Source organism: Aquarana catesbeiana, linkage group LG01 (genome assembly GCF_042186555.1).
Source record: "Aquarana catesbeiana isolate 2022-GZ linkage group LG01, ASM4218655v1, whole genome shotgun sequence".
Classification (NCBI taxonomy): domain Eukaryota; kingdom Metazoa; phylum Chordata; class Amphibia; order Anura; family Ranidae; genus Aquarana; species Aquarana catesbeiana.
Window position 1 is genome coordinate 311,028,101 of NC_133324.1, and position 72,089 is coordinate 311,100,189.

General features: G+C 41.1%; 1 pseudogene; it reads right to left on the minus strand.

Moving 5' to 3' along the window:
• Positions 1–24,746: 24,746 nt before the first annotated feature.
• Positions 24,747–25,924, minus strand: LOC141129400 (large ribosomal subunit protein eL43-like; annotated as a pseudogene).
• Positions 25,925–72,089: the final 46,165 nt, after the last annotated feature.

The following is a 72,089-nucleotide window of genomic DNA, read 5'->3' on the forward strand; positions in this document are numbered from 1 at the left end:
CCGTGGCAGAAATAAAAATCACCTCACAAAGAGCTCACAGGCACCCACTGCAGCTGAAGCAGCTCCAGTCACCTCACAAGATACAGCATCAGGGCGCTCTCACAGACAGAAAATGTCACAGCAAGACTCTCCATTTGAGTCAGATACAGAACAAATCCTCTCACAAACTTCTCCACAAGCCTCCTCAGTATCCCCAGTAATATTATTACAATTTGAAAAGATGCTTCATAAGGCTTTAAAACAAACCTCAGACCAAATAACAAAAAGCCTAACCAAAGAAATAAGAGAGCTGGGAAACCGCACCGCAGCCTTAGAAATAAAAATGGATGAAATTGAAATTACAACCCAAGAAAATATAACAGAATTGGAACAATTAAAAAAAGAGAATTTAATACTTCAAACTAAGCTCGAAGATTACGAAAATAGAGCCAGACGTTCAAACTTGCGCATAAGGGGAATACCTGAAACTGTGACAGACCTGCAATCTACTATTACTGCTCTATTACAAGAACTAAAGCCAGATATCCCTATTGAACGTTTAGAACTGGACAGAGTACACAGAGCCCTCACAGCCAAAAAGAAAGATGGACCCCCACGTGATATAATCACAACATTTCATTATTACAGAACGAAAGAACAAATACTAATTGCTGCAAGAGAAAAAAAGGAACTTAATTTTCAAGGACACAATTATCAAATTTTTGCTGACCTATCCCACTTACTATTACTAAAAGATGATCCATGAAACCCCAACTAATGGAACTGCAACGCCACAACATTATGTATCAATGGGGCTTCCCCTTTTCAGTCAGATTTAACCACCAAGGTACAATTTACAGAAGCAGATCAGCAGATGAACTACAACAAACCCTTTTAAAATTAAATCTGACAGAACCCACAAGCAGCAACACTCCCACACGCAGAAGAATGGCATCATCTTCACCTTCAGGCAGCACCCAGAAAATTCCTGAACAAAATGGGAATCATCATTCTCACAAAAGAGGCCGTTATGCCACATCATCCATGGACCAAGAAGATTCAATGGACTGACATCCTAATTCCTGATATCTCTTCATTTATTATACTAAGAGATGGTTCTCTATAAAAAACCTGTATTTATAACTGAATGTAACTGCATTCTGATAGTCACACACTGTGTGGGATCATGTTACATTCCAGTTATATTTCTTATTACTTCTGATTCATATAGCCTTAGAATATATAAGTGAAATAAGGAAATTCTTGTTCAGTTATATATTATCAGGTAATAACAATTGATTTATTACTTTTTAGGACAAATATGTTCAATAATCCAGAAGTAATGGAAGCTTTTTCTTTCTTTTCTTAAAACAAATATATTATTACCTAACTAGTTCCTAGAATTATGTTTTTGTTTATTCTAATCTGAAGCAATACAACCTCAATTTTATGAGTTAACATATCTAAACAGTTACATATGAATAAAATATGTAATTGTTTACTCTAAAAGGGTTAAAATCCCAAAATAATTCAAACTATCTTCATCAATACCAAAGTTATTAACAGTACCTTTCTAACTGAATTATTTAGCCTAGGGCAAGACTAACCATATACAACCACCCTGGAATAAATAATTTCAACAAAAACTATATTCTGCACTCCAATTAATGAAACATCATTTTGATGTCTTTTGACATAGCACTTCTCTCCTGTAAGCGGAAGATCCATGTACCCCCATTAGCCCTCCTCATTCTCCCAACCATATTATGTGGGAGTGTGACGAAGGCACTTATTCCCCTGAGAGAGATATTTATTCTCTTTCACGGGTAAATTGTGATTACTTGCAAAAAATAATTTATACAATGTATCATCTAATCTCATATGTTTTTTGTTTACTCTTTACTCCAGAATTCACTGGTTTCTTTTCTATCTATTCATCTCTTCAGTCCACACAGGTTGATCTGCGCAGTCAGCTCTGCATAACAAAAAGTAAGTCAAAACTATTTGATCTATTGCCATGGCACCACTAAATATACTTTCCCTGAATGTTCAGGGAATAAATGTCCCTCAAAAAAAGGACCAAAGCCTTCCTTACTTTCCATAACAAGAATGCTCACATAGTATGCCTCCAAGAAACACACTTCACCAAAGATTCTACTCCAAAATATATTTCTCCTTTTTATCAACAAATTTACACGGCTTCTGCCTGTACCAAGCAAAGGGGAACTCTAATTGCATTTCACCGATCCACACCATTCACCTTATCATCAGAAATTAAAGACCCAGAAGGTAGATACCTGATACTCATGGGTTATATAATGGATACAGCAATCACGGTGATTTCCTACTACGCTCCTAACAAACAACCTACACCATTCCTCTCACATATATTACAAGTGATTAATACACACAAAATAGGAACAGTGATAATGTGTGGGGATTCGAACCAGGTCCTACTCCCATTTCTAGATAAATCACCTTTTACACCATCCAAAATAACCTCTAGATTACCTTTTTCTCAACTTCTTTCCAAATACAATCTGGTAGATTCGTGGAGAGAAAGTAACCCAATGAAAAAGAAATTCACTTATTTCTCGCACCCTCATCAAACCTTCACCAGAATAGATCATATTTTTCTAACAATAGGAATGATACCAGAAATTATTGCATCAGATATAATTCCGATTCCGTGGTCTGACCATAATGCAGTATACACTACTATAGCCTCAGCCATACCAAAAGCGCATGACCCAACGTGGTACTTACCGGACATAATGCTCAAACACCCACTACATCAGATGGCCATTGAACAAGCTTTAAAGGAATACATATCAATTAATAATACAACAGACATCTCCCCAATAACACTGTGGGAAGCTCATAAGCCTGTCTTGCGTGGTACAATACAAAGACAAATGGCACTATTTAAACGGGAACGCAAAAATCTAGCAAAAAAACTAGAACTCAATTTTAATGCAGCCTACATATCATTTCAAGATAATCCATCTCAGAGTACAAAATCTCATCTGGAAAAATCTAGATTGGAATATGATCTATTTCTCACTGAGTCAGTTGATAAATCCCTCAAACGCTCCAAACACAATTTCTACATGAATACAAACAAACCAGGTACATATTTGGCTCGGGCATTAAATTCAACTAACAAATCTTTCAAACCAATACGTTTGAAATTATCAAAAAATGTTTACACTTGTAATCCAGTTAAAATAGTCCATAAATTTCACTCACATCTCGCAACTTTATACAAGACAAACAATGAATTTAATCCTACAGAGGCTGAATCCTTCTTCTCAAAAATAACCTTACCTGAGTTATCTCAGAATCAAAAAAGCAGTTTGGATGAGCCTGTAACTATAGATGAAGTTGCTAACGCCATAAAAGACCTAAAACTTAACAAAAGACCAGGCCCAGACGGCTACTCGGCTTTATACTATAAAACATTCTCAGAAATACTCTCTCCCATTCTCACTGAAACTTTTAACAAACTTCTAGATGGACATTCTTTTCGGCAAGAAACACTAATGGCAATTGTTTGTATGATCCCAAAACCCCTTTCTGACGATACTTCCTGTGTGAATTATCGGCCTATCTCTCTGTTAAACCTTGATATTAAATTATTAGCAAAAATAATAGCAAAACGCCTCAATAGCATTATAGGAAAATTAATACATAGAGATCAAGTAGGCTTCATGCCAAATAGACAGGCAGACGATAATATACGCAGGGCAGTGTTATTGGCACATATTGCTAAAAAACGGAAAATCCCTTTATGTTTTCTATCTCTCGATATTAAGAGGGCATTTGACACAGTATCCTGGCAATATATGCAATATTCATTACAAAAATGGGGTTTTGGACCCCACTTTTTAACATGGATCAAAGCATTATATAATAAACCCAAAGCCTATATAAAATATGCTGGATACAAATCTGAAGCCTTTAATATCGAAAGAGGTACCCGACAGGGTTGCCCATTATCTCCCTTATTATTTGCCCTTATACTCGAACCCATGGCCCAATACATCAGAACAAACCAAACTATAACTGGCATTGAAGTAGGAGGTATTACACACAAATTATGTATATTTGCAGACGATATATTACTTTTTCTATCATCACCACAGGTCTCTGGTCCTAACTTAATACCAGCTCTTGATGGATTTGCAGCCCTATCCGGCCTTATGATTAATCCTAAGAAATGCCTAGTGCTTAATATTTCACTCACAAACATGGAATTGATCCCGGCTAGGGCTGCACTCCCATTCACATGGGCAGAAAAATCAATCCCATATCTTGGAATTCATTTAACAGCATCTCATTCTGACTTATTCTCAACCAATTATCCTCCTTTATTAAGACAGATCACAAATCTAATAAAACAATGGTCGCAACTTCCTTTATCCTGGATAGGGAAGATTAATGCAATCAAAATGACTATTCTACCCAAATTGCTTTATCTATTCAGAGTCCTCCCTATTCCAATTCCTTCCTATTTTTTGAGAATAGTACAAAAAAGAGCAACTTTATATGGGGCTCTTCTAAACCACGTATACCTATACACACACTACATCTTCCCAAAAATAAAGGAGGCCTGGGATACTCTAATTTTACTAACTACTACAGAGCAGCACATTTGGCCAGTCTGTCCAAATACCATGCAAAACAGGAAATCAATCCCATTATGGGTATTTATAGAGGCTTCAGAAAATGACCCTCTATTAATATCAAACTTGTTATGGCTTGATCCTAAAGACCGCTTTAAAATTCATAATCCCATAACTAAACACTTCTTATCTCTCTGGGATAAACTAAAAACCAAATATCAGTTACAATCTCCACACAATCCTCTCCTTTCTTTTATCAGAAATCCGGCCTTTTATCCGGCATGGATCTACCCAAATTCTTTTAAAGCTTGGACAACATCAGGCATTTAGACACTAAATGACTTCATAGCATCTAAATCATTCCTTTCATTCCCATCGCTTAGAGAAAAATATGATCTACCAAACTCTGAGATATTTAGATATCTCCAAATCAAAAATTTCTATACACCATTCCTAAAGGGGGATACACCATTATCCCAATTATCCATTTTTGAATCAATCTGTACAAAAGATCCATTTGCTAAAGGTACAATTTCATCACTTTATAATCAATTATATGGAGTAGCAAATCTTAATAGACCCTCTTACGTTCAGAGGTGGGAGGAGGACCTGGGACGAACTTTAGAAGACACGGACTGGTCTAACATATGGCTCACATCTAAGTCATCTTCACCCAACATCTTAGCACTGGAGACAAATTATAAAGTCCTAACTCGCTGGTACCTTGTACCCGCTAGAGTGGCAAAATATTCACCTAATACCTCAGCTCTTTGTTTTCGAGGATGCCCAGAAATAGGCACATATTTACACATATGGTGGACGTGCCCAGTAATCCAAACCTTCTGGAAGGAAGTCTTCGTGATTGCATCTAAAATATTTAAAAAAATAATACAACCAGATCCATATTTAACTTTACTTAATCTAAAACCGGAATGGTTAACACTCTCTCAATTCAAACTTATGATCCAACTAATAACGGCTGCAAAACAAACAGTGGCCAAGGCATGGAAATCTCCTACATTGGTACTAGCAGAAACAATTCACAGAATGAATAATACAATGTCCCATGCTAAGATGGTAGCCATCGATCAAAATCAAATTCCAAAATTTGAAAAACTTTGGCATCCTTGGATAAAACAACAGTTCCTGTCAAACTTCAATGACTCTGTCCTGTTGCCATGATAACAGATTAAATGACTTACAGAGACACCCATTCTAAGGCTTCAAAGAGAACTAAAAAGAATAATAAACTGACGAGCGGGACAACCTTGTGGACCATACCTCTACCTTTCAACCCTTTTTCTTCTTTCTCTTTCCTTTTCTCCACCTTACGATTAAAGCTCATTATCAAAATTTATTTGACCTATATACACTCTACTTGTAAACAATATGTATAGTAGGTATAAATCATTTAAATACCTACAAAAGTAACTAAGGAAATGATATATATCTTTAATTTAGGTTTACGTGAACCCAATGTTTAATATTTGAAATTTCATGATATTTACCTATATAAACCCTACTGTAAAACAATGAGCTTACTTTATAGATCCTTGTAAACTTACTTTATGTATCTTTATAACATTGTATACTCAATAAACTTCTTTTGACAAGGAAACCTTTATTATTTTAATAAAAAAAAAAAAAAAACAAACATAGCTTTACAATCATTTTAATATGCAAAAAAGTATTATTTAAACTGAAAGGTCTTATTTTTCAATGTTACTTTTCACCACATTTGGTAGTTAAATAGTGCTTTTTTTAAAACATTTTTTAGAGGTCTATATATATCAGACATGATAGAGGAACAATTAAAGAGGAAAGATGAACAGAAGGATTTGGTCCCAAAAGAAAGGCACTCCCTCCAATTGAGGGAGTACATCTACATGCTTGCAAAGAAATTATTGTCTTATTATCGCTCTGTATGTGTATTTAAATAGCAGTACCTTTCACTTTCATGTGTGGGAGCAATCTTTCATATCTATTTTCTTACTGCTGCTCTGCTGTGGTTTTAGACTTTGTTGGAGGATATTTCAGGTTTGCCTTTCACCAAAATGTTCACTGATATACCGTAGTTTCAACAATATTCTGTATACAATGAATCCAGAAATCACTTTGAAAACATGTCTAGCAAATTATATACTGAATAATATAAAATTTAAACTCGCGCTGAATGGTGAAAAAACTGTGAAAAAGAAAACTAAAGCAGCTGCCACACACAAAGTGCTACTCACTAGAAATGTAAAATTATGGAAATGTGGCGCTCGCAAATGTTGTTAAACATGTGTGACCAAGTGTAGATGAATACAAATGTGAATATACAAAGCAAAAATCATGTAAATAAAGTCCAAATAAATGTGCTGAGTGTTCTGAATGGGAAACAAATTTTTAAAGTGCAATGGACCACAGACACTACAGGACTTTTCAAGTGCAGAAACGCTTTGCAGCTGGGGGTCACTTCAGGTTTATATGATGGTATACAGAGGAGCTCAGGAGTGGTGTTGTGCACATCAGATCAAAGGATTTCTTGTTGAAATTTCTCAGCAGAATCACCAGGCACCACGTCGACATGTCAAAACACGTCGACATTTTTCGCCAACCTACAAGGCGTTATCAAAGACCTAATTCCCGACCCACTTGACCATCTTAAAAAAAGAGGAAACATCCCCCACACAGAGGACTAATCACCATCCACATGGGAACCATGCTGATGATGAAATGAAAAAAGGTCACTCCCACAGGCAGAGCACAGCTGCTGGGAGAGACCAAAAAAGTGCAAATGGCAATCTGCAAAAATGATTCCAAGGACTAAAAACGTCAGTTCTGGCTAAACCATGGAGCTCACTGAGAATACATTTACATGCAAAATGAAATGAATATACATACAAGCCTAAAAATAAAATTTAAAAGGAAAAACTAATATTGAAAATGAAAATGAAATAAAAATAAAAAATATATAAAAATATAACTGAAAATGCAAATAAAGGAAAAAAAAAAAAAAAAAAAATATATATATATATATATATATATATATATATATATATATATATATATATATTATATATAAATAAATAAAACTGAAAATGCAAATAAAAAAAGAGAAAAATAGAAAAAAATAATAAAAATAAAAATAAAAAAATAAATAATAAAAATGAAAATAAAAAATGGAAATAGAAAGAAAAAATAAAAATACAATGGATAAAAGCACTATATTGTTCTAAAAATTTGACAGGAAACAGTTCAAATCCAATTCAATGTTTAACCCTCGGGGGCTCATCGTTTTTAAAGATGGATCCACTGGGTCTCATTACGAGAAATAGCTCGCTTGAGGTTACCTCCTCTCCAATGCCCCTCAACTCTGTCAATGCCACAGAAGGTGAGGCTACTGGGGTCCCTACCGTGAACTAGTCTGAAATTATTGGATAAACTGTGGTGTTTGTAACCTTTTTTAATCCTATTAACATGCTCACGTAATCTCACGCCCAACACTCTGGTGGTCCTACCTACGTATTGTAACCCACATGGGCAGGACAATAGGTAGGTAACGTGGGTAGTGCCACATGTAATACATTTTTTAATTTAATAGGATTGACCAGTGGAGTGTGCTGTAAACTCAGTTGTTTTCCTCACCCTGTGTTTAGATGTCACATCTCCCACATAAATAAATCGTCCCTATTCATACCCCTTACCAAGGATAGGGTTTTGTTTAATTCACATGGGGTGTAACCTTTTTCCAAGAACTTCTCATACATTGGCTTGTAGGTCAAAATCCTGAATTCTTGCACAATTCCGTCTGACTGGGGGCTTGTCATTCTTAATAAATCTGACTATTTAGCTGAACTCAACAAACTTGTCTATGATGCTGAAACGTGAAAAACTGAGAGGTAACCCTACCAACAAATTCAAAGCTAAGCTGAGATGTCTGGTTAAAGATGCCCAAGATGAAGGTATTGTCACCAAGAAAGAGGCTATATATCTGGTACCGGATGCCCCTCGGGTGCCAGTTATCTACCAATTACCTAAAATCCGCAAGAATTCAGCTAAATCTCCTGGCAGGCCTATAGTGAGTGGGGTGGACTCTTTGTTTGCCAGAATTGGTGAATACATTGATTGTTTTCTACAGCCATTGGCACAAAGTTGTCCATCCTATCTCAGGGATAGCAGGCATCTTATGGAATTATTACAGCAGGTAGAAGTTGGTGATGGTCATATACTAGCTAGTATTGACGTCAATTCCCTGTATACCAATATCCAGCAAAGGCATGCAGTAGAAGCTGTGGTTTGGGCCCTAAACAATACCAAAATGAAAAATAAACAAAAGGATTTTCTTGTCCATGCCCTAGATTTAGCCATTAGCCACAACTTCTTCTGGCATGAAAAGCAATTCTTTAGACAGAAGAAGGGTGTGGCAATAGGGGCTAAATATCTAAAGTATCTAAATATATAAAGACTTTTTTTCAGTTTTTGTCGAAAAATGGTGAGAATAGGTATGGGATATCATTCTTGGCAACTTCCGACATTCATTGCATCAATTTTCTTGATCTAGTTATTTTCTAGGATAACCATACACTGTCCACTAAAACCTACTTTAAGGAAGTGGACAGAAATGGTTACATCCCCTTTGGGAGCTGCCATCACCCTAGTTGGCTTAGTTCCATTCCTAAAAGCCAATTTCTAAGAGTCAGATGGAATTGCGCAAGAATCAAGGATTTTGACCTACAAGCGCAAGTTCTGTATGAGAGGTTCTTGGTAATAGGTTACACCCCATGTGAATTAAACAAAACCCTATCCTTGGTAAGGGGTGCGAATAGGGACGATTTGTTTAAAAAGAAGGAAGTTGCCAAAAGAGATTTTGGTATTGCTTTTATGTCAGGTTTTACCCGCCAATATAAACAAGTGGAACATATTGTAAGCAATGGCATCTTCTATTGAAAGATGACAATTTAGCCAGTGTTTTACCCAGTAGACCACAGTTCATTTACACCAAGCCTTCTACGCTACGACTCAAGCTGGCACCCAATGTTGTTGACCCCCCAAAAAAGCTATACACTTTTTTGGACCAGGTGGGTTTTTTCAGTTGTGGGAGATATGTTTTATGTAGGACTTCTAAACACAGGGTGAGGAAAACAACTGAGTTTACAGCACACTCCACTGGTCAATCCTATAACATTAAAAAATGTATTACATGTGGCACTACCCACGTTACCTACCTATTACAATACTTAGGTAGGACCACCAGAGCGTTGGGAGTGAGATTACGCGAGCATATTAATAGGTTTAAAAAAGGTTACAAACACCACAGTTTATCCAATCATTTCAGACTAGTTCACGGTAGGGACCCCAGTAGCCTCACCTTCTGTGGCATTGACAGAGTTGTGGGGCATTGGAGAGGAGGTAACCTCAAGCGAGCTATTTCTCGTAATGAGACCCAGTGGATCCATCATTTAAAAATGATGAGCTCCCGAGGGTTAAACATTGAATTGGATCTGAACTGTTTCCTGTCGAATTTTTAGAACAATATAGTGCTTTTTATCCATTGTATTTTTCTTTTTTCTTTCTATTTCCATTTTTTATTTTCATTTTTATTTTTATTATTTATTTTTTTATTTTTTTATTTTTTATTTTTATTTTATTGTTATTTTTAATTTTATTTATTTTTATTTTTGTTTTTATTATTTTTTTCAATTTTTCTCTTTTTTTTTCTTTATTTCATTTTCAGTTATATTTTTATATATTTTTTTTTTATTTCATTTTCAATATTAGTTTCTCCTTTTTATATTTTATTTTTAGGCTTGTATGTATATTAAGTTCATTTTGCATGTAAATGTATTCTCAGTGAGCTTCATGGGTTAGCCTGAACTGATGCTTTTAGTCCTTGGAATTGTTTTTGCAGATTGCTATTTGCACTTTTTTGGTCTCTCCCAGCAGCTGTGCTCTCCTTGTGGGAGTGACCTTTTTTCATTTCATCATCAGCATGGTTCCCATGTGGATGGTGATTAGTCCTCTGTGTGGGGAATGTTTCCTCTTTTCCTCTATTTAAGATGGTTGAGTGGGCCAGGCATTAGGTCTTTGATAACGCCCTGTAGGTTGGCGAAACATGTCGATGTATTTCTGGTGGCACTGACGTTATTTCCTGCTCCTTGGAACACACTTCCTGGTTTCTGGAACGCATGCCGTGAGCTGCGTCCGGATCCATCTCTAATTCCTTTACATGCCTGTTTTTATCAACCATTTTATAAGTACCCATTTGTATATGGAATAAATCCCTTTTCAAACTGTACTTTTCACTATTAGTTCCATTTTTTTTTAATCCTTTTTTGGTGCCTGGTGATTCTGCTGAGAAATTCCATCAAGAAATCCTTTGATCTGATGTGCACAAAACCACCCTGAGCTTCTCTGGATACCATCATATAAGCCTGAAGTGACCCGCAGACTGCAAAGCTGGGGGTCATCGCCATTTGGTGAGTGGGGACACATGTGGGGGTGGCGTTTCTGCACCTGAAAAGTCCTGGAGCGTCTGTGGTCCATTGCACTTTAAAAGTTTTTTTTTCCATTGCGGATTAGAACATTCAGCACATTTATTTGGACTTTATTTACATGTTTTTTGCTTTGTATATTCACATTTGTATTCATCTACACTTGGTCACACATGTTTAACAACATTTGCGAGTGCCACATTTCCATAATTTTAGCAAATTATGTACTTGAAAGAAATGTCTGTCTAGCAAGCTATAAACTTTAAAGAAATGTCATTTAAATTATCAGATTTTCACATGCGTTCCCGCTTAAAAAAGGGATAGGAGACTCTTATTTGCTTAGCTATTGAAGCAGTTATCATGTATTGATTGATGTTCATTAACATTTCTCTAGATGCTGCAAGTGTCATATTAGATTCCATCAGCAAATCAGACATTAAACATCCTGGCAATGCAGCATGCTATTGGTGTGTAGTGCGGGACACAGGTAACTAAGCCACAGACCTCAGGACACTTGCATTATTCATGGATAGGATAGGCAGTACACGGAGTTGAGCTTACCTGCACATCGGACGCTTGACAGCTGATTAAAAATCTATGCAATCTGTAATACTGGGAAATGGATGTTTTATATGTTTCTTTTGAGTTTTCTCAGCATGGTGATTTTGCTGATGGTCCACTGGCATTTTTGGACTTGCTGGAGCCATTATATCAGACCAGTTAGTGGCTACTAGTGGTGGATACTTGATGTGAGATTGCCCCCAGGTTGTTGCTGTTTGCCTTTGCATTTCTTCATGCCTGATCAACCTCCATACAATTTAGAGGTTTGATCATTCTGGTATGGTGTGCCTTAATAGGTGGAATTTTCCTGGTGGAATTTATCATCACAGACTTTGTTGAATAAGTTGATGAACTTTGGACTTTTCATTTTATTTTTATATTTTTAATCCCATATTTTGTGTATGAACTGCATGTTGCAGTTTAAGCATTATTTTGCAAGATTATTTATTGCACCATATGAGCACATCAATGAATATGAATTTTGGTGATGAATTAAGCAAATATTGTATGCATTTTTGCATTTAAAGAGACAGTACACTGTTTGCACTTAGCACCTTCTCAGCTTGGAAGTTGCACCCATTTGATAAATTGACCATATCTTTATTGATGTATTTTTAATATTTACACACTCAATGACTTAAAGAGACAGCACACTCACTTTCAGACTATTTTCCAGGTATTGAGTATTCCAATATTATTCCAATATTGAGTTGCAGCAGGCAACTTTTTTTTTTTCTTTTTGATCATGTAGGCACTAAGCACAGATTGTAAAGTTTTTAATTTTAGCCATTACACCAACTGAACCCACACATTTTAGATTATTGGTATAAATGTAACAATTTATAATGCTCTCAGTTTAAGTATGACAATCTAAACAAGTCACAAATCCAATATAACATACCCCACAACAAATGGAGAGCTTACAACAACAATTTACCTTTAAATCGACCTCTTCTCATATTAAGTACCTATGCACTCTGATCCAAGCCAATCTAAGACACATTTTTGAACTGAACTTTCGACCACTGGTTAAAAAGATTAAAGCAGATCTTCAAAATTGGAATAAAATTGCAATAAAGCAGCCTTCAGCTGGTTTTGATAAAATGGCATCCTAAAAATGAATATTCACGGGGGGCGTGACTTCCGCTGATACAACCGGATGTGAGCGTCGGAAGCTCTGAGTCAGCCTGAGTATCCGACAGTATCCTGATTGGTATCTACTACAAACGAGACCCGAGACCCCGACAAGCGAACGAATCTGGCAGCGAGATGAGTACTAAGCAATTGGCAGCAGATCGCCTTAAAGAGTACGCGAGGATGGAGAAAACTGATGGCGTGCGGAGCCCTCCGCAGACAAGGAGCGGCGGACCATCGGTGCTGGACGCCCAGAAAACTAGCACGCTTTTGTCCCAAGCTGAGAAGCCAGAGAAAGCTACGAAGCTAACACTGAAGCAGGTGAGCGGACAATTAATGGCGGCCATCCAAGCAGGCAGTGCGGGACTGACAGGTAAAATGGATGAGATTAAAATGGACATTGGATTGATTAGGCAAGATATGCAAAGTATCAGAGATAGGATGGCTGAGGTTGAAAATAGGATATCTCAATTGGAAGATACAGCAATCCACATACCTAAAAAGATCGCAACAGTAGAAAAGCAGATTGGCACATGGCAGCAGAAAACAGATGATTTTGAGAATCGGATGCGCCGCAACAATATAAGAATAATAGGTCTTCCGGAAAAAGTGGAGGGGTGTAACCCGGGGGACTTTATTGAAAAATGGTTGATTAACACATTCCCAGACATGGAAGTATCAAAAGCATTTGCAGGGGAACGGGCTCATAGGGTCCCTGCAGTGATACCAAGGCCTGGGCTTCCCCCCAGACCACTGCTGGCGCGCCTTTTGAATTGCAGAGACAGAGATACAATTCTTCGGAATGCAAGACAAAAAAGAGAGATTCACTATGAGAACAGTAAAGTGTCAATATTCCCAGACTTTTCTCTAGTTACAAAAGCAGCGGGCAACTTTTTATGAAGTTAAAAAGAGATTGAGAGAAGCAGGAATAGAATATTCTATGGCATATCCAGCCCGGTTGAGAGTGGATGAAGGAGGAAAGACTTTGTTTTTCAATACACCAGAGCAAGTTAAAGAGTGGATTCGGACAATTAAAACTGTATCTAAATAAAATAAAATGGAAAATCGTGAGATAATCTGAAGAAAAAAGATACTGCCGGGACAATAATATTGGAAGAGAGGAGGGGGAGGACTATGCTTGGTTTATGGCGGGAGGGGGGTGGGGGAGGGAGAGGAGAGGAGAAATGATGAGGTTTGTTTTTTTGCCTGGTGGTTTTTTTTTTTCTCCCCCCTCCCCCCTGTGGCCCCTGCTGGAGCTTGAAGCGGGGGACATGGGGGAGACGGGGGGGTGGAGAAAGGGAAAAAAAAAAAGTATTTATTTATTTATTTATTTATTTGTTTGTTGTTTTGTGGGACTGTAGGTGTGCCCCCGGATGGGGATGGATAAGGGTGATGTTGTAATTTGAATATTTTGAGTGGTTAATATGGGTGGTGGGTATTCTTTTTTTTTTTTTTTTCTTTTTTTTCAGTGTGTTCATAACACGAGTCACAAAACACTTGGAGGGAATAGTAGAGCTGTTATAAAAAAATTCAATGAAGTGAACACAATAAGATGGGATGGAATAAGGAGGGGGAGGGGTGGGAGTAACAAAGGGTGTTATTAAAGAAGAAGGGATAAAGGGGCAAGGGAACTATGGGAACAATGAATGTTAGTCACACAATATAATTTAAACACGGAAACACAGAAGGGGGGAGGGTTTTTTTTTTTTATTTTTTCCTCTCTCTCTTCCTCCCCCTCCCGCCATCCCTTCCCTACTGATAGGGAGGGATATATTAATGGGTGCACCCTTTCTTTCTTTTTATATGGAGAGGGGGTTGAGGAGTAGACAGGCTGAAACAAGATGAATTACCTATATAAAAGCAGATGCGCTATGTCGGTAATGCCCTAAAATTAAGTATGTGTATGTGTTTGATGAATGAATGGAGGGAAAATGAAAATATGGTTACTAAGGAAAGAAAAAAAAAAGAAAAAGGAAAAATAAAACAAGAAAGGAAAAAAAAAGGGGGAGAAGTAGAGGGTAGGTCTCCTGGTAAAAAGAATGATTAAGAATGAGTAGAAATGACTAGTAATTGTACTTTTTTATCCTGGAATGTGAGAGGTATGGGTACGCGAGTAAAACACGCACAGGTATTTACAGAATTTAGGAAAACTCAGGCCAAAATAATCTGCATTTGTTTTTGCCCTGATGCACTCACTTCCAGTGGTTATTATGAGGATATATAATCCACCTCCAGCCACATTGGGAGTTTTGAAGGAAGCAATGTTATTTATGTCAGAATACCCAGAGGCATATGTTATATGTATGGGAGATTTTAATATGTGGTTTGACCCAAAGATGGATAGATTTGTTAAAAAAAGTCTTGGGAGAGGTGAAGGATCTAAAACATTGGAAAACTTCTTGAAGGAGGTGGGATGAGTTGATCTATGGAGGATAATAAACCCAGGGGTTAGAGTCTATTCGTGGCATGCTTCGGGTAGGGGGAGCATGTCTAGGATAGACCTGGCACTGGAGAATGAGAAAATACTCCCAAGGGTGCAATCGGTCACATATATGCTTAAAGGGGTGTCTGATCACTCTGGGCTTGTCTTTGAGTTGAAAATAGGCCCCAGAAGAAGGTGGCCGGGATATAGAATACAGCCCTATTGGCTAGCCCAGATTGGGTCAAATGACCGTAAACCGGAGCAAATGGAAATGTTTCTGGAGGCCCACGGGGACAGTATATTGGAGGGTGTAACATGGGATACCTTTAAGGCGTATTTAAGAGGGATAGTAAGATCCACCATATCATATATTAACGTGCTAATAGATGAGAGGAAGAGGAAATGGAAGATGAATGTAAGAAAGCTGAAGCAGAGTTTTTTAAGAATCCCTCAATTATGAATCAGATAAAATGGGTAGGAGCGGTGCGTCAATATAAGAATCAATTAATAGTCAAAAATAAATGCAGGAGGCTCCAGTTAAAACAAAAAAACTTTGACCAAGGATATTATGCCAATAAAATAGTAAATTACTTGATAAAACAACAAGTATCTACACTAGCTATAACAGAGGTGAGGGATGAGAAGGGGGAGACGGTCAAAACAGTGGAGGACATTAAGAGAACCTTCTATAGATACTATGAGAAAATGTATACATCAACACTGACATGCACAGGAGAGGAGATAGAGAAATACCTTGGACTTGGAGTTCCTGAAATTATCAGAAGAGCAAAAAGGGCAGTTGGAGAAAGATATTGAAGTAGAAGAGGTAAAAGAAGCTATAGGGTCTATGGGAAAAGGCAAATCACCAAGTCCAGATGGTATCCCATTGGAAATGTATCAGAGGTATGTGGAGATTATTGCTCCAACACTGACTAAGATGTATAGGGGGACATTCAATCGATGGGAGATGCCTGCATCCATGTATGGGGCAACAGTAATACTTATACCAAAACCGGAAAAAGACAGAAAAGATTGTGCATCCTATAGACCAATATCTTTGCTAAATATTGATTATAAGATATTGGCAAGGATATTGGCTAAGAGGCTTAATGGGGTAATCCTATCCATTGTATCAGAAGATCAAACAGGATTTATGCCGGGTAAGTCCACTACAAATAATATTAGAAGAACTCAGCTGATGGTTCAGCTGAGGGAGTACTTCCCAGAGTCGAGTGCCTTGGCATCGTTGGATATGGCCAAGGCATTCGACTCCATAGAATGGGAATTCCTGCAGGCAGTGTTGAAAAAAAGTGGATTTGGGGAAGGATTTAGAAAATGGGTGAGAATACTGTATAAACAACCATGCTCTAACCTTTTGATAAATGGAAATTTGTCTCCCACAGTGCCCGCTGTCCCCCCAATTGTTTTCACTTGCTATATAAGTATTAGCTAATAGATTTAGACAATCTAAAATATATAAAGGGATCAGGGTGGGGGATAGGATTGAACACATAGGATTATATGCAGACGATATCATATTAAATATGGAGGATGTACATAACTCATTAGGGGAGGCAATGAAAATAATAGAAACATATGGGATACTATCTGGACTTAAAATAAACTGGCAGAAATCTGCATTGATGTTATTAAGGCCAGGAAAGTAGAGGAATCTTCAGACCCCATTAAAAATAGTGGAAACTTTTAAATATTTAGGAATAAATATCACATTGGAAACAGAAGAAGCTCTTAAAGCAAACATTGACCCCTTGGTAGAATATGTAAAGAACAAATTGGGAGTATGGAAAAAACTACCGTTATCAATGGCAGGGAGAATACAGTTGATTAAATCTATTATACTACCGAAGTGTCTCTATGTGATGGTGCATTCGGAGGTAAAGATACCAAAATATATATTTAAAAAATTAAACTCCCAGCTAACTAGGTTCATCTGGGCAAATGGACGATGTAAATTAAAGCTCTCCACGCTACAAAGACCTAATAATGCAGCAGGATTGGCAATACCATATTTATATTTATATTATTTGGCGGGGCAATTAAAACACCTAAGATCCTGGGTAGTTCAGGAACGAGAAATGAGGGTGGAGAAATACTTGCTAAATAAAATGCAGGTAGGAAATTTATTGGTAGGATTAGAAATAGCAGAATTAAGAAAGATTGCAGTAAAAATACCTATTCTAAAGTTGGCTAGGTCAGTTTGGAAGGAGATAAAAAAATTAACGGGATTTAAAGACATTCCACCAGAAACGGCATTATGGAATAACCCAATGTTTGAAAAATTAGAAATATTTGAAGATAGTAATTACTGGAAACAGAAAAAAGTAATAACTATTGGTCAGTTGTATAATAATAATGTAATAGTGACATATGAGAACCTGTGCAAACAATATAACCTCCAGAGTAAACAATTTTATAAATATCTACAGTTAAGACATTTACTACAGGAACAGTTTGAAAGAAAAGAACCACAAATTTCTAGATACCCCCTCATAGGTATATTAAAATCTCAAGGACCAAAGGGATTAATATCTAAGCTGTATTCACACCTATTACAGAGTAAAATAAAGGGGGACCCGGTGGGCGGGAGGGATAAATGGAAGGGAGTCATTCCGGGAATGAGCGATCAGGACTGGGATGAAATCTGCTCCTCGCATTTGAAAGTATTGCCGGCAATGAACAACAGGATAATTCAATTAAATATAATACATCAGACATATTTGTCGCCAAATAGACTGTATAGGACGGGGAGGATGCGGGCACCAGAATGTACAAGATGTGGGGAAGGAGGAGCAGATTTCATCAATGTGATGTGGCAGTGTGAATGTATAGGAAGGTATTGGCAACAGGTGGTCAAGAAATTAGGAAAAGTCATAAATAAACCTATTATGGCCAAGGTGGAACTATGTGTGTTGGGGGTGGTAAAAGATAGGGTGTGTGGATACACTAGGATATTCTTGCAAGAAGTATTATTTATGGCCCGGAAACAAATAGTGGAAAAATGGATCCAGCCAAATCAGTGGGTGAGAGCAGTTAACCAAGTGGTTCCATATGAGAAAATAATGTATGAACAGAGAGGAAATATGCAGAAATATGATAAGATTTGGGCAAAATTGAATAAATTACACTTGACGACAGATACAGGAAGACCAGGAAAGGATAGTATAAAATGAGAAAGAATTAGTGACCATAGGATGAATGAGAGGGAAGAATGAGTGTAAGAGTGGGAACGATAATTGATATATATGTAAAAATTTGTGGAAGAAAAGATACGGAAATGATAATGTAAGTTGTGTTAAATAACTTGTAAAGTAAAATTTTGTAATAAAGAGTTTTGAAAAAAAAAATGAATATTCACACCATTTAAAATGATCAGCAATAAAGTGGTGCCAATAAGTTGCTGGTAGCCGGGGACCATCAACGTGATCCAAGCTTCCTATCAAGAAAATGGTTACAAAATACTTACCAGGTTGTATAAAACACTGCAACTCTTACACAAGATCAACCCTGAAGTATCCTCCTTATGCTGGCATTGCCTAAATGTGGAAGGCTCTCTTTTACACATCTTCTGGGACTGCCCGGTGCTTAACGCCTTTTGGTCAGAGGTCAAGTCCTCTAATAAAAATTCTAACCAGATGGTTCCTTGCAGACTCACCAGCCACACATCTTTTACATGATATACATATATCATATAATCATCATAAAAACTCACTTTTAAAACACTTCCTGAACGCCGCAAAAGCATGTATACTGGTACATTGGAAACAAACTATTCCACCCACTCTAGAACACTGTTGTGCCAGGGTCTCTGACAACCCACTCATGAAACAGTTAACTGCGTTCATCAAAAAGCAATGCCCTGGCTGTTACACCAGGAATTCTAGTGAGCCACTCCTCATGCCAGACTGTGGGGTGCCGCTGGATGGAAGGGCTGGGCCCTTCTCACCCACCCTCCTTAATGCCCACCTTTCCTCCCTCCCCTTTTTTTTCCCCTTCTCCTACTCCCTTAAAACACTTTCCTCTCTCTCTTATGCACATATGTTGCCCCATTTCCCTATCCAAACTCTATGTTTTGTCTTATGTTTGAACTCTGAAAAACTGACTTCAACATTGAAAAGACCCAGGCACCTTGGCAATTTAGTATGTACATGTTATATGTTTGTCCCTTTTTTGCAGACTGAATGCTTTCTTCTGCTGATTTTCATGATATTTGCCTATGTGTATGTGGGCCTATAGTTTGTGCTGTTGTCGCAAGATGTACTATTTACCCTGTAACCTGGCTAACTTAAATAAAGTATTAAAAAAAAACAATATAGCATACAAGTACCATTGCACACTGTATTCAACTTTAGTGTTAAGTAAATGACAAAGAGACTTTAGCTCAAGTCTTTGACCATCTGTCATGCCCTTTTGACATATTTCACACACATTGGGCTTAATAGATTTGAGACAATTAAGTTCAAGCTGGGTGAAACATGTCAGAGGGTCCTGACCGATGGACAGGGATTTGAGCTGAAGCCTGTCTTTCATTTACTTCACACCAGAGTTGAATACAGTGTGTGGTGGTATTTGTATGCTACTGTATATTGTATCTTGGAGTCAGATGTGCTCTGTCTCTGCTAGCACCTGAATACAGAGTGTAAACCCAAGAGACTTGGCTACTTGGCTTGGCTTGGACACTTGGCTTGTAGCGGTTCCAATCTGTTATGGTATTTGGAAGTCACAAATCCATTTACTATGCGATGCACAAACCTTATTTACCTTCCCTAACTGATCCAATTCTCCTTCATTTGTAACTCACATGACCCCTCTCCCAAATACTGAAACTCACATTGGTTTTCAGCAATGGGGGCTGTACAGTCAATCCAGAAAGTAGTGGGCAGGACTAGGTGTTGCTAGCTGCTGATTGAAAAGGTCTCTACTAAGGACCTTTAAGAATCCTTAATTTTTAAATGAAGTTGTGTGACTGCTTGATTCTAATAGATTGAGCTTGCTGTCTGACACAAATATTTCCGCACTATTGGGGAGTTCAAGGGAAGTAGCCCTTGGATATTATTTATCATTGATCAAGGAGGTTCTGTAATTCCACTTTCTTAAGCAGAAGAGATTTGGTAAGGAGTGCCTACTAGGGATGAGCCTAAAACACCCCCCGGTTTGGTTCGCAGCAGAATATGCGAACAGGCAAAAATTTGTTTGAACACGCGAACACCATTAAAGTCTATGGAACACGGACGTGAAAAATCAAAAGTGCTAATTTTAAGGGTTAATATGCAAGTTATTTTCATAAAAAGGAGGTACTGGCTTGTGAATCGGCAGTTACAATGCTGATACCCATACCCCCTGCAACATTTTTTCATATCGCTGTAGTGAAAGCAGACACAGTCTACATAAAAGTGGCAACTCTTCTCAGTATTCAGGAACAGTGCAACATTGTTGCCAAGCCATCACAGTAGCATTGGTTATGCTCTTACTTCTCATTGGGTCCTGGACTGGGGTTCCAGAGCTTTCACTAAACCAAAAATTTAGTCTGGCCACTTTCCAGTATTCTCTTCCTTTATACCTAACACGTCTCAACCTCTTTCCACCTAGATGCTCAGTGAATCCCTCCAGCAGGACCCTCAAGTAGTGCATCACATCACCTCATCAATATCCACCTTTTTAGCTGATTACACAAAAGATGCCACTCTATCCCCTGTGAAGTGGGAGGTTCTGAAGAGTGTCCTAAGGGGAATACTGAATGTTAGTGGCTCTACTAAAATCTCCTCCCTGTTTCCAGAGATTTAATTCCTTGACAAATTCACCAAAGTACCCAGTAGGGATGAGCTCAACATCGGGTGTTCGCCTGTTCGCCGAATAACGAACAATTTGGGGTGTTCGCGGCAAATTCAAAATCCGCGGAACACCCTTTAAAAGTCCATGGGAGAAATCAAAAGTGCTAATTTTAAAGGCTTATATGCTGGTATTGTCATAAAAAGTGTTTGGGGACCTGGGTCCTGCACCAGGGGACATGAATCAATGCAAAAAAAAATTTTAAAAACGGCCGTTTTTTCAAGAGCAGTGGTTTTAATAATGCCTAAAGTGAAACAATGAAAGTGAAATAAAAGTGAAATATTCCTTTAAATTTCGTACCTGGGGGGTATCTATAGTATGCCTGTAAAGTGGCACATTTTTCTTGTGTTTACAACAGTCCCTGCACAAAATGACATTTCTAAAAGGAAAAAAACTTTTAAAACTACTCGCGGCTATAATGAATTGTCGGGTCTCAGCATTACAGATAAAATTCATTGAAAAAAATGGCATGGGGTCCCCCCAAAAATCCATATCAGGCCCTTTGGGTCTGGTATAAATATTAAGAGGAACACCGAACCAAAATTTAAAAAAAAATTGCGTGGGGTCCCCCCAAATTTCATACCAGGCCCTTCAGGTCTGGTATGGATATTAAGGGGAACCCTGCACCAATTTTTTTTTTTTTTAATGGCGTAGGGGTCCCCCTCAAAATCCATACCAGACCTTTCAGGTCTGGTATGGATTTTAAGGGGAACCCCGCGCCAAAATTAAAAAAAAATGGCGTGGGTGTCCCCCAAAAAATCCATACCAGACCCTTATCCGTGCACGCAACCTGGCAGGCCACAGGAAAAGAGGGGGGACGAGAGAGCGCCCCCCCTCCTGAACCGTACCAGGCCACATGCCCTCAACATGGGGAGGGTGCTTTGGGGTAGCCCCCCAAAGCACCTTGTCCCAATGTTGATAGGGACAAGGGCCTCATCCCCACAACCCTTGCCCGGTGGTTGTGGGGTCTGTGGGCGGGGGGATTATTGGAATCTGGAAGCCCCCTTTAACAAGGGGACCCCCAGATCCTGGCCCCCCCTGTTTGAAATGGTAACGGGTTCATTGTACCCCTACCATTGCACAAAAAAGTGTCAAAATGTTAAAAAACCACAAGACACATCTTGGGACAAGTCCTTTATTAAAAAATAAAAAAGTAAAAATGTCCCACGAAGTCCATTAATCTTTTTCTCTCGCTCCGCCGACGGACCGAAAAAAAAAACTTGCACTCTGCCACCGATCCATGGGAGGCACCCGCTGTAATGACCATCCTCTCAGGTGACAGTTCTTTTATAACTGAGGGCGGGGCCACACGGTACCCGTGTGACCCGCCCCCCTCTGACGCATGGGGACTTCCCAATGGCTTCCCTGTGGCGTCAGAGGGGGCGGGGCCACCCGTTTACGTGATTTTTCATGTTTGTGTTCCATAGACTTTAACAGTGTTCGTGTGTTCAAACACATTTTTTGTCTGTTTGCATGTTCTGCTGTGAACCGAACCGGGGGGTGTTCGGATCATCACTAGTAGGCACCCCTTACCAAATCTCTTCTGCTTAAGAAAGTGGTATTACAGAACCTCCTTGATCAATGATAAATATTATCCAAAGATTGCTTCCCTTGAACTCCCCAATAATGTGGAAACATTTGTGGCAGACAGCAAGCTCAATCTATTAGAATCAAGCAGTCATACACCTTCATTTAAAAATTCAGAATTCTTAAAGGTCCTTATTAGAGAGATTCCAAAAGAGGGAAAGGATTCGACACTAAGAGCCAATTATCTCTCAATATCCCTAATAATTATAGAACCCAAAATATTTCCTAAACCTATATCTAATAGACTCCAACCCTACATCTCATGTTTGATCCACACAGAACAAGTGGGCTTCGTTCATTTTCGTATAGTTTGCTACATGATATGTACAATTTCTCTCATGGTCTGTGCTATATATCCATCCAGCCATTGTTTGTTCTATCTGTTGATTATGAGAAGGTATTTGAATGCCTTGATTGGGAAATCTTTCCTGACATTCTCCAGCAGATTGGCATTTCCCTGTCCATTCCCTTGGAGTAGATAAAGCAACTTTTTGACCGCCTTTCCGACCATATTCATATTAATGGACTTCTAACAGGATAAGACAAGCAACACCTTTGTTACCCAATTATTATTTTTTTCCCATTTTACAAGACATCCTTTATTAAAGATAAAATAACGTTATGGTTGCGCTACTGAAAAAAAGAGAGAGAGGGTGTATAGCAGCCAGCATCAACAAAGTAGTGACAATGTGAACAGTGAAAAGAAAAAACAATGCAGCGCTATACATAAAAATCAACACAAATGTGACTATCAGCTGTGCAGCATGATAGTATATAACTAAATATAAAAAATGCAGGAAGCCAAATACAATATTGTATTATTATAGTGAGTCCATGATCATATTAACGACCAATAACGCGAACATTGTGATCATGTAAATGTTCAACAAAGGTGAGCAGTATAAATGTAAGATGAGTGAGAGGTATCTCAAGGGTGCTACGTGGTTTCACAGAGGTGGTGTTCCAATACTCAGTATCCACAGCAAAAAATGAATGGAGCAAATACGCTTACTGGAACAGGTGGACACGTTTGCCGTACGGCGAGGTGTCATACAGGCTTAAGGATCGATCGATCCAAATAGATGTTTGTTGTAGAGGCGTATACGGCAGGTTCCACTGGTTCCTTTGTAGCAATGGTAAATGACCTAAAGACATCAGATGTTGCAGGTCTGGTTGTACGCACTTCTCCGACAGGTGTATATAGGAGGAATGCACCTTTCACAAAGCCATTATGGGGACATGGAAAAGGAAAAAAAGGCTCCACATAGTGCTTAAATCCAAAGAAGCAGGTTTATTTTAAACCAAATAGGGTAAAAATCCAGATAACAGCAGCCAAGATAAAAGTGATCACAATAAAAAAGTAGAGTGGTACCAGGAACAAAAAATCAATCGCAACCCGACATGTTTCGGACTAGAGGTCCTTCTACTGGGGCATATTGTATATTGGGTTAAAATAAACCTGCTTCTTTGGATTTAAGCACTATGTGGAGCCTTTTTTTCCTTTTCCATATCCCCATGATGGCTTTGTGAAAGGTGCATTCCTCCTATATATACACCTGTCGGAGAAGTGCGTGCAACCAGACCTGGAACATCTGATGTCTTTAGGTCATTTACCATTGCTACAAAGGAACCAGTGGAACCTACCGTATACGCCTCTAAAACAAACATCTATTTGGATCGATCGATCCTTAAGCCTGTATGACACCTAGCCGTACGGCAAACGTGTCCACCCGTTCCGGTAAGCGTATTTGGTCCATTCATTTTTTGCTGTGGATACTGAGTATTGGAACACCACCTCTGTGAAACCACATAGCACCCTTGAGATACCTCTCACTCATCTTACATTTATACTGCTCACCTTTGTTGAACATTTACATGATCACAATGTTCACGTTATTGGTCGTTAATATGATCATGGACTCACTATAATAATACAATATTGTATTTGGCTTCCTGCATTTTTTATATTTATACTATCATGCTGCACAGCTGATAGTCACATTTGTGTTGATTTTTATGTATAGCGTTGCATTGTTTTTTCTTTTCATCCTTTATTAAAGAACAGTCTAGAAAAAACAGACAAAGGAGCAGAACTTCAGAAGGATGGTTGCTCTGTTAGTCTTTCAATTCCTTCAGTCTTCTGATGGCGGATTTCACTGTGACAGCCAAGGTGGTGTTGTAAGTCCAGGATGCTCCAGCCACAATTTTCATACAAGAACCGCAGTGCCAGATTCCTATAGCCTTTTTGGTCTTACCACAGAAGGTAGAAAAAGTGCAGTGCTACAAAACGGACAAATGTCAAAACATGACAAATGAAAAAATACCCATAATATTGAAAGTTGCAGTGATCAAAAAATAAGAGATAAACATGTGAAGATGTTAGTAATGACAAAGATGATGCCTGCTTAGGCGAAATGCGTCGGATTTCCATGCTGGTTTCATAGTTACTGTCCTGTTTTAAAGTGCTTGTCTTAATATTGGAAAATGTAAGTGTAATTCTTATGTTCTTTTTCACAATAAATATTCCTCACAGAATTATGCTATGTGCCCCCTTCTTTTCCTTTTTACCCTCATGGTTTGGCTGACCTGCCTCTGCATATAATCTATGTTTAACCTGCTGACTTCATCAACTTGGAGTGTTTACCCAGAGGTTGCATCCTATGCAATGAATTTGTGCTTTTCCAGTTACCCCTAAGCTTGATTGGCTTGTCAGGTATACACCTTCATGAGTCCAATCCTTCTCGTAATAGACTGGTAGTTCTGATGGTGGATTCTTTATGTCACTCACTCTCACAACTGATCCTGATGTTTGCTTTAGATTTCAGTGATTGTCACTCACCTGTATTGGATCACACATTTTGGAACTTATTAGGACCTCTTTTTGGTCCCTTACCATCACATATGGACAGTATTCTTCATTGAGTATATGTCACTACATTTTTTAATAATTATCTTTGTCATTAATAACATCTTCACATTTTTATCTCTTATTTTTTGATCACTGCAACTTTCAATATTATGGGTATTTTTTAATTTGTCATGTTTTGACATTTGTCCGTTTTGTAGCGCTGCACATTTTCTACCTTTCTTATTGCTATATTTTTACACTGCTGCGCTGGCTGCTTGCATATGTTTTTTGACAGCGCGGTATATTTGATTTTACACTTACCACAGAAGGAGCTGGTGTGCTCGGCGTATTGGTTGATTTCAATTTTCTTGACCATCTTTAGGGAAGCACCATAACAGGTCCCATTTTAACCCACAATGCTGACCTTCTTGGTGCTATTGGCCATCTTCCTTCAGGACCCGAAAGGGGCCTTTGTTACGTGATATCCTACAATGGAGTAACTTTTAACAGTTGTCTAAGCAAATACAAACTATCCAAGGCCTCCTGATGGGTGGACAACCCAGCAAAGCAGGTTTCTATGCAGATAATAACTAAATTAATTGGGCAGAGGAGAACCCCCCCCCCCCCAAAAAAAAACACAGCGTTTAACACCAGTCTAATTTATCCTGCTCCTAATGCATAAAAAAGCTCACGGCAATTGACCAAACCAAGAAATAAAATGAAAATTTCAATAATAATAAAAATAATGATAAAAGAAAACAATAACAGCTATATGCTACATTTGATCCTGAGGTTAATTGATTGATTGAGTGAGTAAGACTCTAGCACCAGCATTAAAGAAAATAAGGTGGATTGTCCAAAAAACGGATCTGGAATGATCTAACTTTGAGGGTGCTACTCATGGATCAGAGTGTGTGCTCTCTTGCATCACAACACAAACAAAAGGAAAGACAAGAGCGCAAAACCTCATAGTGTAGTGTATTTAACCAGAAAGATGCCATTTGCCTGCATAACAGTTTGGGTCACCTGGAGGGTGGAAGCGAGGAATGATGAAGTGTGAACCAGTGTTAATTTTGTTGACTAAAACTACTAAAACATTTTAGTCGACTAAATGAATACTATTTTAGTCTACTAAAATACGACTAAAACTAAAATAATTGAGATGACTAAAATACGACTAAAACTAAAATGGCATTTTAGTCAAAAGACTAAAATGGGACTAATGCCCTGTACACACGATCAGACTTTCCGATGGAAAATGTTCCAATCGTGTGTAGACAATTCCCACGCACAAAGTGCCACGCATGCTCAGAATCAAGCAGAAGAGCCGCACTGGCTATTGAACTTCATTTTTCCTGGCTCATCGTATGTGTTGTACATGACCGCGTTTTTGACGTTCAGAATTTCCGACCAACTTTGTGTGACCGTGTGTATGCAAGACAAGTTTGAGCCAACATCCGTCGGAAAAAATCCGATGGATTTTGTTGTCGGAATGTCCGATCGTGTGTACAGGGCATAAAACTAAAATGCCATTTTGGTCAAAAGACTAATGCCCTGTACACACGGTTGGATTTTCTGACGAAAAAGTGCGATCGGATTGTGTTGTCGGAAATTCTGATCGTGTGTGGGCTCCATCGGACTTTTTCTGTCGGAATTTCCGACACACAAAGCTTGAGAGCAAGCTATAAAATTTTCGGACAACAAAATCCGATCGGTTAAATTCTGATCGTGTGTACACAAATCCAATGCACAAAGTGCCAAGCATGCTCAGAATAAATTAAGAGACGAAAGCTATTGGCTACTGCCCCATTTATAGTCCCGACATACGTGTTTTACGTCACTGCGTTTAGAACGATTGGATTTTCCAACAACTTTGTGCGACCCTGTGTATGCAAGACAAGTTTGAGCCAACATCCGTCGGAAAAAATCCATGGATTTTGTTGTCGGAATGTCCAATCAATGTCTGACCGTGTGTACAGGTCATGCGACTGAAGCTAAATTGAAATTTGACTTCAAAATTAACACTGGTCTGAAGTGCATGTTCATACCTCAATACCATAAATAATAACATATTAAATTTTTCACTTCAGCAGTATATTATGAGTTTGGAAATTGTAGAGAAATGTTAACTAATGCATTACAATTTAATTACACCCATTAGATTTTAGACGACTAAAATGAGTTTTAGTCAACTAAAATCTACTGGAGATTTAGTCAACTAAATACGACTAAAACTAAAACAATTGCAGAAGACTAAAATGGGACTAAATCTAAAATGCCATTTTAGTCCTAAGACTAAAACTAAATCAAAATTTGCTGCCAAAATTAACACTGGTGTGAACCAGGACCCCTGTGTTGGCCACCAGGAAGAGTATGAGAGTGCACTTGTGATGGAATAAAGCTGCTGTCACTGCAGGAACACTGTTACTTAGCCTGAGGCTGAGAAAGAAGCTTAAAGCTTAGAAACGAGTCCCTGTATCCTACTGTGCATGTGAACATCGGCTACCTCAGACGGCCTCCACTTCCGGGGTGCTTCTGGGACAGTGTTTCTTCAGTAACAGTGGCTTTATTCCATCACAAATGCGCTTTCATACACTTGCCAATTGCCAAGGCAGGGGTCCTGGTTCACACTTCATCACTCCTGACTTCAAGACTACCCAGACTGTTATGCTTAGCACATGTCATCTTTGTGAGTGTAATCTTATCCATTTAATAAATGCTTTCGGCTTAATATACTACATTATGGTTTTTTTTTTATTTCCTTTTGTTTTTCTATGCAGATAATATGCTACACTATGTTTCAAACCCTAGATTGGCCTACCCATCAATGCTAGAAAAATTCCAAACATTCAGTTAGCTGAGTAGCCTCAAATCTGTGGCCCTGAACATCCATTCCTTTCTTATGCTTTTCCTTTTCAGTGGGCCACTGGCTCCCATTAACAACTAGAAGTCCACATACCACATACTCACAGATCTGTCTAAGCTTTACAACCTCAATCACACACCACTCTTCCATGACGCCATACACAGGCTTTTAATATAATCTACAAAAAGACACTCATTGCTCAGCCTTAAAGCTGATTCCCTGCTTTGCACTACATGATACTTATTCACTGCAAACAGTAAACAGACTTAGGTCTCATTTACCTGGATTTTTATCATAAAGCCTCACTATTGACATACATTATTGCCTGAATAAACCACAGAAATTAAAAATAGGTTGAGATAGGGAGTCATTTAACACCCCTCCCAATAGACTCCTTTCCTATGGATTCATCCCTATGGCTGACTCTCCCCCTTCTGCATTATCAATCTGTGTAGCTCCCTTATTGTGGACATGAGATTCACTGCTTCATAGGTCCCAAGTCTCTTCTTATGTGGGCCCTATAATAGCAATACTGGAAAATTGTGCACTTCCTCCAGGTCTTGCCTGCTCCCCTATGCTGGTCAATCAGGGGTTCCTCCCCAGCAACCAAGATTCTATAAGCTGGCTGTTTGAATTAATTTGATATTATAACTACCGACCTAGCCTCTCACTCAACTCAATTTGTCAATCAACTCTACAAAAAAGGACTCATCTTTAGGGACCTCTTGTCCTCAAAATGGTGTCTACTACCTCAAACCCGTACCACCTCAATTCCCAGTTATACAGTACATTGCTTCCTGAACCAGGAGTACATTTCCACTCTCCATTGTATCTTTGCATGGGAGCAAGACCTTAGCCACCATATGTACTTTGACAAACTTAGCATCATGGCCACTGTGCAGGAGACAAACTTCAAGATCCTCATGAACTGGTAAAAATGCCTTTCTGCTATAAAATATTCCACTCTTCTCAGATAGGTGTTGGAACTGTGAAAAAAAGAAAGGGACCCTACTAGGTGTCTGGTAGTCATGCCCTGTGATCTCAAATCATTCATGTGAGCAGTCATGCCTTCTGCTAACATATTTTTACTCCATATGAACGAGGCACTCAAACAGCAGCAGACATTGTACTACACTCACTGATCTCAGGCCCTCTCTCTACCAACAAAAAATTCCTGTTACACTTTTTTTCTCCTGACAGCCAGAACTGTGATACACTGGAGGTTAAACTAAAGCAAAATATCTCCATATATTCTATAACTTGAATAGAGAGTAACATTATGTTTAATGTCATATTTCTGGGGTTTATCTTTCTGGTTTATACCAGGTGACTGGAATGTAACAGGTTGCACATCAAAGCTTTGTAGAACAAAAGCTTGGCTCCTTACTAGGGATGAGCTCGTGAGTTCAAGTCGAACATCGGCTGTTCGATAGTTCGACGAAGATTGAACATTATGGGCTGTTTGTGCCAAATTCGAGTCATGGCCCATAATGCACTGCGTCATCGCAGTGGTTTGCTGGCTGATGATTGGCCAAGTATGCACTATGACCCACATGCTTTGGCCAATAACAGCGCCGTAAGCAAACAGAGCCATAATTGGCCAAAGGCATGGTGCCTTTGGCCAATTATGGCTCAGGTGATTAAGTACACGCCCCACACTATATCAGGTCGCCTGCACGTCGGCCGTGTGTAGTGTGTACCGGCGTTGAGAGAGAGAGAGAGTCATTTAATTTAATTTAGATAGATTGAGCAGACAGTTGATTCAGTTAGTTCCAGTATATTTAGGATATATATATATATATATATATATATACACACATTCCAGGCTTTGTATATATATATATATATATATATATATATATATATATATTATATATATTTTATCCAGTTTAGCTAAATCTCGCTGCAAACTGTTCCTGTTGTTCTCTTCCTAATATACTACAGGCAGGCAGTTCATTCAGTTAGCTGCAGTATATTCAGTACTGTATCCTGTGCAGCTAGATCTCGCTGCAGACCGTTCCCGTTGTTCTCTTCCTAATATACTACAGGAAGGCAGTTCATTCAGTTAGCTGCAGTATATTCAGTACTGTATCCTGTGCAGCTAGATCTCGCTGCAGACCGTTCCTGTTGTTCTCTTCCTAATATACTATAGGAAGGCAGTTCATTCAGTTAGCTGCAGTATATTCAGTACTGTATCCTGTGCAGCTAGATCTCGCTGCAGACCGTTCCTGTTGTTCTCTTCCTAATATACTACAGGAAGGCAGTTCATTCAGTTAGCTGCAGTATATTCAGTACTGTATCCTGTGCAGCTAGATCTCGCTGCAGACCGTTCCTTTTGTTCTGTTCCTAATATACTACAGGCAGTCAGTTCATTCAGTTAGCTGCAGTATATTCAGTACTGTATCCTGTGCAGCTAGATCTCGTTGCAGACCGTTCCTGTTGTTCTGTTCCTAATATACTACAGGCAGGCAGTTGATTCAGTTAGCTTCAGTATCAGTATATATATATACATCCCAGCTTTGTGCAGCTACATCTCACTGCAGGCCATTAGTATGTCTGAAAGGCCAACAAGGAGAGGCAGTCAGTCACAAGCCAATAAAAGAGGGCAAGCAGGCTCTGTGTCTAGAGGCAACAGTGCTGGTCGTGGAGACGCATCCTCATCAGCACGTGGCCGTGGGACACGCTTGTCCTTTTTTCGGCAGCTGGCCGTGTTGAGCCACAACATGCAGAAGAGTTGGTAGAGTGGATGACCAAGCTGTCCTCATCCTCCTCATCCTCTGTCACCCAGGCTCAGAGTACTTTGGCTGCCATTGCAGCTACCAAAGTGGCCTCTTCCATCGGCTCAATGTCATCAGTCACTCCTTCCCTAGCCCCACCATCATGCCCCGAGGAGTCCCCCGAACTGTTCGACCACAGTTTTGGGTACATCCTGCAGGAGGACGTTTTGAAGGTTCCGATGATGGTACCCAGATTGAGGAAGGCAGTAACGTGAGCCCAGACAGAGGGGTTGCCCAAGAAGGACAACAAACTGGCAGTCATGTTCCCCCAGCTGTAGCATACTGCCAGGTTTGCTCCAGTGACGAGGAGGGAGGGGATGATGAGGTCACTGACTCCACATGGGTGCCTGATAGCAGAGAGGAGGAGGAGGAGGAGGAGGCACATCTCCAATGAGGCAGGATGCCCTCCAGGGGCCAGCTTAAATGCTTCCAACTAACTGCATCACACCGCAGAGATCCACATGTGCAGGGCGCTGCTTACTCCGCACGTTTTTCCAAAAGTTCTTTGATGTGATTTTTTTGAGACATGTGCAGCAGATTGCACCGTTGCTGTTTGCAACATATGTCTGAAGCGTATCAAGCGTGGCCAAAACAGCAGCCGCTTGGGCACCACATGCTTGACCAGACATATGTCAAACTCCTATACAGTCCGTTGGCAAGCGTACTTAAAAGACCGCCACTAAAGAACAAGGCGGACCTCTCCTTGCTCCTCATCAGCTGGGATCTCCAACTCCACTATACCTTCAGTTCTCTCAGAAACCTGCACTGAGAGGAATGAAGGTGTAGAATTAAGTACTTGGGGGCAATTTGCAATCGCTACTCCAACGTCCAATTGTAGCAGGAAAATTTCCCTACCCCAGTTGCTAAACCGGCGAAAGAAATTTGGTCCCAGCCATCCACAAGCTGAATGCTAGCTTGGCTAAATTGCTAGCACTCCAACTGCTGCCTTTTCAGCTGGTAGACTCTGCCCCCTTTCGTGAATTTGTGGAATGTGCGCTACCTCAGTAGCAGGTTCCCAAACGCCACTTTTTTTTCACAGAAGGCAATTCCGGCTCTCTACCGGCATGTGGAAGGCAATGTCTTGGCCTCGCTGAACAGGGCGGTCAGCGGTAAGGTGCATATTACTGCTTATTCATGGTCCAGCAGGCATGGACAGGGACGTTACATGTTTTTCGCGGCGCACTGGGTGACCCTGCTGGCAGCTGGGAAGGATGCAGGACAGGGTGCAGTATTGTTGGAGCTTGTTCCGCCACCACGCCTCCAAAATGCTACTAGTGGTGATTCTGAAACACCTCTCTCCTCCACCCCCTCCTCTTCTTCTTCCTCCATGGCCTCTTCCTCTATAGATTTGTCCTCGAAACCAGCAGTGCTCCATAGGCATTCAAGGGGCTATGCAAGCACTCAGGCAAAAAGATGCCATGCGGTGCTTGAGCTGGTGTGCTTAGGGGACAGGAGCCACACTGGGGCAGAGATTCTGTCAGCTCTGAAGGGGCAGGCTCAGAGGTGGTTGACACCTCGCCAGCTTCAGGCATGAATGGTGGTTTGCGACAATGGCACCAACCTCCTCTCCGCTCTCCAACAGGGACACCCATGTCCTTAATTTGGTGGTGCAGCGCTTCTTGTGCAGGTACCCGGGCTTACAGGATCTCCTGAGGCAGGCCAGGAAAGTCTGTGTGCATTTCCGCCGGTCATATAATGCCAGTGCTCGGCTGGCTGACCTCCAAAAGGAATACAACTTGCCCAAGAACTGCCTAATCTGTGACATGCCCACCAGATGGAACTCAACGTTGGCTATGCTGCAGCAGCTGCACACGCAGCAGAGGGCCATCAATGAGTACCTGTGCGACTATGGCACCAGGACAGGGTCAGGGGAGCTTGGCTTTTTTTCGCCACACCAGTGGCTACTGATCAAGGATGCATGCACTGTCCTGTCACCATCTGAGGAGGCCACGAGGATGGTGAGCAGTGTCAGTGCATGCATCAATGATACTGTCCCTCTTGTCTACCTGTTGGAGCACATGCTGCGTGGAATAATGGACAGGGCACTTGAGGCAGAACAGAGGGAGAAAGAGGAGGACTTCCTTTATCTCAAGGCCCCCTTTATCCTGACAGTGATTCTGCGGGCCTGCTGATCACACAGGAAGAGGAGGAGGAGGATTGTGTCAGCATAGAGGTGGAGCCTAGCACTCAGCATCAGCAGCAGTCTTCAAGGGATCATTTACAGTCCCCAGAAACCCATGGACTTGTACGTGGCTGGGAGGAGGTGGCTGCGGATCAGGTCGTCCTTAGTGACCCAGAGGACTCTGGACCGAATGCCTCAGCAAACCTACGCTGCATGGCCTCCCTGATCCTGCAAAGCTTGCGAAAGGACCCTCGGATTCGTGATATCAAGGAGAGGGATCAATACTGGCTGGCAACCCTCCTTGATCCACGTTACAAGGGTAAGGTTGCGGAACTTATCCATCCATCGCAGAGGGAGCAGAGGATGAAACATCTTCGGGAGGCCTTGAACAAAGGTTTGTGCAATGCGTTTCCAGAGCCTAGGAGGTTACAAATTCCTTTTCTTGGACAACGTGTTGCTGAGGCTTCGGTCAGTCACAGAAGGAGCGGTGGAGAAGGTGGCCATCTGACAGATGCGTTCAGACAATTTTTTAGTCCGCAGCCCCAAGGTCTGATCAGTTCCAGCAACCATCGCCAGCGTCTGATTTACATGGTGCAGGAATACCTAGGGGCAAGATCAGATTTGGAGACCTTTGCAACTGAAAATCCTCTGGGTTACTGGGTCTTGAGGATGGATCACTGGCCAGAGCTTGCACAGTATGCAATTGAGCTACTGGCCTGTCCTGCATCCAGTGTTCTTTCGGAACGCACATTCAGTGCTGCTGGAGGCTTTGTAACCGATCACAGAGTGCTCCTGTCCACTGACTCGGTTGATCGGTTCACCTTCATAAAAATGAATCAGTCTTGGATCACCAGCTACCAAGCACCTGATGCTGATGTAACTGACTAATTTTTTTATGAATGTGAGATCCCTTGAAGGCTGCCTATGCAGATGCTGAGTGACTATCCTGTTATTCTGAGTGACTATCCTATTCCTCCTCAATGTTCATGTTGGTAGCTTGTAAGAAAATTTTTGGTTCTGGGCACCGCAGGGGGCGTGTAATTACAATTTTTGCTGCAATATTTTGCAGCAGGGCTTGTTCCTGCACTCAACTAGAGTAACTGTGAGGGGTTGCAGTGTTGTGGCACCACCAGTGCTTAAGGCCCAATTTTTCTGCCTCTGTTCCACAGGGGCGTGTAATTACAACTTTTGCTCTAATATTTTGCAGGAGGGCTTGTTCCTGTGCTAAACTAGAGCATCTGTGAGGGGTTGCAGTGCTGTGGCACCAGCACCAGTGCCTAAAGCCCAATTTTTCTGCCCCTGTTCAACGGGGGCGTGTAATTACAATTTTTGATCTAATATTTCACAGCAGGGCCCGTTCCTGCACCCACCAAGAGTGACTGTGAGGGCTTACAGTGTTGTGGCAACAACACCACACCACCACCAAAGGCCCAATTTTTCTGACCCTGTTCAACAGGGGATTGTAATCACAATTCTTGATATAATATTTCACAGCAGGGCCCGTTCCAGCGCCCACCAAGAGTAACTGTGAGGGCTTACAGTGTTCTGGTACCACCAACGCCTAAGGCCCAAATTTCTGCAGGGTATATAGGGCAGGCCCCTACTTTCAAACATCCGACTTACAAATGACTCCTACTTACAAACGGAGGGCGACAACAAGAAGTGAGAGGAAATCTACCCCTAGGAAGGGAAATTCTCTCCTGTAAGAGTTAATATGGGAAAAAGGCGTCTCCTCCACTGATGCTTTATCACCAATCCTTGTTTCCCTAAAACCCCCAAATTTTCAAAATCCAATTGTCATTGGGACAGAAAGTGAAGTGAAATCTTCTGAATAGGGGCACAGACAGCAAAACAAATGTTACAGGGGTGATAACCCTTCCCTATGTTTTCCAAAAAGCTTAAAAATAGATTTTTTGGCTGGAGCTACACTTACAAAATGTATCTGTTCCAAATTACAAACAGATTAAACTTAAGAACAGACCAGAGAGGGCTTTGCTGGCGATCCCCTTCCTGGACATGGTATGAGGCGATAATCCGGAACTCCTGGGAGAGAGGCCATTCCATCTCAGTAACCACGGGATACCAGATAAGAGGACGGCTTTGGGATCCTAGAGTGTCTGTCACCCCTGCAGGGGTAGTGGAAGCTGGTGAGTGGGGAGCCAAAAGGGGAGCACAGAAGTCACGGATTTACCTCTGCGGGCACCAAAGTCACTAAGCTGTTGGAATGTTTCTGCTGCTATTTAAAACTGGGACGCACCACTTGAGATTATACTCTCTTTTTCCAATTTTGATGTCATTTACAGTTTTTTTCCTTTCTGGCTTTTTTTGGACTTTATTGCACTAGATTGCACTTTACTGCACACCTATATGTTGGATTGCATGGTCATATATATACGTATATATGGCATATATATGTTTCTGCATTGTTATATGGATATGTCACTAATTTTGCATACATATAAGTTGGATTTATTACATCAGCTGCTCAGCAGCAGCACCTAGTGGCACCTTTTGACACTAATTGTGACACAGAGGTATATGCAATATAATAGGGGTTGCATATACATATATTTTTATTGCTTTTTTGATTTACATAATATGGGTTCACCGAGTAAGAGTTTCACAGTCTTCACCTTTTGCGTTTGGAATACTATTTAACCTATTTGGTATAGTCACTGTTAAACGCACACAAAATTAATAGTTCACATCTCACAAGGAAGCGCCATACCCCCACCCACAATCCATTATATGTTAGTCCTTTTGAGGACTTAACTTGGGGAGGCAGCATACCTACAATTTTCTTTTCTTTCCTTCCTTTCCTCCTCCCCCCTCCCATCCCTTTTATATCTGCATCACTTGTCCATCTGCATTACTCTTCCTCCCCCCCCCCCTTTTTCTGTTATATGTCCTAAGCGCAGAGATTTGGAGGCTAAACTTAAGAACAAACCTACAGTCCCTGTCTTTCTTGGGACTGCCTGTATACTGGTGTTCAGAGTATATAGGGCCTGGGGGCCACACGCCTTTTCTTTTTTTAATTTGGGTGTGGGGTTCCATACAAGACCCAAAGGGCCTGGTAATGGGCTGGGGGGGTTACCCATGCCGTTTTTCTCAATAATTTTCATCCATATTGCCGGGACCCGACATTACATTACAGCCGCAAGCAGTTTTAAATTACTTTTATTCCTTTAGAAATGTAATTTTGTGCAGGGACTGTTCTAAACATAGGAAACACATGTAACTTTATGGCCATACTATAGACACCCCCCAGGTACGATATTTAAAGGAATATTTCACTTTTATTTTTTCACTTTAAGCATCATTTTTGCATTGATACATGTCCCCTGGGGCAGGACCCGGGTCCCCAAACCCTTTTTAGGATGATAATTTGCATATTAGCCTTTAAAATTCGCACTTTTGATTTCTCACATTCAACTCCCATAGACTTTAACGGTGTTCGAAAGTTTGCGTGAACTTTTGGTCCATTTGCACGTTCTGGATGCGAACTGAACCAGGGAATGTTCGTCTCATTCCTACTCCTAACCAACCAGTGTGATGGGAATCCTTGATTAGCACTCTGCAAGCAAGCTTCAAAGAGAGATGATTGATGAATGTCCTGCTACAGAAGATCAAAGGGTCAGCTCATGCCTCGTACACACGATTGGACTTTACGACAACAAAACCGTGGAATTTTGTCCAAAGGGCGTTGGTTCAAACTTGTCTTGCATACACACTGTCACACAAATGTTGGCCAACAATTACGAACGTAGTGACATACTAGACGTACTATGAGCCGATAAAAAGGAAGTTCAATAGGCATTGCACCACCCTTTGGGCTCCTTCTGCTAATCTCGTGTTAGTAGAAGTTTGGTGAGTGACGATTTGCACTTTTCAGCCTCATGCTTTTCAGTTTGTTTCTGCTTTTCAGGTTGTGCTTGTCGGTTTGTATCTGTTTTTCAGTGCATTCTATTTATAGTTTGCTTCTGATTTTCAGTGCGTGCTTGTCTGGTCGTTTCTGATTTTCAGGTTGTGCTTGTCATTTCCTTTCTGATTTTCAGTGCGTTCTGTCAGTTCTTTCTGAACGGCCATTCATATACTAGCCATGTGGCATTCTCGTCAGAGAGATTGTGCTACTATTGTTGGGAACAGGGGGAGGAGGAGTTTTGGACCAAGAATTGGTTGCTTAATCGTGACCAATTCTCTCATATGCCTTTGCTGCGGGAGCTCCAGGAGAATAATCCTGATGATTTCAGGAATTATCTCCGGATGACGGACCCCATATTTCACAGTCTATTGCCTTTGCTGTCCCCCTATATTACTAAGCAGGACACCTGCATACGGCAAGCCATCTCTCCCAAGCAAAGGCTCGTTGCCACCTTACGGTACTTGGCGACGGGGAGAAGTCTCCAGGACATCAAGTTCATGACTGGGATCTCCCCCCAGGCTCTGGGAATCATTATTCCAGAGACCTGTTTTGCCATCATTCAAGTCCTGCAGAAGGACTATATTCGGGTAAGTTTTATCTTTTACATCACATTCTATGTATTTAATGTTTGCTAATGTATTGTATTAATTTCTTAATTCCATAATTATCATTATTGTAATATGCTGTGAATGTCTTCTTTGTCCTCATGCATGCTGTAAGCTTTTAATGCTCTTTTTTTGTCCTTAATGCATATTTGCCTTCACTAACCTCCCCAGCATGCCATCCTGGGCCCATACACACCTAGCCTAGTAACTTAACAATGTATTTTGTCAACTACATTTTAGTGCTTGTCCTAAATACCCCCTAAAATGTGTACAAATGTTATTGTTGTCCTCAAATTCAAGCAGAGTGCAAGAGGCTATTTTTTTGGGGCCCAAACTCATTTGGAACCCCCCCAACCACTAAGTCAACCAATACCGATACTATCTATCTGCTGACTTTGCCAAACCCATACACACTATACCTCTTTTGTGGTCATATTTATGGATGAATTCACCAAAGCATGTAGTGCAAGGGCCTGCCTGAATACTTTCAAATGGTACTGTTGAAAGTTTTGGTCTCCTATTATCTTGATAGGTAATAAAAGAATGTAAAAATGTGCTTCAATTTGGACAGTGTGTATCCATATTTTTGCATTATGACACTACTTACCTGTCCAGTGGGCTGCCAATAATGTAAGTAAGGAGGGGCTGGCCAAAGAAACACATTATTTATACATTCAGATCTCAATGAAGTAGAGAGGGTTACCTGTCTCAAACATCTACCCATGGTGCTATCGATGGGAAGCACATAAGGATCGTACCACCATCCAACTTGGGGTCATATTACTACAATTACAAGGGGTTTTGTAGTATTGTGATGTTGGCGGTGCTGTCGGCCAATTATGAGTTTCTCTACCTGGATGTTGTGAAGAATGGAAGAAACTCTGACGGAGGAGTGATTGCCCAGACCAAGTTCTACAGGCAGCTACAAAATGGCACATTGCGGTTGCCACCTCCGGAGTGGAGGGCCTCAATTTCGTTTTTGTCAGGGATGAGGCCTTTGCTCTGGGAGAACATCTCATGAGGCCGTTCCCCATGAGGAATATGACCCCAGAGTAGAGGGTTTTTAGTTACCGGCTGTCACGTGCCAGAAGAGTGGTGGAGAATGCCTTTGGCATAAAGGCAAACCGGTTCCGTATCTTCCTGACGTCCATTAACCTGGCCGAATATAAACTTAATCGTGTCGTGTTGAGCTGCTGCATTCTCCACAACTACCTAAGGAAGAATGCAGCCAGCTATCTGGCCTCAGTTTCGACTGAGGACGAATTTGCTTCACAAACATCACCGATGACGACTCTCGAAAGTGGCCATGCTGGCTTGCGCCCGCAAAGTCAGGGAAAAATATGTTGAGTACTTCGTGAGTAGAGGGGCAATTGCTTTACAGCAAAATGTGGCGGATGACCAATAAAAGTTTTTAAAAAAAAATAAACTCATATTTCATTTGAATTACTGTTTGTGTTTCTTATCTGTCTCCTAGGTTCTCAAATGGCCTTTTAATTTTGTCCATTTTCTTCAATAGTGCAAACGTAACTTATTTGATACAGGTGGTGACAATCTCTTTTTCCTTGTCAAAAGATAGGTGACAATCTCTTTTTCGTATAACTATTATGTTGTGCTGTGGGTCTGCTACACACATGCAATGTTATTGTTGTTAATGTATCAACTTTGCTAAAGTGAAGGCCATATGAGACATTAGTATGTCAAAACTGTGTTGATCTTGCCTTCATCAGATGGGGTGATCTCACCCCTCAAAAAGCCAAATTTTGAAGATGCACACAAATTGTGACTCCAAATTTGTATTTCCCTCATGATCCCATGCCTAAAATGTGTGTCTTTTCCCTACATCTATTTTGCTAAAGCTCCAAAACACACAGTGTGTCAACATGTGCTATCTCCCATCATGGGATATCAATGTACGCGTTTTGTGGGTGCAACCCCTTCCTCAAAACTAAAGTAGGTGAGAAGAAGGGGTTGCACTTCCAAAACATGTCCATTGATCCCCCATGATGGGAGCTAGCACATGTTGACACACTGGGGCTTATTTCAGAAAGGCCAATCCACTTTGCCCTACAAGTGCACTTGCATTGCACTTGTAGGGCAAAGTGGTTTTGCCTTTTTGAAATAAGCCCTCCTCTCACCTACTTTAGTTTGGAGGAAGGGGGTGCACCCACAAAACGCATACATTGATATCCCATGATGGAAGATAGCACATGTTGACACACTGTGTGCATCTTCAAAATTTGGCTTTGCGATTCTTTAAAAACTGTAAAAACACGTACAACATAATAACTATAAAATGTAATTTGTGTTTAGATTTCCCCTAAAATATCGATGATGTTGCTCAGTCTTTTTTGAACATCATGAATGTTTTTTTTAATTTCTTCCAAATCATGATTACATACCATGATCTCCCTGATCAGGATTTGTGCACTTGCACTGCTGAAGTGAGTTTCTTCTTCCACAACATCCACATCACCTAAAATTAAAAAATCACACCATGTATTAAAAATATGCAGGCATCCATCTATTACCTGAAGCTTTGGTCTCAGACGCTGACCTGTGGTCGACATAATTTCTACCACTTCACCCAGCACTTCATGAACATCGGCATTCACATCTTCAGAGTGTGTGGTGAGTTGCCTTTCTTCATTCGGTGTGGTGTTACTGGTGTCCTCAGATGTCCCGATTCTCTTCTCCCCTATGTGAATACAAAAAAGTATACTTAGCAGAAAGATATGTTAGGCTAGAAATAGTAATATGAAACATTGCTTGGAAGTGTCTTCCAATTGTCTGTTTTGGCAGAGTTCCAAGCTGAATACATGATTTTTTTCTCTTTCAAAAGCTGGAATACTTACCTGTTTTGTGCAAATTTTCACACATGGAGAGACCCCTAGTATCCTCTGGAGCACCTGTGTGGGACACCATAACAAGGGTATTATGGAGTCCCACACTAGTGCTCCTGCGTCCAGATGCGTAAACAGCTGTTGAGTATCCTCTCCTGACACTGAATAAAGTGCATCTCCCAAAAACGACGTATTAGTGGTCGAACGAACGATTTTTAATACGAATGATTTCAGTGACCACGAACCACAAACCTAGCTTTTTAAACTGTACAACAGTAAAGAAAAGCACATGGACCAGCACAAAAGTAATAATAATGATAATAATAATAATAATAATAATAATAATAATAATAGGAACACACGACAAATACTTACTTTTTTGCAGCACTTTCCTGATCTTTCTATACTGATCTTGCTCCTTCAATTTCAGGTCTGACCAGAGTTTCCTCAATTGATCCTTGGATTGTCATACCCCAAAAGTTCTGCGCAGACTTCTCACAACTTTAGCCATGATCTTGGCCTTTCTGACATTTGGGTTTCTGTACGGCTCATGATTCCCATCATAGTCTGTCCTCTTTAAGATGTCCACCATCTCCCCCATCTCTTCAAAGGACATATTTGAGGCCTTATATCTCTTCCTGGATCAGGAACTGCCTTTCTCTGGGCTTTCCTCGTTGCTGCTCACAGAACACACCTGCTGTTTCTCCGCCATTTGCTCTCCCACTGCCCCAAAAGAGAAGAGGCAGGGAATACACTAGAAAGAAGGACAGGGACGGAGTTTCACGCATGCGCAGTGTATATAAAGCATAACGAGCGGTCGCTATAATGGACGTAGGTACGATCTGTGAGTGGAGGACGGAAGATCATTTTCGCACAAAGGGACATTGAAACAAAGGTACAATTGTAAATTGGGGCATCAGTGGTTAGTGGCCTATACTGCTTATAGATTGAGGCCTATATTGGGACAAGATTATGAGAGTTTAGCCTGACATTAGGGTTTGTCTTGTGTTGTGTCTTGCAGATAAAATGGTGGATAAATTTATTGTTTATTGAAAAATGTATTGAAAAATACCGTGAGCTGCCATGTCTCTGGCAAGTGAAATGCAGGGACTATTTAAACAAGATAAAGAGGAAGGGAGCGATGGAGTAACTGTTGGAATTAGTGAAGCCTGTGTATCCCACGGAAGACATCAGCTATTTGAAGGCCAAAATTGGTAGCCTGAGGAGCACATATAATAGGGAGCTCAAGAAAGTCCAGGATTCCCAGATATCTGGAGCAACAGCAGATGGTACTACAACAGCCTGCGTTTTTTGTCCGACCAGATGGAACCCAGGCCATCACCCTAAACACTTCCTTCAACATCAGCTGAGGCTCCTGAGGTCCACCCTGGGCCTTCCACCCAGTAAGAAGATGTGGAGGAGCCCAGCTTGACCCAGGTATAGTATTGTTGAACATGTTTCTTGTCAAAAGTTGAATGATGTTAACTAGATCTTATTGATCCCAAATTTATGATTTAACAAAGTGGTTTCCATATCAATAGACAGTAGTGGCCAAAAATGATTGGGACAAGAATGAAAAATGCTGGGGTCAGAATGATAGTCTTTTCTATTTGTTAACATTAAATTTACAACAGTCATGAGCTCTAAATTGTGTGTGATTGATGACCAAAAATCTAAAATCATGTACCATTTTCATACACAGGAAAGTCTCAGCCTCAGCCAAAGCCAAGAGAAGGCCGTGGCAAGTAGCCTGACAGAATTGCAGGTTCCTCCGCTCCGCCTTCCAACAAAAAAGGCCAGGAAAAACAAAAACCTGGACGATGCCACGGCTGCTTTTCTCTGCCATGCTACCACTGAAATTATTCCCAGGAGTCTTGAGCATCCTCCTCCACCAACAACACAGCCACCCCACCCACCACAGCAGCATGGTGGACCATGGCCAATGCAGCAACACCCCCAACAAGGCCACTGGGCTGGGGATTATCCACAATATCATTTATAATTTTCTTTTTGTTTAATTTGAGTTTATTTATGTAAATTTTTTTTGGATGCAGAGAATGCATTTTTGATTTAATTTCCTTCATTTGTGTGGAAGGAAGTGCTGAGAGCGATGGCCTGGGTTTGGTGTGGTCTGGTAAAAAACGCAGGCTGTTGTAAGACCACAGCCTCGGGACATATATGTCATCTGCTGCTGCTCCCGATCTCTCAGAGTCCTGGACCGTATTGTGCTCCCTATTAAATGGACTCCTCAGGTTACCAATTCTGACAGTCAAATAATTGATGTCTGCCCTGGGGTACAAAGGCTTCACCAATTCTAACTGTTTCTCCATAGTGGCCTTCTTCTTTATTTTGTTATGACCTTGTGCTCCCTATTCAATTTTAAATTTTTGTTTAGACAAATACTTGGCTATGTGTTTTACTTCAAAAAGGACAGTTTGTTTGTGAGTAGGCAGGTACATTTAAAAAAAAAAATTAACAAGGGACACCAACATAGTTGTATCTTTCAGGTTAAAGAATACAAGGTAATAATGGTGTTGTGGTAACTTGACACACAAAAAACAAAAAAATATTATTCTGGAGATCACTAGAAAAAAAAATATTATTCTGGAGATCACTAGAAGAAAAAAGAAATACATTTCTCAGAACCCTGTGAACATCACCAGCAAAGCAGCTACATTATTATACCATTATAAAGAAGAAGAGAATGCGCTGCATTGAGAGATTTCATAATTTGCAGCGTTACGAATGTGCTATCTCCATTACGAACGCTAGTTTTACAAGACAGATCGCTTCCGGCTAGTCCTTGATTCCGAGCATGCATGTTTGTACTTTGGACTTTTGTCCGACGGACTTGTGTACACACAATTGGAAAATCCGACAACACACATTTGTTGGCAGAAAATTTGAGAACATGCTAGCCAATGGAAAGTCTGACAACAATTGTCCGATGGAGCATACACACAGTCGGATTTTCCGCAAACAGCCTGACATCCAACATTTCCCGTCAGAAAATCTGATCGTGTGTACGGGGCTTTAGACTGAAGATAGCCCGGGTCACATAGCGATGATCAATGGATGAATACTGCCCCTAGAGGCCAATACAGCAGGATGGACAGAAATATAATATATTGAAAGGACTGCCTTTTGGCAATATCTTATTGGACAGGGGGTTAGTGGGTTGTGGTTATGAGTAAGTCTGAATGCAGTGTAAGAGTGTACACAGAAGGGAAGTCATCCCTTTTCTGCTCTTGGCTCTTGCCTGATGGTTCTCTGAGCCTCATGGCTCTCTGTTACCATTTTGAGCCCAGCTGATAAGGCAATATCTAGAGGACAGCCTTGCGATAAGTATATTTGATGTTCTTTTGTTATATGCTCTATAATATTTTCCTTTAGTGTTTTCATGTTAATATTTTCCTATTTTCTTGGGAAATAAATAAGACGTTGTTTTACTAAGCAGTGTGTTTGTTTTCATAGCTAACCTTATATCATTATGCTTATCAACAGCAACATTATTAGAGTTTTAATAGACTAGCTAACTATAGGAATAGACAAGTATATGCAATAAATAGAGGGAATCCGTAACCACCCTCGGATATCATTTATTTTAGCAGTTATTTCACCTTTTATTTACAATTAAGTCATATACTGTAAGTGATGGTTTGATTTATTTCCTCAAAGAAATAAATCAAAGAAATCTAATGCCAATGTCTGAATAATATTAGTGTTGATTAATTCTGTAGGCTGATCAAAACTTCAGAGGACTGGAGCTCATGCATGAACCACCAAGGTATCTTTTGAAATTAGAACACAATTCACAACATATCAGTTGCCCAAAGCAAGTAAAGTATACAAAAGTACAGAGTAATTGTTATATAACTGTACAATGATTTCTGGTCCATCTGGCACATAATATGATGCAACCTTCCCTTAACCCTGCAGTTATAAAAATTTTTGATTGACTTTTAAATTTTTATCTTAAGCTTTTTTGTTATTTTCTAATAACTGTAATGCATGACTAATTGGGATTTAATAGATCTACGAAACTTGTCCTAGCAGCTTGCCGAATAGTTATTTTAACTGACAGTGTGGGGCTATAATACCATCTGCACTAGACATCTGTGTGTTACAGCAAGTTCTAAATAAAACAGAATGAAGCTGATGCCATCATTAGCACAGAGCTTTGTGCTTATTGAAGCAGGATATGTGGTGCTTTAGGACGGGCACCTCAAGAGGAACTCTTGTAGCTCAATGAGCCCTCATTAGTGTTAGAACATTTTGGGTTGTGGAAAGATTTAAAATGACACATTGTTTTGTAAAATAAAGAAAAAAGTTTTGTTGCAAACTATCCACAAAAATTTATGTTGTTGCATGACAGTTTGAATCAGACTGAGCTGGTTGGTAAGGTATAACTAAAGCCAATAAGAAAATTGAACATTTCAAGGTTTCCAAAATATGCCTTCATTCAGCAATTTTTACAGAAAATTCCACCAACAGATTTCATGCCATCCTGTCACCATCTGACAATTTGCCTACATTAATATTTACGCAAAAGAACATTTATTTCTACCCTTTCCTATGCTTTTTAGTGCAACTAATTCAATTGCTAAAAAAAGCAGGAACAGGAAGTAGAGTGTGCACCAACCAGAAACATTGAACTAATGGTGCTGCCTAATTTTTGCCATAGGTTTCAAATAGTCACTTAACAGAAATTATAGCATGGAGGTACATATAGAGTGGGGGAAATAATTATTGGATCCCCTGTAGATTTTGTACATTTGCCCACTTACAAAGAAATAAAAAGTCTAGAATTGTTAATAACATTATTGTTATCATAGGTGTATTTTAAATAATAGAGACAGAATATCAACTAAAAATCCAGAAAAAAAACACATACAGTGGGGACGGAAAGTATTCAGACACCCTTAAATTTTTAACTCTTTGTTATATTGCAGCCATTTGCTAAAATCATATAAGTTCATTTTTTTCCTTATTAATGTACACACAGCACCCCATATTGACAGAAAAACACAGAATTGTTGACATTTTTGCAGATTTATTAAAAAAGAAAAACTGAAATATCACATGGTCCTAAGTATTCAGACCCTTTGCTCAGTATTTAGTAGAAGCACCCTTTTGATCTAATACAGCCATGGGTCTTTTTGGGAAAGATGCAACAAGTTTTTTCACACCTGGATTTGGGGATCCTCTGCCATTCCTGCTTGCAGATCCTCTCCAGTTATGTCAGGTTGGATGGTAAACGTTGGTGGACAGCCATTTTTAGGTCTCTCCAGAGATGCTCAATTGGGTTTAAGTCAGGACTCTGGCTGGGCCATTCAAGAACAGTCACAGAGTTGTTGTGAAGCCACTCCTTCGTTATTTTAGCTGTGTGCTTAGGGTCATTGTCTTAATGGAAGGTAAACCTTTGACCCAGTCTGAGGTCATGAGCACTCTGGAGAAGGTTTTCGTCCAGGATATCCCTGTACTTGATCGCATTCATCTTTCCCTCGATTGCAACCAGTCATCCTGTCCCTGCAGTGGAAAAACACCCCCACAGCATGATGCTGCCACCAGCATGCTTCACTGTTGGGACTGTTTTGGACAGGTGATGAGCAGTGCCTGGTTTTCTCCACACATACCGCTTAGAATTAAGGCCAAAGAGTTCTATCTTGGTCTCATCAGACCAGAAAATTTCTCACCATCTTGGAGTCCTTCAGGTGTTTTTTAGCAAACTCCATGCGGGCTTTCATGTGTCTTGCACTGAGGAGAGGCTTCCATCGGGCTACTCTGCCATAAAGCCCAGATTGGTGAAGGGCTGCAGTGATGGTTGACTTTCTACAACTTTCTCCCATCTCCCGACTGCATATCTGGAGCTCAGCCACAGTGATGTTTGGGTTCTTCTTTACCTCTTTCACTAAGGCTCTTCTACCCCGACAGCTCAGTTTGGCCAGACGGCCAGCTCTAGGAAGGGTTCTGGTCGTCCTAAACGTCTTCCATTTAAGGATTATGGAGGCCACTGCACTCTTAGGAACCTTAAGTGCAGCAGGTTTTTTTTGTACCCTTGGCCAGATCTGTGCCTTGCCACAATTCTGTCTCAGAGCTCTTCAGGCAGTTCCTTTGACCTCATGATTCTCATTTGTTCTGACATGCACTGTGAGCTGTAAGATCTTATATAGACAGGTGTGTGGCTTTCCTAATCAAGTCCAATCAGTATAATCAAACACAGCTGGACTCAGATGAAGGTGTAGAACCATCTCAAGGATGATCAGAAGAAATGGACAGCACCTGAGTTAAATATATGAGTGTCACAGCAAAGGGTCTGAATACTTAGGACCATGTGATATTTCAGTTTTTCTTTTTTTAATAAATCTGCAAAAATGTCAACAATTCTGTGTTTTTCTGTCAATATGGGGTGCTGTGTGTACACTAATGAGGGAAAAAATGAACTAAAATGATTATAGCAAATGGCCGCAATATAATAAAGAGTGAAAAATGTAAGGGGGTCTGAATACTTTCTGTCCCCACTGTATTATAAATTGAGTTGCAGTGCAGTGAGTAAAATAAGTATTTGATCCCCTACCAACCAACAATAATTCTGGATCCCACAGACTGGCTAGAGTATGTGCTCATGTGGTACACAGATTATTAATATTTCTTGTTTATGTATCTTTTTTAAATTGGCAACTGCTGGTGTTATCTATGCATGTAAACAATTTTACTTGAATAAACCTTATACTGTATGTACTACTGTTATGTTTACTGGCGGAAACGGTATCCACTTCATTTAAAGTCCCGGGGGGAATCCTTCATTTTATTATATTACAGGGATGGAAGTGTGTTACTGGGGACTCCAGACCTTTCCACTTTCTTTATATTGAACCCGGGCCCCCTCAGCTCCCTGGTGAGGCACCTGCTGCCGCCGTCTTGGAGCTGCACACCTGTTAGCCATGGTCAAGCTCAGTGGTGAGTATGGGGATCCATAACCCCTCCTACCCTGTGCCTTTATAATTAATACTGTGCCATATTGCCAAATATATACTTTTTTCATCCTAGGTACATTGTTACACACATCCACCCCTGAAGAGCGAGCTGGATTTTGCAAAACTAGTTGGGTAGTATGATGCCCGTGTACTATGACTGCCATTACATCTATGTACCAATATTTCTTGTTTATGTATCTTTTTTAAATTGGCAACTGTTGGTGTTATCTATGCATGTAAATAATTTTACTTGAATAAACTTTATACTGTATTTACTACTGTTATGTTTATTGGCGGAAACGGTACCCACTTAATTTAAAGTCCCGGGGCGAATCCTTCGTTTTATTATGTTACAGGGATGGAAATGTGTTACTGGGGACACCAAATCTTTCCTCTTTTACACAGATTAGTCCTGTCAATTTAAGAATGTGTTCCTAATGACAACTCGTTATGTGTATAAAAGACACCTGTCCACAGAAGATCTTTCTTCCATTCAAACCTCACCATCATGGGCAAGACCAAAGAGCTGTCAAAGGATGTCAGGGACAAGATTGTAGACCTGCACAAGGCTGGAATGGGCTACAAGACCATCAGCAAGAAACTTGGCAAGAAGGAGACAACTGTTGGAGCGATTATTCGCAAATGGAAAAATGACAAAATAACCATCAATCGCTCTATACAAGATTTCACCTCATGTGGTAAAGTTGATTATGAGCAAAGTGAGGGATCAGCACAGAACTACATAGAAGAAGCTTGTGAATGATTTCTAGGCAGTTGGGACCACAATCACCAAATAAACCATTGGTAACGCAATACACTGCCATGGATTGAAATCCTGCAGCGCCCGCAAGGTCCTCCTCCTTTAAGAAGGTACATGTACAGGCCCATCTGAAGTTTGCCAATGAGCATCTAAATGATTCAGAGAAGGATTGGGAGAAAGTGCTGTGGTCAGATGAGACCAAAATTTAGCTCTTTGGCATTAACTCGACTAGCTGTGTTCAGAGGAAGAAAAATGTTTACTATGACCCTAAGAGCACCATCCCTACAGTCAAACAAGGAGTTGGAAACATTATGCTTTGGGGCTGTTTCTCTGCTAAAAGGTATAGGCTGACTTGGCTGCATTGCAGGGCCAATGGACGGGGCCATGTATTGTAAAATCTTGGATGAGAAATTTCTTCCCTCAGCCAGAACACTGAAGATGGGTCTTCCAGCATGATAATGACCCCAAACATTCCACCAAGGCAACAAAGGAGTGGCTCGAGAAGAAGCACATTAAGGTCATGGAGTGGCCTAGCCAGTCTCCAGACCTTAATCCTATACAAAATTTATGGAGGGAACTAAAACTTTGAGTTGCCAAGCGACAACCAAGACATCTTAAGGATTTAGAGAAGATCTGCAAAGAAGAGTAGACCAAAATCCCTCCTGAGATGTGTGCATACCTGGTAACCAACTACAAGAAATGTCTTACCTCTGCTTGCAAAAAATTTTTCTCCACCAAGTAGTAAATCATGTTTTGCTTGGGGATCAAATACTTATTTTTTCACTGAACTGTAATTCAATTTATAACATTTGTATCATATGTTTTTTCTGGATTTTTGATTGATATTTTGTCTCTTTCATTTAAAATACATCTATGATAAAAATTATAGACCCTTTATTTCTTTGTAAGTGGGCAAGCCTACAAAATCTGCAAGGGATCAAATAATTATTTTCCCCATTGTAATTAACAGATTGTATGCATATGCAGCTGTTTTTTTCCCTGGAGCTCTCCTTTAATGCAATTGAATGAATAATTTAAAGCCTTGAGCTTGTTTGGTTCCTTTCCATGTAGTAACACAAGTGTCTTCAACTCCCAGAATTTATGGATTTTCTCAGGACTGACAGCTGCAATTACACATTTCACTGTTGATCTACTAGCTGAAACTCCAGCACAACCTTAAAATACAATATTTCTGGCTGGTGCCTGTATTCCAACCACTGAACTTAGGGGTCACTTGGAAATACTACAACAAGGGCCTGTGGCTAGCAACACAACCTGTTGCTCAGGCATTGGATGGCAGTCTGAGCACAGTTTAAGTTGACAGGTAGATTGGGAGGCAGGGCAGGAAGTATGTCAGGAATAGGAATGGGCCGAACACACCCCGGTTTGGTTTGCATCAGAACACCTCAAACAGGCAAAAAGTTCTAGCGAACATGCAAACCCTATTAAACACTATGTGTTAGAAACCATGAATCAGACTGAGACTGAAGTACAGTTAAATCACACTTGCTTAACCACTTTCGGCCCGGCCTATAGCAGAATGCCGGGCAGTGGTTCAGTTATCCTGACTGGGCATCATATGACGTCCAGCAGGATAACAGCCGGCCGTGGGGGCGTGAATCGCAGTGATAAGTGGTGCGCTATGTCAGTCTGACACACTGCTACACTGATCTCGGTAAAGAGCCTCCAAAGAAGGCTCTTTACCACGTGATCAGCCGTGTCCAATCACGGCTGATCATGATGTAAATAGGAAGAGCCATTGATCGGCTTTTCCTCACTCGCGTCTGACAGACGCAAGTAGAGAAGAGTCGATCGGATGCTCTCCTGATGGGGGGGTCAGTCAGCCCCCCCTCGGATGCCCACCCAGGACCACCAGGATGCTGCCAGGACCACCAGGGATGGCCACCACACTGGACCACCAGGTATGCCACCCTAGACCACCAGGGTTATGCCAATCAGTACCCAGGTAACTGCCAATCAGTGCCCAGGCAGCTGCCAATCAGTGGCAACTAAAAATGCATGCCAGTGCCACCAGTGATGCCGTTGTGCAGTCTATCAGTGCCCATCAGTGCCCAGTGCCGCCTATCAGTGCCTGTCATTGATGCCTATCAATGCCCATCAGTGCTGCATATCAGTGTCACCCACCAGTGCTGCCTATCAGTGTCCAATTTCAGTGCCACCTCATCAGTGCCATCTCATTGGTGCCGCCTTATCAGTGCCCATCAGTGCAGCTTATCAGTGCCCATCATTGAAGGAGGAAACATACTTATTTACAAACTTTTATAACAGAAACAAAGAAAAACTTTTTTTTTCTTTTTTTTTTTTTTATTTATTTAGCAAAAAAAAAATGCAGAGGTGATCAAACACCACCAGAAGAAAGCTCTATTTGTGGGAACAAAATGATAAAAACTTGGTTTGGGTAGAGTGTAGCATGACAGCGCAATTGTCATTTAAAAAGTGACAGTGCTGAAAGCTGAAAATTGGCTTGGGCAGGAAGGGGTGTAAGTGCCTGGTATTGAAGTGGTTTAATAATAAAAAAAGATAAACAGAGTAAATGTAGTCAAAACATAGCCAGAGTTCAGGAACCGGAGTGGATAGTCAGACAAGCCAAAATGTCAGGGAGCCAGAGATGAGTTTAGTAGAACAGCAAGCAGGATCCGGAACCAGAAGGAATGTCAGCCAAGCAAGTCTTTAATAAGAACACAGGAGAGCGTCTCTAGAGATGTGACCAAAGCGAAGGCTGAGATCATCTGGACTGGACGGCTAAAGTAGGCAGGACTGATGAGCAGGATATCATCAACAAGTTAGTCACTGTGGAGAGACAGGATCTGACAATTAGCTGACAGCTGAGCAGCCAGCTTTCAGAGGGAAGGGCTGAGCCCAGCCCTGACACTATAGGACATGAACATGGAAAATAAAAAATGTTCTCAATTTAAAGGTTTATATGCAAGTTATTGCCATAAAAAGTGCATGGGGACCAGGGTAATAATTTTTTTACAGGAGCAGTGATTTTAATGATGCTTTAATGTGGTTGTATAGCCTAATTTGTAATTTTTACCCACAGGTAAGCCTATAATAAGGCTTACCTGTAGTTAAAATTAATATCTCCTAAACCTGCACAGTTTAGGGGATATTCCCTTTGAATGCAGCCGCTGAAGTCAGCAGCACAGCCACTCTGAATGCCCGGCTTGCCGATAAAAAGACCCCTGCGTGGGAGTGACGTCATCGTGGCTCCAGCCACTCACAGCGCCGGAGCCGTGAACTCAGAAGAAATGCAGAGGGCAAGATGTCAGCTCCCTCTGCGTGGACTGGGCTGCAATATGGGGGCTTCAATCTAAGGTAAGTATTTCATAATTAACTAGTATGCGATGCATACTAGCTCATTATGCCTTTGCCTTGCAGGGTTTTTTTTTTTTTAGATGGTATACAACCGCTTTAAGTAAAACAATAAAAATGAAATATTCCTTTAAATACCATGCCTGGGGGACCTCTTAGTCTGCCTAAGGGGACCCACAGGCACATCTGTGCAATGTATAGAACATGCCACAGCAATGACATTTCTAAAAAGGAAAAAATGTAATTTAAACTTGCTCACAGCTGTAATGTATTGCCAGCTCCTGGCAATATAGATGAAAAAAAAAATCAATGAAAAAAACGTTGCGAGGTCCCTTGCACCCCAGTCCATACCAGGCCCTTCAGGTCTGATATGGATTTTAAGGGGAACTCCATGCCAAAAAAAAATAAAAATTGTTGTGGGGGTCCCTCCCAAGATCCATACCAAACCCTTATCCGAGCATGCAGTCTGGCAGATCAGGATGGAGGGGATGAGTGAGCGCCCCTCTGAAGCATACTTGATGCCCTCAACATAGGGAGGGGGCTTTGGGGTTCCCCCCAAAGCACCATGTTGGTGGGGACAAGGGCCTCTTCCTGATAACCCTGGCTGGTGGTTGTCAGGATCTGTGGGCAGGGGGCTTATCGGAATCTGGAAGCCCCCTTTAACAAGTGGGCGTCCAGATCCCAGCCCCTCCTATATGAATGGGTAGCAGGTACATTGTACCCCTACCCATTCACCAAAAAAAGTGTCAAAAATGAAAAACCACAATAATTCCTTTATTTAAAAAATGGAAAAAAAAAAGGAGTACACACCCACTATCAATCATGCCGCCCGATGGACCCTCCCCATGTTGAGGGCAAGTAGCTTGGTATGGTTCGGGGAGGGGGCACACTCACTCATCCACTCCCTTTCCTGGCCTGCCAGGCTGCATACTCGGATAAGGGTCTGGTGTGGATTTTGGGGGGGACCCCATGCCATTTTTTTTGTTAATTCTGTCATAGGGTTACCCTTAACCACTTCAATGCAGGGCACGTTCACCCCTTACAAACAAGGCCAAGGATAAATCCAAGGGAAAAACAAGCTTAACTTACCACCAGCCTGCAGACAACCAAATAACCTGTCTAACAGTATGCGATAAAAGCAGGGGTTTAGTCTGCACACATTTGCAAATGCATGTGTAAGCCACAGAGCCTCGTCAAGGCACCCTGCAGACTAAACACCTGCTTTTAATGCATACTGTTAGACAGGTTATTTGGTTGTCTGCAGGCTGGTGGTAAGCTAAGCTTGGTTTTTCCCTTGGATTTATCCTTGGCCTTGTTTGTACCTGTTAGCTTGCCCAATGCTTCTTACTGCGATAGCCAGCTATAGATGGGAGCAAGTGGTGTCTTTTTTGTATCACGTTCACCCCTTCCTGCCCAGACCAATTTTCATCTTTCAGTGCTTACACTTTGAATGATAATTACTCATTTAAAGCCTCAAGCAACACTGTACCCAAACAACATTTTTATAATTTTTTCCACACAAATAGAGCTTTCTTTTGGTGGTATTTAATCACCACTGGGGTTTCTCTTTTTTGTGATAAGTAAAAAAAAAAGCAAAAATGTAGAAAAAAAAACACTTTTTATTTTCTATTATAAAATTTTGCAAAGTAATTTTTGTTCATACATTTGCGCCAAAATGTATACTGCTACACATGTTTGGTAAAAAATAACCAACATTAGAGGACATTATTTAGTCTGTGTGAAAGTTATAGCGTCTACAAGCTATGTTGAAAATCATAAAAATGTGATCACACCTGATATATTGACAGCCTGTCTCATTTCTTGAGGCCCTGAAATGTCAGGACAGTACAAATACCCCCAAACGACCCCTTTTTGGAAAGTAGACAGTCCAAGGTATTTAGTAAGAGGTATAGTGAGTTTTTTGAGGTTCTAATTTTTTTCCCACAATTCTTGGGAAAATTAGGAAATTTAAAAATAAATAAAAAATTAACACAAAATTGTCAGAACAAGTTATTTCTCACACACAGCATATGCATACTTCCAATTAAACCCCAAAATACATTCTTCTTTTCCTCCTGAGTATTGCGATACTACATGTGTGAGACTTTCACAGCCTGGTCACATAGAAAGGCCCAACATGCAGGGAGCACAATCAGGCGTTCTAGGAGCATAAATTACACATCTAATTTCATTCCTACCTATCACAGGAATTAAGGTCCTGGAGCACCAGGACAGTGGAATTACCTACAAAATGACCCCATTTTGGAAAGAAAACACCCCAACGTTTATTCTATGAGGCATGGGCTGCAGATAGGTACTCTGATGGGCTGCAAGAGAGAGGGAGTGTTCCTGCTGGCGTCATTTTGCAATGCGCTGGTGGGGAAGTGGTTAAAATCCATACCAGACCCAAAGGGTCCCCCACACTGGTTTTTCCCCAATTTTTTGTACAATTTAAAAAAAAATTTAGCTCTCAGAGGGGAAGCCCTAACAACCTATTGACTGTGCGCTCGGCGGGTGAACATCCCACTAAGTACCCAGAAAGTTTGGGTGTTAGGCGAAGACCTGAATGGGGGTGATGTTCAGGCCAAACATATGCTCGGCCCAAACCATTCACCCATCCCAAGTGGTACCTGAACACTGTAACCCAGTGTTCAGGCACCAGTTACTCTTGTTGGACGCAGGAATGGGCCCTGCTGTTAAAAATTTATAAAAAAATTAAATTACATGCCCCTGTCAATCAGGTGCAGAAAAATTGGGCCTTGGGTGTTAGTGGTGCACTGAACCAAAAATATTGTTGGAAGCTAGCATAATCAAGATTCAGGAATAGGATAGGCAGAATAGGCAGTCTTCAAGGGATCCCAGATCCCCAGCAAATTCAATCAGTTACATCAGCATTACTGGCTTGATAGCTGCTGATCCAGGACTGATTCATTTTGATAAATGTCAGCCTATCAATGAAGTCTGTGGACAGGTGCACTCTTTGATCCATCACAAACCCTCCAGCAGCACTGAATATCCGTTCAGAAAGCACGCTGAATGCAGGACAGGCCAGTAGCTTGATTGTATATTGAGCAAGTTCTGGCCAGTCGTCCATCCTCAAGACCCAGTAACCAAGTGGATGCTCAGTTGGAAAGGTCTCCAAGTCTGCTCTTGCCCCTAGACATTCCTGCACCATATAATGCAGACGCTGCCGATGGTTGCTTAAATCTAACAGCGCTGGGCGCTGAGGACTAAAGAATTGTTTAAAGGCATCGGTCAGCCAGCCACCTTCTCCACCTCTCTTCCTCTGACTGAACGAAGCCTCAGAAACACGTTGTCCAGGAAATGGTAATATCCCAGGGTCTGGAGAGGCGTTACACAAATTTTTCTTCAAGGCCTCCTGAAGATGTTTCATCCTCTGCTCCCTCTGTGAAGGCAGGATGAGCTTTGCAACTTTACCCTTGTAACGTTGATCAAGAAGGGTTGGCAGCCAGTAATGATCCCTCTCCGTTATACCACGAATCATAGGGTCCTTTCGCAGGCTTTGCAGAATCAGGGAGCCCATGCAGCATAAGTTTGAAGAGGCATGAGATTCTGAGTCCTCTGGGTCACTAAAGATGATATTATCAGAAACTACCTCCTCCCAGCCACATACAACTCCTTGGGTTTCTGGAGACTGAAAAACATCCCTTGAAAACTGCTGTGTGTTATCCTCCACATCAATGCTGACATAATCCTCCTCCTCCTCCAGGAAGACTAGAGGGACAGTGTCACTGATGCATGCATTGTCCCTGCGCACCATCCTTATGGCCTCCTCAAATGGTGACAGGACATTGCATGCATCCTTAATCAGTATCCACTGGTGTGGCGTAAAGAAGCCTTGTCCTTGTGTTATACACACACAGGTAATTATTGATGGCCCTCTGCTGTATGTGCAGCCACTGCAGCATTGTCAATTTTGAGTTCCACCTGGTGAGCATGTAACAATTTAGGCGGTTGGTGGGCAGGATAAATTCCCATTGAATGTCAGCCAGCCGAACACTGTCATTGTATGACCGTCGGGAATGGCCACAGATATTTATGGCCTGCCTCAGGAGATCTTGTAAGCCCGGGTATCTGTTCAAGAAATGCTGCATCACCAAATTCAGGATGTGTGCCAAGCATGGAACATGTGTCAAGTGTCCCTGTCAGAGGGCAGAGGGAAGGTTGGTGCCATACAACCATTCCTGGCTAAAGCTGCCGTGGCGTCCACCACCTCTGAGCTTGCCCCTGCAGAGCTGACAATCTCTACCCCAGTGTGGCTCTTGTCCCCTAGACAGATCAACTGAAGCACCGCATGGCATCTTTTAGTCTGACTGCTGTGTAGCCCCTTGAACGCTTAGGGAGCACTGCTGGTTAAGAGGACAATTCAGCAGAATGATGTGGGTCTTTTAGGTGCTGTTGCCAACGGGCTGCATGACAGGTTGTCATATGTCTTGTTAAGCATGTGGTGCCCAAGCGGGTGGTGTCCTGGCCACGCTTGATCTGCTTCAGTCAGAGATTGCAAACAGCAACGGTTTGATCTACTGCACATGTGTTGAAGAAAAGCCCACACCAATGAACTTTTGGAAGTAAGCGGGAATCAGCAGTGCCCTACACCTGTGGAGCTCTGTGGTGTGATGCAATAGGGTGTCTGCCCTTAAGCTGACCCCTGGAGGACATCCTGCCTCATTGGAGTTGTGCCTCCTTCTCCTCACTTTCCTCCTCTGTTCTCTCAGGCACCCAAGTACAGCCAGTGACTTCATCGCCCCCTCCCTCCTCATTACTGGAGCAAACTTGGCAGTATGCTGCAGCTAGGTGAACATGACTGCTAGTTTCTTGTCCTTCTGTTGCACCCCCTCCCTCTAGGCTCACTGAAATAAATTATAAACTAATAAATTATCCGAAGGTGGTTACGGATTCACTCTATTTATTTCATATATGTATTAATTTGTTTATTTCTATAGTTAGCTAGTCTATTAAAACTCTGATAGCACAATAATATAAGGTTAGCTATGAAAACAAACACACTGCTTAGTAAAACAATGTCTTATTTCCCAAGAAAATAGGAAAATGCTAACATGAAAAAACTAAAGGAAGATATTACAAAGCATATAACACAAGAGCATCAAAGAAACCTATCAAGGCTGTTCCCCTTGACACAGTCTCATCAGCTGGGCTCACATTGATGGTAACAGAGAGAGCTCTCTGTCTCGGTCAGCCCTTTTTATATTTTAAACATACACCGTCCAGACCCAACCCCATTACCGCTTCATTTGAGGAATTAAAGTATTTACTGGGCAGTCCTCCTCAATATATTATATTACTGTCTGTCCTGCTGTATTGGCCTCTAGGGGCAGCATTGTCCATGTATCATGTCTATGTATCCTGGGTCAATCTTCAATGCCAGTTGATTCTTTGATCTTTGTAACCCACCTTCATCAAACATCCTGGCAGCCATGGCCCTCTTTGAAGCTCGCTTACATAGCGTTATCACACCAGACGGTCAGGAGCCAAGCTTTTGTTCAGATGAATAATCTGATATGCTACAAAGCTTTGATGTGCAACTTGTTACATTGCAGACAGCCCCCAAGAATGCAAAGGCTTGGTATAACCATAATTCACATTTCAAACACCTCTTGTATTATGAAGTAAAACATGTTGCCTTCCAACACTCACGTTACTCCCTTCCCTAACCTGGGAACCAACATCAGAGCATTCAAATTGCTGCGCATCCTCCAGCAGCATGTAACCAACACTGTGATCGAATAATTCTGCTGACTCCTCCGTGCATGATGGTGGGGCTACAGAAGGAGTAGCTGTGGACAAGAAGCCGGTGGAATAGGCTGCTTTGGCAGCTGCGGTGGAAGGCAAACTAGTATGAGCCTGGGTGACAGAGGATGAGGAGGATGAGGATGGCTTAGTTATCCACTCCACCAACTCTTCTGCATGTTGTGGCTCAACACAGCCAGCAGCGGGAAAAAAGGACAAGCGTGCCCCACCTGCAGAGGATGCACCATGTCCGCGACCACCACTTTTCACTGTAGACACAGAGGCTGCATGCCCTTTTTTAGTGGCCTGTGAGCATCTGCCTCTCCTTGTTGGCCTTCCAGACATGGGTATTCTTTGGTTTTTGTTTTTTTTTTGCTTGGTGCATGTGTGGGAAGGGAATATGGTGCTTGGGTGCACTATTTTTGTGGTTGGTACAAAAAAAAGAAGAAAAAGGAAACCACTGCTAACGCAGAAAGAGAAACACCTGTGATGCGGAAGGGGGGACAGCAATTATGCCCTAAATATTCTTAGTGCTGCTGCGCCACGGAAAAAAAAAATCAAAAAATCAAAAAAGTATACCACTACTGTGGTGACGCAGAAGAAATAACACCTGCGGAACAGAAGTGGGAGTACTAAGGATGCAGTAACAGAACCTGATACTGCAAAAAAATTTTACAAATGGGATCAGTGGTGACACACCGACACTTCAGTAGCACCACAACACTGTTATTCACACTACACTGCACTGTATTATATACACTGCACTATACTGTGTTATTCACACTGCAGTACACTGTATTTTACACTCTGCACTTTATACGCTGCACTGCAGTATATACACTCTGCACTGCACTGTAGTATATACACTACACTGTAATATATACTCTACACTGCATGTGTATATATATATCTATATCTAGACATATATATCTATAGATATACACATATATATATATATATATATCTATAGATATATTTTTATTTTTTTTTTTTTACACACATACATACACACACTACACTGACTACACGCTCAATCCATTAACTAACCTGTCTAAGCTATCTCCAGTTCTCCACTCCAACACACTTCATATGGCTGTCGTGTAAGCAGCCTTATATAGTGTGGGGTGTGGACTTACCACCTGAGCGATGATTGGCCAAAGGAACCCTGCCTTTGGCCAATCATATCTCACAGCACATCATGCTGTGATTGGCCAAAGCATGCAGGTCAGGTGCATGCTTTGGCCAATCACCAGCTGTCAATGCACTGCGAACTCGCAGTGCATTATGGGGCACTCTGCGGCGGGCAGACTTGCAGCGAGCACCCCATATGTTCGTTTGTTCTATGAACAAATAAACAGCTGATGTTAGAGTTGAACTTATGTTCGACTTAAACATCCAGCCCATCCTTAGTCAGGAATCAGCAGATGAAATAACCAGATAAATGTAGCTACGCAACGGAACTGGGACCAAACCATGTATTTATATCCTTAAAGTGAGATTATTTACAGTGAATGAAAGATAAACACACACACCAGCAAACAATAAACAGGAGAAGGCATGAAAAGCAAAACTAAACTATACTATACTATACATACACACACACACACACACACATACACACACACACACACACATATATATATATATATACGGTATATATATATATATATATATATATATATATATATATATATATATATAGCGCTGGTAGATTTACAATCTACCGCAGGTTAGGTAAATTTAGTAAATTGTGCGTTAGGAAGGTTAAAAGTTTGCCTCTGTTCCAGCTTGGCTGACGTTGTGTGTGCTTCCGTGCTGACCGGTGGGTGTCGCTGTTACCACTGGTCAGTGTTGGAAAGGCAACGTGTTGAAGTGTATAGATGCTCCTCTGTCTTCGAGGCAAGGTCGGTGGAGGTGGTTCTCCGAGTTGCATTCTGGGAAGAGGGTATTTATGGGACAGACGCCATGTTCTAGGGTTTTTTTTACAGCCACCTGGTGGCCCTCCTGGCCAACAGGTATGCATTAAGGAGCTACCTAGTGGTCCTCCAATCGGGAGGCCCACGATGCTGAGGCGCAGGGGTGGGTCCAGAGGCTTGTCTGGGGCCTACCACCGCGGCCGAGGAATGGTCCTGAGCTGTCGGTCCTGTGTGACGAATCTGGGCGGCTGAGGAGATCCCAGGGGAGGACCCGTCTTGGAGAGATCATGCAGCGTGCTGGTCTATAGAGGGGCCTAGTGACTCAGACAAGGGACGTATCCAAAAGAAGTAACTATACAGCATAGTGTTGCCGGTTCGGCTTAAAGGTTCAGGCACTGTGACTGACTTTCACTGCAGAGAAAATCTGATACATCCTGTGGCAGAGGATTGTATGGATTTACCCCCCAGGCGAGTCTGTGGCAGAGACTTTTGATTCGTGCTGCATACTGGCTGCTAGACTGGTGAGAGAGGCCTATCCAGATGAGCAAGGAGTGTGTCCCACAAGGGGAGCTCATTCCACCTAATTACCTGAATTCTACCAGGACATTTGTCGCTAAGGGCTCATCCGGGATTTGTTGACCAACAATTGTTGCAACCCAGTGGAGTGTTTTACCGGGAGTTTACAGAGAGAGCTGGACTTTGAGAAAAAAATCTTTTCATAAAGAGGAAACGTTAAACTGCCGGACTTTGCTTTTGAGTGCGTAGACGCTGGGCGCCAGAAGAGGCCCCGGAGCTACGTGACTGAAAGAACAAGTGGGAGGAGTTACCCTACTTGCTACCGCGTGGGACGCGTGTAGTGTGCTTGGCGCCAGAGGAGAAGAGAGGCCTCGTGATCGTGCTGAAGGATCAGAGTGTGGCCATGTCTTTTCCGGCGTTGCAATCGGTTGTGGGACCCAGAGTGTTCCCTGCAAGCACCGTGATGAATACTGTGCAATCGGGAACTCTGCTCACGGATACTGGAGTTCGACATGAAGCCGCAGAGTATGGTTTGGAGTTCCTCTATTGCCCCAGGATGTCATGCGGGAGATTGAAGCTAATTGGAAGCTTTGGTATAGTGACGCTATTTGGGACTACTTGTCTGTGCCTAAGCCCTTTAGAAAGACTGGATGTTCTGTCTGGATGTATGAACGTTTCAACGGATGCTTTGTACATTGGAACTATGGTCGGCATATCTATGCTGATAAAGTGGTAATCTGCAGACCGGGAAAGGACAATATATATATATATATATACACAGTGGGGATGGAAAGTATTCAGACCCCCTTAAAGTTTTCACTCTTTGTTATATTGCAGCCATTTGCTAAGATCATTTAAGTTCATTTTTTTCCTCATTAATGTACACACAGCACCCCATATTGACAGAAAAACACAGAATTGTTGACATTTTTGCAGATTTATTAAAAAAGAAAAACTGCAATATCACATGGTCCTAAGTATTCAGACCCTTTGCTCAGTATTTAGTAGAAGCACCCTTTTGATTTAATACAGCCATGAGTCTTTTTGGGAAACATGTTTTTCACACCTGGATTTGGGGATCCTCTGCCATCCCTCCTTGCAGATCCTCTCTAGTTCTGTCCGGTTGGATGGTAAACGTTGGTGGACAGCCATTTTTAGGTCTCTCCAGAGATGCTCAATTGGGTTTAAGTCAGGGCTCTGGCTGGACCATTCATGAACAGTCATGGAGTTGTTGTGAAGTCACTCCTTTGTTATTTTAGCTGTGTGCTTAGGGTCATTGTCTTGTTGGAAGGTAAACCTTTGGCCCAGTCTGAGGTCCTGAGCACTCTAGAGAAGGTTTTCGTCCAGGATATCCCTGTACTTGGCCGCATTCATCTTTCCCTCGATTGCAACCAGTTGTCCTGTCCCTGCAGTTTAAAAACACCCCCACAGCATGATGCTGCCACCACCATGCTTCACTGTTGGGACTGTATTGGACAGGTGATGAGCAGTGCCTGGTTTTCTCCACACATACCGCTTAGAATTAAGGCCAAAAGTTCTATCTTGGTCTCATCAGACCAGAGAATCTTATTTCTCACCATCTTGGAGTCCTTCATGTGTTTGTTTTTTAGCAAACTCCATGCGGGCTTTCATGTGTCTAACACTGAGGAGAGGCTTCCGTCGGGCCATTCTGCCATAAAGCCCCGACTGGTGGAAGGCTGCAGTGATGGATGACTTTCTACAACTTTCTCCCATCTCCCGACTGCATCTCTGGAGCTCAGCCACAGTGATCTTTGGGTTCTTCTTTACCTCTCTCACCAAGGCACTTCTCCTCTGATAGTTTGGCCAGATGGCCAGTTCTAAGAAGGGCTCTGGTCATCCCAAACATCTTCCATTTAAGAATTATGGAGGCCACAGTGCTCTTAGGAACCTTAAGTGCAGCAGAATTTTTTTGTAACCTTGGCCAGATCTGTGCCTTGCCACAATTCTGTCTCTGAGCTCTTCAAGCAGTTCCTTTGACCTCATGATTCTCATTTGCTCTGACATGCACTGTGAGCTGTAAGATCTTATATAGACAGGTGTGTGGCTTTCCTAATCAAGTCCAATCAGTATAATCAAACACAGCTGGACTCAGATGAAGGTGTAGAACCATCTCAAGGATGATCAGAAGAAATGGACAGCACCTGAGTTAAATATATGAGTGTCACAGCAAAGGGTCTGAATACTTAGGGCCATGTGATATTTCAATTTTTCTTTTTTAATAAATCTGCAAAAATGCCAACAATTCTGTGTTTTTCTGTCAATACGGGGTGCTGTGTGTACATTAATGAAGAAAAAAAATGAACTTAAATGATTTTAGCAAATGGCTGCAATATAACAAAGAGTGAAAAATTTAAGGGGGTCTGAATACTTTCCGTCCCCACTGTGTATATATATATATATATATATATATATATATATATATATATATATATATATATATATTGTATACATTATATATACACACACATACACACAAATGAGAAACACATAAGGCAGGGCAGAGCAGGGAGCAAATGGGAAGGGGGGGGCAAAACTGGGAAGGGAACAAGGCAGCAGGATACAGGATGCAAGAGTAAATGGTTGCAAAGTCAGGCAGCAGCACGACAGCAGGAGCAGCCAAAACACTGAGGCAAGGAGAAGTAACAAAGGTTATGCTGATACCCTACTAGAAGGTGTGGACCGGTGGAGCTCAGTGCTGAAACTTTTTGGCTGCTGGGAGACACCTGCTGGTGGACACTAAAACTGCAGCTTTCCACCCAGAGCACTACAGTGCCATCAGCAGGCAAAGTCGGTCCTAACAAAGTGGCTATGAAGCAAGCTATATCAATTAGCAGTTGAGATACAGCAATGCCTTTTGCTTCCAGTTTTGTGCAGCAAGAATGTAAGAGCATAGTGCACCATACTGTATGAGACCAAGTGACTGAATAGCCTTGTTACTGATCTGTGGAACCACAAGTACTTGACCAGCTTCAAAGCTGACCAGTGGCAAATTACAGTGACAGATGTCAATATGCATCTAAAAAGAATACTTATTTTTTAAGTAGCTGTACAAAATAATAATACAAATTTTAAAATGTAAAAAATAAGCTTTCGAAACCATGAAAAACTACTTAAATTTGACTGTCCCTATTGACTTTATTGCATTTGGCCAGATCGTTGTAATAAATTTAGAATTTGAATGATAACTTCAGAAATATTTTACAGATAAAGCAATGCAATCAATTCAACAAACCAAATTAATGTCATTGGATTCTTGTTCTTGTATTTCTTCATCCAATTCCCTGAGATCTAAAAACAACATTGCAATAGACAGAAAAAGAAAAATGGTGGGGTTTGTGAGTTTTGTGTTGACCATTTGTTGCAGAGTAACCAATAATACATTGTGATGGATTCCCATCTGCTCTGCTCTGCTGAGTTCAATGTTCTCTGTTGTTTGATATATTTTCTAAGTGCTTCATAACATTCCTTTTCCCTGTCCCATCCCTATGAATGCTTGTCAGCAAGCTAAAAGCAATACCTGTTTCCAGTTTTTTAAACCTTTACATTAATGTGAAAGCATTTGTCATTCTTTCAAGCTCTACAAAAGGCAAAACCCTGTAAAAGTATAATTTTTGGTCAAAATGTTGCCCACATCTCTTAAGGACTTCGTTACTTTTCATGACATTTATAGATCATAATGACTGCTGCCTTTTTGCTTTGTGCTAGCTCATGAATGCAATTGCACTGTATTTGGATGTTAAATATACATTTTCCCAATAAAGAGAGGGGGGCCGGGTACTCAGCTAAACTGAAATTGCTCATAATAGTTTAATCCAAGACATAATCCATAGTTCATAAAAAGTAGTAGAACATTGGGAAGAAAAACTCATAAGCAATTTTAAGTGTATGTAATAAAGACAAACTTTGTACTCAAGCTTAACTACACCGGACCTCTTCCTCACAGTTTAAATTGGTCTTATAGTTTATAGTAACAATCTTGCAGAGATGGGTAAGAGAAGAGCTGAAATATTTCTGTTTCTTGAAGAAAATGCTTTTGCAGGCTTAAGGGCTAGTCACCTGTCTAAAAAGTAATATTTCCTAAAAAATCAGCTGCGCAAAGATAGGGAGTCCTATAAGGATAGAATTATGAGAGCTGCCATAGAAGCTCAATACTTATTTTATTATTCATGAGTTGCTGACCTGGAAAAGTGCACATTATGACACACATTCAGTAGTAAAGCAAGGATAAGGATGACAAGTCTGGAGCCTGTACCTTCAAAAATAAGTCAGCAATGGCATCATAATATTTCTTTCAAGAAAGGTTTCCCTTGAATCCCTGTTCAGCTAATTATTTGATTATCCCTCTGCACTAAACCAGTCAAAAATATTCCAATAACCTGTGCTATTGTTAGTGTAGCACTGGTAGATTTTTATCTACCGCTGATAGGTAAATTTAGTGGGTTGCTTATTATAGGAAGTTAGATTTGCCTCTGTTCCAGCTTGGCTGACGTTGCATGCAGTTCCACATTGTGCCAGTGGGTGTCGCTGTCACCATCGGCAGGTGTTGGAAAAGCAACGTGTTGAAGCGAATGAGTGCTCCTCTGTCCCAGAGATAACTCGGTGGAGGTGGTCCTCCGAGTTGCATTCTGGGAGAGGGTATTTATGGAACAGATGGCATGTTTTAGGGTTCATTTTTCAGCCACCTGCTGGCCCTCCTGGCCGACAGGTATGCACTAGGAATACCACCTCATGGTCCTCCGTTCCGGAGGCCCGCGTCGCTGCGGCATGTGGGTGGGCCCAGAAGCCTGTCTGGGGCCTACCACAGCAGCGGAGGAATGGTCCTGAGCTGTCTATCCTGAGTGAAGAAGCTGGACAACCGAGAAGATCCCAGGGGAGGACCCGTCATGGAAGGATCATGCAGAGTGCTGGTCTGGAGAGGGGCCTGGTGACACGGTTGGAGGACGCATTCCGAAGTAATCTTACAGTATAGTACTGGCAGGTTGGCTTAAAGGTTCAAGTACTGTATCTGACATTCATCACAGACCAATACATCCTGTGGCAGAGGATCGTACGGGTTTTATTCCAAATAAGTCTGTGGCAGAGACTTTTGTTCGTGCTACGTGCTGGCTGCTAGGCAAGTGAGAGATGTCTATCTAGGCGGGCAAAGATTGAATCCTACGAAAGGGGGACTATTCAATTACAAGTGTTCAATTACAAAGAATGTTCTGAAGAAATACAACAGAAAGGTATTTGAGCTTCCCTGCAGCTTTCCTACTACCTCTTTCCTGCTACTTCCCTTGTTCGTTTTATTAAAGCATTGGAAAACCTACTCAAGTGTTTGGTGCTTATATCGTCCAGAGGTAGACTCAGCGGAACCCTAGACCCAGTGCCAGTGAAACAGAGGTGTCGAGAGTGAAGGTAACAGGCCCGCTTAAACCAGCAGACAGTGATTATCGCTAGCAGATATAGCAGCTGCTAGCGATAATCACAAGACAATCCAGCATGCTGGTTTTACAGAAGTTGATTGATCAACTTGATACATTCAGCCTGCCTATTAACGGTTAGAATCTTGGCCCGATTTCCTGCCGGCCTAACAATTAGGGATGAGCCAAACTGCTATGGGTTCGGTTGAGCATTGTTCGGTGAACTTCCAAGAAATTCAGATACTAACCCAAACCCCACTGAAATCAATGGGAGCCAAATCTATCAAATGTAAGATGCCAGTTTTTCTGGGCTAATATGTAAGGGGTGTCAAACATAGCATGGGGGCACTGCCCTGTGAGGAACAGAGTTTAATTTTATGTTTTTTCCATTTGTCCAAGATCAGTGATTTGTTTTTCCTTTCATACTTAAAGTGAAACATTAAAAAATGCCAAATTAATTTAAATAACATGCCTAGGGGGTGCCCTTATGCTACCTGTGAAGGGACATATCTCTGTGATGTGTAGAAAGTGCTGCAGCAGCACTAACATTTACAAATGGAAAAAAATTATAGAAAATTGCTCATAAATGACATTTTATTGCTGGCTTCTTTTCAAGGGTCATTTGAGGGACCTTTGAAGGGCTCCTGTGTGCTGTGCCCCCCCCCAAACGCTGGCGATGAAATGTCATTTTATGGCAATTTACACTGTATCATTTTTTTTTCTCTCATACATTTAGCACATCCTAATTCAAGAATAAAAAAAAAATTAAGGGGGTACCTCACGCAAAAAAAAACACCTTTGAGTCTGGTATGGATTTTAAGGGGGATCTCCACATAAAAAAGTGTGAGGTTCCCCTAAAAATCCATACCAGACCCTTAACTGAATATTCAGCCTAGCCCTGTTGAAGAGGACAAGGGCCTCTTCTCTCTTTTTTTTCTTTACTTTTTTTAGATATAGTGATGTAAACACTAGGTCTGTGTTCTTCTCTATGCAATGAAAGCAAAACACAGCGGGGTGCTGTAAATTGCTTCCTGCCTTAGTACTTCTTTCCAGAGCTCTCAGCCCTAATGCAAGCAGGACTAGGGCTAGGAGTTAAAAGTCAGTTTGGATTTGCATACAATGCCTGCAGATGATCCTGAGCCTTCACGATTGAAAGTACCAAAATGCAATGAATGAAAAGGGTGGGTCAGGAACAGTATGTCTGGAGAGAAAAGGGTTAGATGCTGGCTGTCCTCCAGCTAGGAATTGGGCAGGCCCTTTTTGACTTGCAGCAGCTTCTAATGCACACTGTAGAAAGCTAACAGGGTGAAATGAAATCGGAGTAACTAAATTTAATAGAGTAGAGGAGCCTTTACAAAATGTGCAAGTCTAAAGGCAAGGCTGGAGTCCAGCTTTAACACCCCTATACACATACATTTTCATCCTAATTGCCCATTGATTCAGAGAACCCTAACTTCCACTTTAAGCACCTTGGCATTTTAGTCTGATATTTACAACCTTTATTTCTCTTTTTTCTTCTTTTTATTGTTTTTTTATTTTCATTTTTTACTTCTGTTTGTGAACACATAGGGGAGATTTCCCCTCACTTCTTGTCCCTGTGACACCTGTACAAATAATGGGGGAGGATGTTACCTGGATAGAATTACACAGACGGCAATAAACACATTGTCCAGGGTTCCAACCCTTTCTTACAATAATAAATATATACTTTTGTTTTTTTTTTAGTGTGCCCATTGGTGAAATGTTTTATCACTGACAAATATACATCCTCAATATTAACAAAGACAGTAAAAACCTGAGAGGTAAACCTTCCCTGATCTACCAAAACTGAAAAAAAAAGTCGGGCTTAAAAAAAAAGTCTGTCCTTGAGTCACCAATTGCAATCCTTCCCAAAATATTAATTGCCTGTCTGTCAAGCTAATCTAATGCGAAATTACCTGATAAACAATAACTGAATTATGACCTGGAACAAATACGAACATCAATAGTTGTGACTTTACGCTGTCTACGCTTGCTGCATGCTTTTTCAAAGTCAGTGACTATGAAAATATTAAAGCCAGCTTGGCTTTTCAACCAATGTTTCACCTATTTCAATCACCTTTATATAATCACCAGGGCAAAGTTCATTCCAGTACTAGTACACCACATCACATCACGATCAAGCCAAGAAGAAAAATGGTGACAGGTCTTATCTTCCTATATAAAGCCCCTCTTGAAGTAGAATTTCAAGCTAAATCTAACTACCTAACTAGTCTTAAAAAGTCTTCCTCCCCCTCCTAACACCTATGCTGACTAACCTGTGTAAGAAAGATGTATATACTGTGAGATTGGTGCGAGGAACCAGACCTCCACCGTCTTGCCTGCATCTGAACACCAATATGTGAGATTGGGGTGATTAAACTCAAGCAGCAGGTGCATTTACAATGAGTCCAATGAGTTGGTTCACGTTTTTACCATCCAATCTTCAGTCACTGCTGCACTGCTACAGCACACTTGCACAGTTCACCTGGAGTACTGTTTCTTTAAGAGCTGAGACACACACAATGCTGCACACACTGCAGAGCATATACAGTTACTGGCCAACTCACTGTTCTGGCATGCGAGGAACCGGTACTTCACCGTCTTGCCCACATCTGAACACTAGGGATGAGCTTCGAGTTCGAGTCGAACCCACGTTCGACTCGAACATCGCCTGTTTCAACCGTTGGTCGAATTGCGAACGTTATGGGCCGTTCGCGCTAAATTCGAGTGGCGCGTCATGGCCCATAATTCACTGCGGCTTTGCAGTGGATTGCTGGCTGATGATTGGCCAAGCATGCACTATGACCCACATGCTTGGGCAATCACAGTGCCGTCTGCACAGAGAGTCGTAATTGGCCAAAGCCAGGTTGGCTTTGGCCAGTTATGGCTCAGGGGGTTTAGTACATGCCCCACACTATATAAGGCCTGCGTGGCGGCCTTGTGTAGTGTGTTGCGGTGGCGGAGAGAATTAGACAGAGAGAGACAGTGTCATTTGATTTAAGTTAGATAGAGTAGGCAGGCGAGTCAGTTAGCTGCACTCACAGTGTATTGTGTATATATATGCATCCCAGGTGTTGCATATTCAGTGGGGACAGAAAGTATTCAGACCCCCTTACATTTTTCACTCTTTGTTATATTGCATCCATTTGCTAAAATCATTTAAGTTAATTTTTTTCTTCATTAATATACACACAGCACCCCATATTGAAAGAAAAACACAGACCCTTTGCTCAGTATTTAGTAGAAGCCCCCTTTTGATCTAATACAGCCATGAGTCTTTTTGGGAAAGATGCAACAAGTTTTTCACACCTGGATTTGGGGATCCTCTGCCATTTCTCCTTGCAGATCCTCTCCAGTTCTGTCAGGTTGGATGGTAAACGTTGGTGGACAGCCATTTTTAGGTCTCTGTTAAAAATACCATTGGAAGTGTTTTGGTATAACTATTGGATATGTATATCACATGCCTGTTGACCATACTTCCCAACCTTTTGAGATGGGAACAAGGGACACCTATTAGCAAAAGTATGTGGACATAGGACAGACCCCGCCACACCCTCGTGAGAGTTATACAAAAAAAAAGATTTGTTAAACCCACAAGTGCTTATTTTACTATTCCTTTATATTGGCTTTTGACACTTACAAATGCAGCAATTTAAAATCTGAATGAAAGGTTTAGTACTGGGAAACCCATTTTGAAAGATAAATAGAGCATTTTATATAAAACTATATAGATCAGACCAAAATGAGGGACAAATGAGAAGAAAAGACAGGGGGGCTTTGTTCCAAATCAGGGACTGTCCCTTGAAATCAGGCACAGTTGGGAGCTATGCTGTTGACACTGTCAGAAGTCCAGTGGCTTTATAAGTTCTTGAGCACTCTGCAGTGTTATCTCAGGAAGTCTTATCACCTCTGCCCAGTTTCACCTCTGGAAACTATAGAACACCTCTTCTACAGTTATGAAGATAAAGAGGGGGGAAAGAGTTCTAAAAAAATAGTCCTAACACATTTACTGCCCTAGGGTGACAATGCTGCTACGCTGTAAAAACAATACAGTGAGTGATCATTGTCACATTATTCTGCTTGTTATTCTAACAGTATAGGAATTTCAAATTCCACGTGATCATTACTACTTTATGGTTATCTTAATTCCTCATACTTGATGTTTAAATATACACTATATTGTCAATGGCATCTCAGTCTTAGTCCGTAGGGTTCAATATTGAGTTGGCCCACCCCTTGCGGCTATAACAGCTTCAACTCTGGGAAGGCTGTCCACAAGGTTTAGGAGTGTGTTTATGGGAATGTTTCACCATTCTTCCAGAAGCGCATTTGTGAGGTCAGGCAATGATGTTGGACAAGAAGGCCTATCTCGCAGTCTCCGCTCTAATTAATCCCAAATGTGTTCTATTGGGTTGAGGTCAGGACTCTGCAGGCAGGTCAAGTTCCTCCACCCAAACTCATTCAACCGTGTCTTTATAAACCTTGCTTTGTGCGCTGGTCCAAATCATTTGGTGGAGGGGGGATTATGGTGTGTCAACCAGAAGCGATGAAGCTGTTATAGCTGCAAAGGGTAGGCCAACTCAATATTGAACCCTACGGACTAATGCCCTGTACACACAATTGGACATTGATTGGACATTGATCGGACATTCTGACAACAAAATCCATGGATTTTTCCCGACGGATGTTGGCTCAAATTTGTTTTGCATACACACGGTCGCACAAAGTTGTCGGAAAATCCGATCGTTCTGAACACGGTGACGTAAAACACATACATCGGGACTATAAATGGGGCAGTAGCCAATAGCTTTCATCTCTGAATTTATTCTGAGAATGCGTGGCACTTTGTGCATCGGAATTGTCCACACACGGTCGGAATTTACGCAAATGGATTTTGTTGCCAGAAAATTTTATAGCCTGCTCTCAAACTTTGTGCGTCGGAAATTTCGATGGAAAAAGTCAGATGGAGCCCACACACAGTCGGAATTTCCGACAACAAGCTCTGATCGCACATATTCCGTCGGAAAGTCCGGCCGTGTGTACAGGGCATAAGAGTGGGATGCCATTAGAGTTCTTGTGTGTGTAAAGGCAGCCATCGCAATACTTTTGACAATATCGGTTTTATATACATGGATCTCTTTTCCTGTATGATGGACTGTTAACCATTAAGCTGCCATTTGTTACCTTGATATGATTTTGCATTAATAAATATATTTATTTTTAAAAAAGGCATAAAATAATGCAGCCTCCACATCTAAGGACTGGTCAGCTACAATATATTAAAAGTTGTTCTTGTATTTAGTGCGGATGTAATGGTGCCCTACTATGCTGGAAAACAGCTGCAAATGGCAGCATAAACTACTGCTTATAGCACTACATTTTAGTTTGTATTTACAGCACTGCCAACAATTATACATAGGATACAGAAAATAATTGCATTGTTTCATTTTTAAATATGTTTTTAATTTTCCAGTCACTTCATAATTAAGCACACAAGCATAAAATATGAATTGTTCTTATATTTACCAGTTAAGATTATAACCACTTTTTGGGAAAGGCGGATATGTACATTCTGTTCTTATATGGGGTGGTAAAACAGAAGAAACATTTTGGGATAATTAAGCTTTTAAGTATGAAGAAGCTGTGAAATCGAAGGCAATGCCTCATTAGCTTCTTATTTTATACTTGCTTGTACTGTATCTAACAGGTGCATACCTGGTAATTTGCATGACGCTGAATTTAAGTAACTTTTTGTTCTACTGAATGAAAAAGCAGCTGCTACATGTGAAATATTCTTCGTGGAAGGAATTACTAACTTAAAAATTACACTGTGCCTTCTAAAAGCTATTCTAAACCCAAGAACAAAAATGTAAAGTATCTAAATCTGAGCTCAATTACTAAAGTTGCATACATAGATTTCTTTGTGCTTTGTAAATGTAGTTGTTTAAGGTTTTTTTTTTTTTATATCTTGGTAAATGTGTAATGAATACCTATTGAGCCTTATAAATTCTGCTCTCTCTGACGGCTTCTGTAATAAAAAATGTGGTGGGGGCGCTAGGTCTAAATTTATAATTTGCTATGTTGCATAGAAAATATCATACCCAAAAATAATTTTTTAAATATATGTCAATGTGCCATACAAAAATACTAAATATATATATATAAAACTGAATACAAATAGTGCATATATCAAAGGGATTACAACCATGCAATCCCTGCATGTGTTAAAAGAATAATGTCCTTGTGGAAATACATATGGAGATCCCAATGGAAAAGTCCACGTGCAATTTAAAAAAAAACAAACAAAACAAATTAGTGAATCTTCCGCTGTGTAGATGAGCAACCTTCACCAGCTGTGTTGTACACCCAAAGTGCTCTGTAAGTGGATGTCCGCTTACCAGAAGTTGTTGACCTTATTAATTAAAAGAAGGTCAGATAAAGCCTTTAGCAAGAAATGACTTGCTGCAATGGAATGGATAAGCCATGTGGGTAACCTTTTCCTCTCCCCCAGTAGGATATCAGGAAATATGTAGAAGGATACAAGAATAACTAAAATAGTGTTCTGTAATAAGGTGACAACTAGCTCCTAAATTTGAAGGATGGTGGTCAAACCACATCGCGGGAAGCATGTCGGCCAAAAGTAGCTCCTGAACTTTTTTGGGTGCCATGTTTCCAGCGATGCGGGTTGCCGTGATTGCAGCGCGATTTATCGCGCGACAATTGTGGCAGACCCGCACTGCGATTTTAGGTGTCATTCAAA